This window comes from Rattus norvegicus, chromosome 10 (genome assembly GCF_021556685.1).
Source record: "Rattus norvegicus strain SHRSP/BbbUtx chromosome 10, alternate assembly SHRSP_T2T, whole genome shotgun sequence".
Lineage (NCBI taxonomy): Eukaryota > Metazoa > Chordata > Mammalia > Rodentia > Muridae > Rattus > Rattus norvegicus.
In genome coordinates, this window is record NC_141543.1 from 44,162,635 (window position 1) to 44,233,303 (window position 70,669).

Below are 70,669 nucleotides of genomic sequence, written 5' to 3' on the forward strand. Positions count from 1 at the left end.
CACAGTGACACATTCACAAAAGACCACACTTATTCCAATACTTTCTAATAGTGCCACTCCCCGGGCCAAGCATATACAAACCATCACATGCACATATGTGAATCCCTGTGTGCTTGCATAGGTGTGTGTGCACTTGTGTGTGTGTGTGTGTGTGTGTGTGTGTGAGTGTATGTGTGTGCACACGCATGTATGCGTTCATGCTCACGTGAGTAGTCGATGTCTATGTTTTGGCTTAGCAAGAGCCTTTCATCTACCCTTCCTTTCATCTTGCCTTTCAAACGCAAGCTTTCCAGAGTTTTGTGCAAGTTTCCAAGTTGTGAAAAAAATACAGAAAATTACAAAAAGAGAAAACACAAATATTGTATGTGAGTAGAAAGAACGTTTTGATACGGCAACGAGTCTACATGGCTTAGCCATGTTTTTAAAAGGTTAAATACAAAACGTGCTTTTATGGGATCCGAGGATTCTGGGATATGTCTGCTGTGGTATGAGGCAGTCAGAGACTCCAGAGGAATGAAGAAGGCCTTGGCCTCCTTGTAGTGAGTCAGGCACTTGGGCGGTGTTCCTGGTGACTAAGCTCTGAAGTGGGTCTCTACTTGAGGGATCAGAGTTTGGTGAGAGCTATGGCCAGAACGGATCCCAGCAGGACAGTTGAGGCAGCAGAGGGGCCACACACAGGGTTAGGATGCTTGGATAGGTGGGAACAGGCCGCAGTCACACTGGTGCCCTGGGTTCCTCTGATTGACTTGAAAACGAGGGCTCACATGGATTTGCAAAGAATCAAAATAAGTTTGTCAGGAGCAAAGCATTGACACAGATTATAGAGGAATATTCTGTCTGGAGTGCAGGCAGGCCACATGCATGAGAGACTCAAGAGTTTCCTTTTAAGGGGATCAAGAGGAGGAGAGGCTGGATATTAAAGGGTGCAGTTTGGGAAGTTCTCTATTTTGATTGATAGATGAGATCATACAGTATTTTTCTACCGTACATGTCCTATCCCATAATGCATCTGATTTTAACCAAAGGCATGCCTAATTATGTATAACATAGTCATACAATGGTAAATAGAGGATTCACCCTCAAAGTTTTGTAGACGGCACAACTTGTCTTACTGTGAATGCACGACAAACCAGTTCAAGCTGGATTGACTGATTTGTCCTTCTGTATTTCATAGCGGAATATGTTGGGAATACACCTGAATACTGTCTAAATTTGCTTGTTACAAGGGGCAAGGAAATTTATACTATTGTTCAGAGATGAGAGCATGTGTACCTGATGTGGGTTAGGGGTGGGGGACAAGAGGGTTCTGAGGTTTTTAGGTTCATTGTTTAGTGTGTGTGTGTGTGTGTGTGTGCAGTCGAGGGAACTCGGTCGGCTTCCTTGTGCAGGATTATAAATGGGTGGTGTGTACTGCCCCAACCAGATAGGGTCACAGAGTCCTAAGCTACCTGTTCTGCCCCAGCCTGCCTCCACTCTATGAAGTCATGAATATGCAAAGCTATCAAGTGGCGGGAAAGAAAACCCCTGGTTGCTGTAGAATTCCGTTTACACAAATGGGCTAGAGTCACTTCTAAGTAGAGTCACTGACATCAATCTCACTTCCAAAAGGATGCAGGGTGATTTACAGATAGGTTTCATTAGAGTCCAGAGAAGTGCTTTCATTTAAAAAAGAGTAATGGAAAAAGAGGCACCAGAGAGGAAGGGCAGGGCAGGGAGAATTAGGGCTGGACCTTCAAGTCTTTCTTCCCAAAGAAAGAGCCTTGCAGTTGAGGAAAGCAGACCTGTGATTAGGCTCCCCCGTGCCAGCCACAGGTGGCTGCTGTGCTCTCTGGAGCTAGCTGGCTTTGCAGACTTCATTCTTATGCTGTCTGGGGATTGTAGTTAGTTCTCCTTTATTGAGGCCGACTCTAGGTGGTGGAGCTTAAATGGGACTCTGCTCAGGGTGGGGGACATTCAGTGAGAGAGGGGAGGAACTTAGCTGCTCTCATTTTGGCTATTGAGTGGGGGGGTGAGTCTCCTATCCCGGCATTTTTCTCTCTAGCCATTTCCATTCCCCAGGTGAGGCTGTCACAGCCGTCCCAGGCCTATCTTGGTATTGTCCTTGCTCAAGTCAAGCTCTTCTCTTTCTTCACCCTTGTCTACCCCACCCCAACCCCCCAAGAGGACGAGATAGTCTTCCTGAACCTCAAACTCAAACCTGCTCCCTGCTCTGCCTTCCCTTTGGGGTGACAGCTGTCTGTCCTCGGCATTACACCCAAATACTTTCTGCAGCTTACAAGACACCAGATGACCTCACTTGACCTTTGTGGCTTTATCTCTCTTACCGATTTCCTCCTCGTGTCTACTGGCTTCCTGACCAAGCTCGAAAAATCACTAATTTTTTTCTGTCCTATTTAAGTCAGATGTCCAGTAGCTACCTGCAGTCCCCGACCTCTCCCTCACTCATTACCAATACCCAGTCCCAATATGGTCCCAGGGTTGAAAATAGAGGGACAGGGCAATTAGTGTGCTGCCGTAATAATCTTGAAGCATTCATTACATTACACACATCGAAGCGTCTGTGTTTGAGGCCAGCGAGATGGCTTGCTGTTTAGCTCGATGACCTGAGTCCAATCACCCAGACCCCAAATGGTAGAAAGTAGAGACTTAGCGCCTAAAAATTGTCCTCTGGTCTCCACATGTATGCTATGACATACGTGTGCTCCTCACCCACTCGTATAAAATGTAATAAAAATGTTAAAAATCTGTGTTTGTAAGCACCCTAGAGAGCTGGTTCTCTGGGTGTTTGCTGTGTGCAGTCTTTTGACCAGGATAGAGGCAGAGCGCAGGAGGAAGCTGAAACCTAAGCTCATTATTTATACTTTGGGGGCCTCCTGGAGATCTGCTGGGTAATTACAGCTCCTCAGAGTCCTGAAATATCTAATGATAGCTTAGTTTGTGCTGGCTTTGCTGTTCCTGGTGGCAGTGCTCCATGTGGGAGGTAGCTAAGAGGTGGCTTAAAGCCATCTCCGGGCATTTTTCACAGATGAACTAGTCCAGGGACTGTGGAAGAGGAGAGCTTCAGGCACCCATTTGGTTTTTCTTTCCTCAACTGGCCTAGCAGGCTCCTAAGGATCTGCCAAGTAACAGATGAGCTCCGTTTCATAGCTTGTGGCCACCACTAGGTGGCCTCACTCCAGTTACATTGCCTGCCCTCTGCTTCTGACCTTCAGCCAAAATGCTAGCCAATTGGGACATACTTATTTTATCGCAGTTCCTAGGAAGAGTTGGTCCTAGGGCCCAACGGAAAGCTATACTCTGTGTGTGTGTGTGTGTGTGTGTGTGTGTGTGTGTGTGTGTGTGTGTGTGTGTGTGTGTATGTGTGTGTATGTGTGTGTATGTGTGTATATGTATATCCTGATATATATGCACAAATGTATGATATATATGTGTGTGTGTGTATGTATAGCATAGCATAGCATAGCATAGCATAGCATAGCATAGCATAGCATACAAGTATGCCAATAGATACGGTGCTCTCTGTGTGGCTTTGCTTGATCCAGGAGGTTATGACCTGGGAAATACCATCCAAGACCAGGAGTTTGCAGACCCCACCAGGCCTCTAGCGGCTGCAGTAGTTGTCAAGGCCTCAGGCAACAACAACTAAGGAGGCTTCGGTGCTGGGAGCTGAGCTTCCTGGCTCCCTTTCCCCAGGGTAGGCACAGGCAGGAGAGGCTGAGGAGCCCCTGTTTAGAGGAAAGGACTGTACCCCCATCCATTCATCCAAGTGTTACCTGCCCAGCACAGAGTTTCTGCTCCTTTGTGGTAACATTAATACTAGGTCTTTCCTAGTGATGGGGAGGGGGAGGACAAGTCAAGGAGCCATGGGTCAGGGATGTCTCCTGAGGACAGGGAAATGCCCAGGAGTTGGTGATTTCCTTTTCTGAGATAGAGAAAATGTTGGAGAAGCAGTTCAGGTGGTGTGGGCTGTAGTGTGATGTTTCATTTTATCCATACCTATGGCTGGGGAGTTTTTGTAAGGGACTTTTTTTTCCTTGACATTATAAGATAACAGTGTCATCTACAAATCTACAAGTTTGCTTTCTCAAGAACCACACAGTCGAAAACACACACACACACACACACACACACACACACACACACACACACACACACAGAGGCTCTCATGTTTTAAGTAAGTTTCCAATTTTCGGTTGCGTTCATAGCTATGTTCCACCTCTTGTGGCCCATGAGTTGGACACTCTTGCATCTACCATCAGAACTTATAGACAGAGGGGTCTGTGGTGCACATTCACGGCAGACAGCAATACAAAGTGTTCATAGCAAGGTTATCAGTGCATGGGGTTTATATAAAAACTGAAGGAAATTGTCCCAAGTCTGTGTCTAATTCCTTTCGTTGTTTTGGGCAACAACTTAAATATTTTTATCAGTGCTGGGAATGTTCAAGGCGCAGGTAAAAAGTGTACAGCTGATTGCATCATAAAGTAGGCAAGGCAATTTGTGTTTCTAGGGGAGTTATTGAATTACTGGCCATAAAGAAAAGGCTATGACCAAACTCAAAATAGAAGATAGAAAGAAGCAATAAAGAGTAGGACAGAGATTAATAAAATGAAGGTGGTGTTGGTTACCTTTCTGCCGCTGTGATGAAATACCGTGAGCAAGGCATTCATAGAAAGAACAACGTATTTGGAAACTTAGGGTTCCGGAGGGATGAGGGCCAATCACAGCAGGGAGGCATAAGAGCAAGAGCAGATGAGGTAGCAGGAACAGGAAGCTCACGGGAAGAGCAAACCGAAGTGGCTCAAGACTGTATAATCTCAAAGTCTGCTCCAGGGACTTACTCCTCCACCAAGTCAGCACCACATAGGCCTCCTCAAACAGTGCAATCAACTGGGAGCCAAGGGTTCCAATGCTTAAGACTATGAGGGACATTTCTCATTCAAGCCACTGCAGACGCTAAAGGGACAAAGGATTCATGAAACAAAGAGTTAAACTAGATTAACATGGCCTTGGCTCCATCTTCTTAGCCAAAGGAGAGAGGATGCAAATAAAGCGAGAGACAAGAAAGCAGATATTAACACACACTGGGGAACATCCCGAAGGCCTACATTTTAACAAACCGGAAAATCTAGGAGAAACCCGTTCATCGACACAGGTGGACTGGCAGCTGCTTTTGTGAAGCATTTTATTATAGCAATGAGGAAAGTAACTAATATATGTACCACTATTGAGCAAAAGGATCTAAATCACCTAGACAGATAAGAATAAGAATAATAAGCAATATTACTAAAGCAGTAATAAAAGTATCCTACTAAAGAAAATATCCAGGGGCTGAGAGCTTCACAAAATTCTGCCAGACTTTTAAAGAATGAATACCAGTGCCACTCAAACCGTTCTATAAGTTAGACAGGGAAGTGACACTTTCAAACCATTCTATAAATTCATTATTGCGCTGGTACAAAACTGGATAAAGAAGGAAACCGTACACTAATTTCCTCTATGAACACAGATGCAAAAATCTTCAATAAAGCATTTGCAGTGTGAGTTAACGTATTGAAAAGAACATAACCCAGGGATAAAGGGTGGTCCGATATGTGAAAATCCATTAATATAATCCACTACATAAACAAACTCAAAGGAAAAAGTCACATGATCATCTCATTAGATACTGAAAAAGTATTTGACAAAATACAACACCCCTTCATGTTAAAAGTATTGGAGAAATCAGGAATTCAAGGCCCATACCTAAACATGATAAAAGCAAAATACAGCAAACCAACAGCCAATATCAAATTAAATGGAGAGACACTTGAAACAATCCCATTAAAATAAGTGACAAGACAAGGATGCCCACTCTTCCTGTATCTATTCAATATTGTACACGAAGTTCTAGCCAGAAAAATAAGACAACATGAAGACATCAAGGGGATACAAATTGGCAAAGAAGTCATCAAAGTATCACTATTTGCAGATGATATGATAGTATACATAAGCGACCCCAAAAATTCTACCAGAGAAATGCCTACAGCTGATAAACAACTTCAGCAACGTGGCTGGATATAAAATCGACTCAAACAAATCAATAGCTTTCCTCTACTCAAAGGATAAACAGGCTAAGAAAGAAATTAGGGAAATGACACCCTTCGCAATAGTCACAAATAATATAAAACGTCTTGGGGTAACTCTAACCAAACAAATGAAAGACCCATATGACAAGAACTTCAAGTCTCTGAAGAAAGAAATTAAAGAAGATCTCAGAAGATGGAAAGATCTCCCATGCTCATGGATTGGCAGGCTTAATATAGTAAAAATGGCCTCCTACTGAAAGCAACCAATCTACAGATTCTATGCAATCCCCATCAAAATCCCAACATAATTCTTCAAAGACATGGAAAAAGGAATTCTCAATTTCATATGGAATAGCCAAAAACCCAGGATAGTGAAAACTATTCTCAACAATAAAAGAACTTCTGGGGTAATCACCATCCTTGACTCAAGCTATACTACAGAGCGATAGTGATAAAAACGGCATGGTGTTGGTACAGAGACAGACACATTGATCACTGGAATAGAATTAAGGACCTAGAAATAAAACCATACATTTATGGACACTTGGTCTTTGACAAGGAAGCCAAAAATATACAATGGACAAAAGAAAGCATCTTCAATAAATGGTGCTGGTCTAACTAGCAGTTGGTATGTAGAAAAATGAAAATAGACCCATATTTGTCACCTTGCACAAAACTGAATTCCAAGTGGGTCAAGGACCCTGACATAAAAGCAGATACACTGAATCTAATAGAAGAGAAAGTGGGAAAGAGCCTTGAACTCATGGGCATGGGGGTGGTATGGAGGCGGGGTGGTGGACAGGTTCCTAAACAGAACACCAATAGCTCAGGCTCTAAGATCAAGTGTTGATAAATGGGACCCCATGAAGCGGAAACATTTCTGTAAGGCAAAGGGCATAGTCAATAAGAGAAATCAGCTACCTACAGATTGGGAAAATCTTCACTAACCCCACATCCAATAGAGGGCTAATATCCAAAATATATAATGAACTCAAGAAGCTAACCTCCAAAAACCAAACAACCCAATCAAAAAAAATGTCGTATAGAACTAAACAAAGAACTCACAACAAAGGAATCTTGAATGGCTGAGAAGCACTTAAGGAAATATTCAAAATCCTTAGTGATCAGGGAAATGCAAATCAAAATGAGATGCCATCCTACACCAATCTGAATGGATCAAAACCTCAGGTGACAGCACATGTTGGCAAGGATGTGGAGAAAGAGGAACCCTCCTCCATTGCTGGCGGGATTGCAAGCTGGTACAACTACCTTGGAAATCAATCTGGAGGTTCCTCAGAAAATTGGAAATAGATCTACCTGAAGACTCAGCTATACCACTCCTGGGCATATACCCAAAACATACCCATACCATAACACAAGGGCACAAGCGCCACGATGTTCATAGTGGCCTTATTTGTGAGAATCAGAGGCTGAATGCCCCACCATGGAAGAATGGATACAGAAAATGTGGTTTATTTACATGGTGGACTGCTATTCAGCTATTAAGAGTGAGGACATCATAAGTTTTGCAGGCAGATGGATGGAACTAGAAAATATCATCCTGAGTGCAGTACCTCAGACCCAAAAGGACATGCCTTGTGTGTGCTCTCAAATAAGTGGATATTAGCCCCCCCCAAATAAACACCACAGAATACCTAGGATTCAATCCACATAACTCAAGAAGTTTAACAAGCCAAAGGGCCCAAGAGAGGATGCCTCAGTCCCACTAAGGAAGGAGAAGAAAGCAGAGGGCAGAGGGATGGAGGGAACTGGATGGGAGAGGGGAGAGGGAGGGGCAGGGGAAAGGGGGAACATGATCAGGTATGGGGAGGGGAGACCAGGAGTGAAACCCTGAAGGCCTGCAGAATGCATGTAAATACGCAGCCTTGAGGGTGGGGAAGGGAACCCTCTAGAACATACCAGAGACCTGGGACTCTTGAAACTCAAAGGGAGGGAGGGACCTTAGATGAAATACCCAGCAGTGGGAGAGGGAACTTGTAGAACCCACCTACAGTAGAAATGCAGGGCATCGAGTGGAGAGATGGGGCTGCCATCCCACTGCTAAAAACTCTGACCCAGAATTACTCCTGTCTAAAAGAACTGCAGGGACAAAAATGGAGAGGAGACTGCAGGAAAGGAGGTCCAGTAACCAGCCCAACTTGGGATCCAGCTCAAGGGGAGGCTCCAAGGCCTGACACTATTACTGACGCTATGGTGGATGCACTCACAGACAGGAGCCTAGCATGGCTGCCCTCTAAGAGGCCCAAGAAGCAGCTGACTGAGACAGAAGCAGATATTTAAACCCAACCAATGGGCTGAAGTCAGGGACCCCTGTGGGTGAATTACAGAAACGCTAGAAGAAGCTGAGGAGGAAGGCGATCCCATAGGAAAACCAGCAGTCTCAACAAACCACGAGATCTCTTAGACATCCAGCCACCAACCAGGCAGCTTACACTAGCTGGTCTGAGGCTGCAGACACATGTACAGCAGAGGATTCCCTGGTCTGGCCTCAGTGAGAGAAGACGCACCTAACCCTTGAGAGAATGGGGAGGCCTGGCGGGTGTGTGTGTGTGTGTGTGTGTGTGTGTGTGTGTGTGTGTGTGTGTGTTGGGGGCGTGCGGACATCCTTTTGGAAACAGGGGAGGAGGAATGGGATGAGGAACTGTCAGAGGGCAGAACAGGAGGAGCATACGGACTGGATTGTAAAAAACGATTAAAGATAATTTTAAAAAAGAGCACACACCATGTAAGGATGATTGAACGAAAGTAAAGCAAGAAACACAATATGGTAACTGTTTGGAGCTGTTGTAGAGCTAGAAGGCCTGAGAGATAGGTCAAGGAGAGAGATTTTGTTTGCTTGCTTGCTTGGCTGAGGAGAGATGCACAGTAGGTGGTAGAGTGGGGTGAGGGTTATGTTTCCATAGTCACGACTTGAAGGTATTTATAGGCCAATGGGAAAGATCCTGTGGAGAGGATGGGGGCGGGTAGGGGGAAGGGTGACCACCTCGGACCGAGAAGTGGGCGGGCATGGGAAGATCTGGGCAAACTACTTTCTGTGGCATAGCAGATGTAGGTTTGCATATGGTTTCAGCTGAGCTGTTGGCTGACACAGACAAGTGGCTGGGTAGTATTTTCTAAGTTGTTTCTGTGTGTCTGTCTTTCCTATTTTGGGCCATCTGGCTGGCCCATGCCATTACAGGGAATCCACACCAAACTCCAGGCTCAGTCCCGCAGACTGGGCATCTCCGTTCTGGGCTCTGCTCCCTGATGAGATTCTCAGACTGCTTTCCCTCATTCATGAAGAAGCAAGCTTACAGGGCAGGCGTGGGAACCTGCCCGGCCGCCAGAGCATCCTTCAGTTCAGATCGAGGACAGCTGCATCCCTGTCTTCTTGACTGTCTCTTAGACTGTGCTGGTTGAAGTGTCTAATCTCATTGGCCTGTGTGATAAGCCATAGGTTGGCCCCAGGATGGGATGCTCCAGGCTATAGCAACTTCTTTTCCTCACATAGCCGTAGTTCAGGCCAGCCCGAGGCTCTCAGAGATGCAGTTAGGCTTTGGAGATGGGTCGTCTGGAGATGAGATGCACGGACACCTCAGACCCTGGTTTTCTTTCTCCAGCAGGTCCCCTCCCGACACACTCAATTCCAATCCTCAGTAACGCCAGCCTCCTGCAATTTGCTGGTGGTGATGGATGTGGGGGTGGTGAGACCACAGAGGACTGAGGCAGGCTGGGATGGGGGCGTCGCTCCCCGTGCTGGTCCCACGCGGCGCAGGGAGGCGTGCACCGCATACGTGCAGCGCGTGGCGGGCGGCTCGGGCCTTCCCGAAGGCTCCAGTGGCTCGGAGCCAGGCCCAGGCGGGCCCGGGGGGCGGGAGGTGGGGACGTGGCGGAGGCTCAAGCAGGCGGAGCTTCTGACGAGGGCGGAGCCGAGAGCGCCCGGGCGACGCCGCGGGAGGTTCTGGAAACGCCGGCTGCTGCGCGTGTCCAGGTGAGCGCGGATCTGCGGGGTCGTCGTCCGGGCTGGCCTCGGGTCCCGGTGACCCGGCGGTGCGTTCTGTTCTGCGCGGAGCCGGGAGCTGGATCCGGGGTCACTCAGTCTCGCTCTCGGCGCCCTGATTCTGCACCCGCCTGGGTTCCTGTTCCCGCCCGTGTCCCTTCCCAGGGTTAGGGCGGTGAGGTCAGCGGTCTCTTCCTGCCGGTACTACTAGGCCGGACCGGGCAGGACACTTGGAGAGCCTGTCGGGTCAAGCTCCCGGGAAGGGACGGCCTGACCCCAGGGTCGCCCCCGATCTAAGGCGGAGGCACCCGCCTGGCCCCTGGCTTCCAACTCTGGCAGGAATCAGCTTGATGCCTGCCAGTTTTATGGGCTGTTAAATCAGAAAGTCTCCTCCTATCTGTCAGAGGACATCCTTGTCGAACCTCTGATGTTTTCCCTTAGTAGTTTCAGAGACCGGTGGCGATTGGCTGACTGATTCAACAAATAGAGCATTCTCTGTGCCTGGAGACTTTCAAGGACGGAGGCAGGCAGAAGGGAAGACTCAGAAAGTCCGTGTCCAGAGCACCGGCAAGGTAAGTACTGAGTTGGTGTGGAGTTTGGGCTGTGTGGACTTGATAGATGTCTGGATGCTTCCAGACAGGAGATGGGAGCCCCTGTAAACTGGAGCTGTCATTTAGGAACCTGGACTTGAGGAAACATCCTGAGTGGCCACAGGCTTGGGCCAGTATCACTTCTGTGGTACTCTAGTGGAACCACGGTAATGGGAAAGGGCTGCTATAGGGAGTAACTGTCCAAGGGCCCCACCCACAAGGAATGAGAAATCTGCTTGTGGAGGAGTCCATTGAACCCTTGCAGCATGAGCATGGATCAGGGTACTTCTGTCGTAGGTTTTTACTGGGAAGTACAGGTGGATGTTCCTGTCATCTGTGTTATAATGTGTCATTTACTGTGCTGTAGAGAGCACTGAGTTGCTCCCTACAGCAACTCTGCTGAGTTCTCAAAGAGCTAAGGAGCGTGAGTGTGAGAGACTCACTGGGAAAGGTCTCTGGCCAACTCACTCCATCCTTGCGACGTGGCTTCACTGACTGGGCCACACGCAGTGGACTCTTACCCTGCAGAATGACACGTTAAAGGCTTTTGCTTCTTGATGCAGGCCATCTGGTTACTGACACCTCATCCCACCTGTTGGAAGGGTTTCCTGGTCCTAAGAGCAGGGTCTGGGTGCACCACTTTGTAGCATATGGAGTCCTCAAGCATCCTAGACTTTGCAGAGGTCTCTTGACTAGCTCCGAGTTTATAGGGTGATTTCGTAAGCTGTTGCCTGTTCTTGAGTTTATATCACATCCACGTCAACCCAAGGTTGAGTTCCCTGCTAAGTTGACCAGGATTTCCTCTGGCTCGTATCTCTCCATTGCCTCTCAAGTGGTCCAGGGTGTAGTCTCTCGATATGGTTCTGTGCCTCAGGGCCCAGCCTCTTGGCTCATCTCCACATACAGGATGTTTAACCTTTGGATTCTTTTCTTCTTGGGCCTTCTTGTTCTCACACAAGCTTGTCCACAGTGTGGTCCAGCCAGTAGCTACGTCGCACGGATGGAGTGAGTTGCCTGGAGGTCTTATCCCGAGGATTCCTACTGACCCTCCTTAGTACTGTGAGAGCTCAGCAGGCAGGCTCAGTGACAGTTCGACCGAAGCATTGTGTATGGCCTTTGGGAGTCCCTTCTACTTTGTCACGGGCTCTGCAGAGAGTGGTTTACTTATCTACAAATTGGACTTCCCACAATGGACTGTGGGTCGGTCCTTGAATAGTGTGTGCTTGGTATCTGACTAGACAGGACCTGGGGCTAGCATGATGGGGAAGAGAGGAGGGAGGGGAGGAGCAGCTCACTTTGCCCACAGGCAGCTCATAATCTCTCTGAGATTGTTGTTTAGCACTGGAAGCTGGCCTTGGGCCCAGGGAGGAGCCCTTCGTGTGGGTGCTTATCAGTGGGAAATTGAGGACGTGCAACTCTGGGGACTGAGTGGAGTAGGGGAATTGAGGGTTTCCTTATCTTCTGAGAAAGCTTCCATTTTTGACTGCACCCTCCCACATCCTTGGGAGGGTTTGAGGCTGGACCGAAGGCCTTGGCTGACTTATGGCCACGCTGGCTGATAGTGTGCCGAGGGCTGGGGGGGTGTGTCCCTGGCTTCTGGGATCTGTCAAGAAACTTAATTTTATGCAGATGGAGGTTGGCAGCAAATGCAGGCACGTGAAAGTCCAGCAGAGCCCAGGAAAGAAGAGTTCAACTTTGAAAAAAAAACGGCCTTCAAATCCAGTCATTTAGACCTTTGACGTGCCTGAGGGGACACCAGCCTATCCCAGAGCAAAGGGGGTTGCTGAGACCTATGGCTTGTGGAGTGAGAGATAGACAAACAGTTTTTCTTCTTAGCAAGAGCAGAGTAGGATGAGAAGGTTGGACTGGACTTCTTTGAGAAGCAGGGTTTTGTTCAGATGGTGCCATTGCAGGGCAGAGGGTTTCCTGTTTGGATAGTGATTTCCCTAGCCCTGATAAGATCTGTTTGAGCCTGTTGCAGGCCAGCCTCTGCTCCAGACTTCTTGGTAAATGCTTGTTAGAGGTTGTCCGCTCTGTACCTGGCACTCCTGGGAGCCAGGGAGTGGTGAAGATCCCAAGGCCTGGTACTTGTGGGAGACTGGAATGTGCAGGTCAGAAGCACAGAAGTATAAGATATTTTCGGGTATTGGTTCTGCTCCCTGCCTTTTGCCTGGGAACCTTTTATTGGTGAGCTTCAGAGCCTGCGATTGGCCAATTCCAGGATCCCCTCCAAGTGCCGCATACTTTGGTGATACCTGTTTCCACTCTCCTGAATTGAATACGTCATCTCTTCCGGCATTCCGGGGACACAGACTTCACTCGCCTCCTGACATTTTCTTGTTTCTTCACTGCCTCCCTGTGTGGACCTTCCCCACCCCAAGAGGCACTAACTTGGGCCCACTTCAGGTCCCCTTGAGTTCCTGTGATCCTCTGACGATTGGTCAAAATCAACTCGATGATTGGCAGCTTGCTAGCATGTGTCATCTAATTCAGTTCACACACAGGACTCTCAGGTATCCGTCCCAAGGATGATCTCCACTGTATAAATGAGGAAACAGGAAGTCTAGGACTCGTCCAAGGTCACAAAGCCAGGAAATGACATTTGGAGCAAGGATTTAAGTCGGGATCTTTCTAACCCCGTGGCAAGTGTACATGGCGGGCTGTCAGAGCCGGGTCGGCTGAAGATGTGTGACGTGGCCAGTAAAAGTGAATTCCCGCTTGAATTCAGGGAACTGTGTTGTTACTTTTCGTCCATGAGCTCCCCTTTTCCTGGTCAGCTCCAAGTCCAGATGCCACGGGCTTGTATTTGGGAATCTTTGAGACACCCATGATCAAGTTTTCAATCGGAGTGCAGTGTGGCTTTGCAGTTTCAGGAGGGCACGCGTGCTCTGAGGTGACACAGTTTACTGAGTAAGATCGGATGGTGTCAGTGTGTCTTGCAGAAGGGGCCTTAGCCGGGGTGCTTAGCTTGCCCACGTGTCACGTGTCTGGTCTAGGAAGCCTTTGGCAGCCTCGGTGGTCTTTCTCTTTCAGTACTCAGTGCCTCCTCACTCCTGCTTTGTGGCGTTTCCATCATCTGTGTGTCAACCACACCATGACATAGTAACTGGAAAAGAGTAGACAGAAACAATGCTAAGCTCTCCTAAGTTCTGTGACGGACTCTGCACCATTCTACACGGGCCTTCCCAGCGTCTCATTCCTTCCTTAGTGTATCCATGCAGTATACTCTACCCGTTGCTCCTCCTTCTGTCCTTTTTAGCAAGGTTATCAGGTGGACTGTGCAGTATTAACAGTGATCGTGCTCAGGTAACCTATTCAGTAATGCCCCGGCACTGACCGTTTCATTTCGTTCATTGTTGTAATTATTACACCTTGTTCCGTTGATAATCTCTCATTGTGTCTAATTCCTAAATTAGACTTTATCATAGGTGTGTACTCACCAAGAGAGGCAGCATATACAGGGCTTGATACTATCTGTGGTTTTAGGCACGTACGGGGGTTCTTGGAATCTATTCTCTGTGGACAAGGCAGGAGTATTGTATCTGGAGCAGAGATGATTATCTGGCTTACAAGGTTTTTGTGAGAATTAGATGGTAGAAATGAAAGATCTTTGGAAACATAAACCATGGTTATCTTAGACTAGGTTCCCAGAAAACAGAGCCCGAGGCAGAGCTTAAGTGCTTAAAACTTATTGGAAAAGTGTATTGCAGGGCAGCTGGGGTGAGGGGAAAGGAGAGAAGAATGGGAAACAGCAAGGGGGTGTCTTAGCAAGCTGGTCCCTCTGCGTGGAGATTGGCTGACTCTTCAGCCATGCCGGGTCTGACCACTTCTGTGTGCAAGCTCTGTGGGGACTCCATGCCTGCAGATGCTTTTCACAGAAGGTATTTGGCGGAAGTATTTCACCCTTCGTCAGCCGTGGTTCCCTCATTCCTCAGTCTGGTCCCTCTGTAGCCCCTAGAGAGACTAGTCTAGAGGGAGTGGGAGGGGCCTGAGAATCACCTTGGGTCAATAGTGTCTTCAAGTTTAACTTGACCGTTTGTTGAGGCCTTGATGGGAACCCAGCTCAGCGTTGGGGATATGGACTGAGAGCTTCTCTGTTAGTACACTGCCCTATTATTGTAGCAGGTGGCGGTGGCACTCAGCATCCGTGTACTGAACAGAGATGATGTAAGGACAGATATACTTTACTGGACACGTGCATTCTTGTGAACAGAGATGATGTAAGGACAGATATACTTTACTGGACACGTGCATTCTTGTCAAGTCCATTCAGCTCCCATTTCTTCTGGTGACAGCCATGGGGGTGCTGCAGATCTAAGGCCAGAGAGTCCCTTTACTGACAGTTTTATGTGCTTTCTTAAATGGACACTGAGAGATGAGACTCAGGAGGACTCTTGGGAGAGGGGAGCTCGTTTGGCTTCACTGAGTGGAGATCTTTGCTCTTACAAGGCTCTTGGTGAAGGTAAATATTTTTCACATGAAGTCATTGGAGGTTTGAGGTCTTGGGTGGTGCAATGGGGCTGGAGAGGGTAGCAGGGCCTGGTCACAGAACTGCAAGGGCCCTTTGGGCTAAAGTATTTGGACCGTATCTTGCTAGCTGTGGGGAGCCAAAGGGAGGGCTTCAGCAAGCCCTGCTGCCTACTTGGTAGAACAGAGTTGGAGGGAAGCCAGCCCAGGGGTGGAGAGGTCAGAGCAGGTAGGGCCTGCATGGCTGAAGGGCATGCTACAGGTAGACCAGGGTGATGACTGAGGCACAGTGTCCAGGAATGAGACTTGGGTGAACGTTTGGTGCTTACGGACATCCATGTGCTTCAGTGGTTGGGCCACTTGGAACCTGTGCACAACTCTTTCTGGGCTGAGTACCTGGGTCCTCTCAGCTCTGCCAGCCTGGAGTTAGCCATAGTGCAGCAGGCAGGCAGTGGTGGAAAAGGAGGTTGAGGAGTCCTGTTGGGGCGAGTTATCCCTTTGCTGGGCAGACAGTATTTTGCCCTGTGCTAGGCAAGACCTGTTTGCAAACCCATGTTCAGTCTCTAGGCTGTTAAATGCTTTGTGAAAGAACAAGCTGTAGCATTTGGGCTGCAGCTGGGAGCCTGGCAGAGGGTCTTTCCCCGATGAGGTAAGGGGAGAAGCTGAGGACGCTGCTGGTTTGCAGCTGGAAACATCTTTTCATGGCTACTTGGCCAGGTTATAAATGCACTTTCCAAAGAGCAGGCTCACTGCGGGACCGCTGGTTGTGTGTCTTGGAATCACCGTGCTGAAAAACGGTGCCAGTTGCCTGGTGGGTGAATTGCTGTCGCTGGGACATTGGCAGGCTTTGCAAGGCCTCCCGACAGGGGTCCAGACTCTGGGACTGCCAAGGCCCCTTTGGAGTTCAGTTGAGAATGTCTTACTTTGTTTCCTTTACCTAGCGAACACATTGCAAAATAAATAAATACATATATATTTAAGACATTCTAGTAGAATGTCTTGTAGGGAGATCAAGAAAACAAAGATAAAAAGAAAAATAAAATCACGTCACCAAGGTTTGGTTAGAGCATAATTCTTTCCTACATGCATACAGAGGTAATTTTTTTTCCTTTCAAAACATGGAGCATACAGCATGTATTACTGGGGGCTGGCCTTTGCCAGCCTGCTTTGATCTTTCTGTGTTGATGTCCATACAGTGTTTATTGTTATCTAGCCGATATCAATCTACCGTACAACGTGTAAACTCTCTAGTTGTGTTTTGTCTGGACAAATCTGATGAAGGCTACTTCTTTGGGTGCTTGCTACAAGATAGACATTAGTCTACACCCTGAGGTGCGGCTCCTAAAAACTCAGCCGTGTTGGTGCTGTGTTTCATAAAATGGGATTTGACTGTGACCACCTCCTGGATTGTTCTTCATGGGTTTCTGAGGGCTCCTGGGAAGGCTTTTGACAGCATTGACCCCAGGAAGACACACGAATGTCTACCTTTTCTGTCCCGGGTGAGTGCTGGGTGTAGCTTTGATTCAGAGGCTGACATTCCTTATACTGTAGAGGGCTGTTGCACTTGGATAAGCGCCTCTCCTCACTTGGCCCAAGTGAGATGACTTTTTTTATATGAATCCCTTTGAGTCCGGGGCCCTGGGGTGAGAAGAAATGAGCAGATGCCCCTGCTTGGAATGGTAGCATCAATGTGGCAGCCTGAGAGCGGCTCGCCTCAGGGTGCCTTGTTCTCTGGGCCAGCAGGGTTTCCATACCTGCCTCCCCTGCCAGAACAGGACTTTGAAGGTGCTTGGTAAGTCGCTTTCTAAAGCCCATGTGTGATGCTTTGAGGCTGTGTCTCCCGGCTGGGATCTGTGGGTGGACTCATCTAAGCCAGGTAGCACATTCCAGAGGAAATCAGCTGGCATTCATGTCATAAAGAAACCTGGTTGCTTCCACCTATGGACTGTGGGTGGTATTTGAAAGGAACGGAGAGGCTTCCCGGTTCCTTGATTTCTGACTAGGTATGAGTTGTAACTGGCCACTCAGCTGGAGATGTATGGAGCCCCCACTCCATCCAGATCTGGTCTGGTCTCCTGCTTGGGCAGAGAATTGCCTCTACTCTGAAGGGCAGTTGGCTGGCCCCCGGCATCAGAGAGCTTCCCGACTCTGAAATTTTCCTACATATTTTTGGGCATTTTTGTCATCTCTGTTTTCTTTGCTTTCCATATACTAGTAAATTTCCACCTGAGCCATTCCAGAGACTTGGCTTAGTTGGAACAAGAAGAGGAAGAGCAGGCGAGGTTCAGCTGTGTGCTGGCCTTTCAGCACGTTCCGGGCTGCATGGCTGGATGGGGAGACACATCCAAAGCCTCTGCTGTGTCCTTAGGCCGGCTGCCAGTGAAGCCTGTCCCAGGTTGCGGCTGCGTCTCTCAGAACTGCGTCTATTTCTAGTCGGATGAGAAGGCAGTGGCTGGCCTCATCCCCATGTCAGCAGCCCAGCCCTAGTGTCTTGGCTGTGTGTGACTGACTCACCTTTGTATCCTGAGCACCCAGCTTGGTGCCTGGAATCTCCGGGTTGTAACTAAATACTTGTGAACGAGTAGGGAGTGGCCAGAGAAGGTGTCTCACTACAGGAAGAGCCATAGTCTGTTCGGAATTGCCACTGTGAGGCAGGTGCAGACCGGCAGAGGTCAGTTTTCCGCTTCTGCTGACTCTCTGCCAGGTACCTCAGCTTGCTTTGTCCTCTGGCCATATTATTTGCTTTCTTTGTCATTGTCTCTTCTGTGCTGTCACTTCCTTATGGATGGGATCCAGGCCCTTGAAACCTTCACCTCCGTTGGTATGTGGCAACAGGCCCCTCCCTTCTCTGTGTGGGCAACCCCTCAGTTCATATACAAAGGGAGGTCCCTTCCAGAGGCCCATTTTCACATTGAGATGCCATGGCCTCCATCACTGGGTTGGGGAGAGTGGAGCTTGCAGAGATGCTTCTCCCCCTCCTTAGATCCCGATGATCATGACACCTTGGGAACGAACTTTCCGAATTGGCTCCTCCTCCGTGTGGCTCTTGACACTTTCCCGGTGCATGTATTAGAAAGTGAGAAACACGAGCAGGCAGGAAGTCAGTGTATACATTTATAATCTTAGCAATTGGGAGGCTGAGGCGGGAAGACTGTGACTTCCAGGCCACCCTGGGCTCCAAAATGAGACCCTGTCTCCCAAAAGGAAAACAAAATAAAATGAAATCTAGGCAGGGGCCAGAAGTGAGCACACGTCCCTGGTTCCATGTCCTGGGTGATCTCAAATGCCTTATTTAGTGACATATTTGAGTGTGTGTTTATGTGTGTGCACAGCATGCATGGATGTGTCTTCTCACAGAGTCTTGCTATGGAGTTCAGGTGGCCTTGAACTTTGCTCCTCCTAACCCAGTCTGAGTCTGAGTTTCCAGGCTTATACCACCCATGTCTTTCCACTTTGTTGATCTGATCACTGTTCCTGGACACCTTGCAGGTCCCGCCCTTTCCAGTCATGAAGCTCCAGGTGTTGGTGTTGCTGATGTCCTGGTTTGGTGTCCTGAGCTGGGTGCAGGCGGAATTCTTCACCTCCATTGGTATGTGGTACTAGAACTCCAGTCTTCCTAAGCAGCCCTCAGCTAAATGCAAGGGGCTGCCACTGCCTGAGGCTCGTTCAGGGTAGGGTAGTTTAGTCATTGATTTTGACCAGTTTAGGGAGAGTGGAACTTACAAAGGCTCCCTCCTGCCCCAATCCCTGACCCCTGCACCCCAGGGGATCCCCATGAACATGCATCCTGGGAGACAGGTTTCTGAATTGGGCTCTCCTCTCTGGAAGGGCAGACTACAAGTAGCTTTCAGATCTTTTTCAGTCCCTGGCAAGAGGCTGGTTTAAGCAATGGAAATTCTCTATTCCAAGGACCAGATCTTCTCCTTTTCAACTGAAAATTAAGAGCTGATCTCCACGTGATGAGCCCTTAGATGTCCATGCCCCTATGACAGGACCAGCCGGCTGACAGTGGGAGAATGAGACTTAGAACTTCTCCTAAAGTAGTTCCCAGTGCACGTGCGCTTTGCCCAGACTTCTTGACACCTCTGCTTCTATCTTCCTGAGGTCGGGGGTCACGGCCATGTGAACGAATAGGTCCCCGTAACTACCAGTCCCTGTGATTCCTAGTTTACTGGCATGTACTTGGCAGGGGTATTCACTTCTCTCCTGTACAGGCCATTCCTCATCCATTTCTCACTGGTCCATGCTTCTCTCTGTAGGGCACATGACCGACCTGATTTATGCAGAGAAGGACCTCGTCCAGTCTCTGAAGGAGTACATCCTGGCAGAGGAAGCCAAGCTCTCCAAGATTAAGAGGTGTCCGATGTCCTAAGACCCCCTACACTTAAGTCATCCCTGTTGCTCCTCTTCCCAAGCCCGTCCAAAGTGTCTATAAGAGAAAGTAATTGAGAGGTGACCCGGGGAGTTGACCTACAGTTAACCTGTGCTCGTCCTCAGGAGCTGCTGAGTGCAGGGGTTGGGAAGCTACCATCTTGTTTTTTCCTCTTCTACTTCACACTTTTTAATTTACATCAGAGTTCCCAGCTCTTACCTAGATTAAGGGCTAGAAGTATCTAGGAAGTTACTGTATTCGTGTTTTATCATCTCTTGATGAAAGAGCCCTGGACCTCACCAGGGAAATGAACACCCTGTGTGGGTGGGTGCGGTAGTCTCTTTTTCCTTTGGTTCCGCAGCTGGGCCAGTAAGATGGAGGCCCTGACCAGCAAGTCAGCTGCTGACCCCGAGGGCTACCTGGCCCATCCTGTGAACGCCTATAAGCTGGTGAAGCGATTGAACACAGACTGGCCTGCCCTGGGGGACCTTGTCCTCCAGGACGCGGCTGCAGGTGAGGGAGAGTGAGCAGAGATCGGCTGCGTCCGTGTGCCTGTCCCTGTGCCTGTCCGTGTGCCTGTCTGCTTCTGCCTGGAGCTGTCCTTGTTGGTTTGTTTTAAAAGTGCAGTAATCATCACTTCCTGTCCTTTTGTATTGCCTCCTGGTAATGACATTTTCTAATTACACTTCAGTAATACATCTTTTTAAAACAAACTTCAGGAACGTAAAATATATCACGTAAAAAAAAAATCACGATGCCTAATCCAGTAACTCCCTGATAAACACCATTAAAATTGGGGAATGGAGAGATCGCACCATGGTTAAGAGAACTGGTTGCTCTTGCAGAGGATCCAAATTTGGTTCCCAGGACCTCTATGGTGGCTCACGACCATCTGTATTTACAGTTCCAGGTAATCTGACCCCCTCTTCTGACCCCTGCAGGCACTAGGCATGCATGGTGCAGACACACATGCAGGCAGAACTCTCATTCAGACACATAAAATAAACTTTTAAAAATCACTTTTGAAAACTATAATCTTGGGCTGGTGAGATGGCCCAGTGGGTGAAGCCCTTACCATCCGAGTGTGAGGACTGAAGTTTAGATCCCCAGAAACTGTGGCTAGCTCGGCAGATGCGTCTGGATCATTCCAGCTCTTGGGAGGCAGAGATGAAATTTCCCAGGCAAGCTGGCTAGCTAGACAAGTTGATCCATAAGCTCTGGGATCACTTGGGCACTCTTGCCTCAGTAAATAAATAGAGGGTGATTTACGAAGACACGTGACTTCTGTATACATTGACAGGCATCCATGTGCACCCACCCACATGAGAAAACACACACACACACATTTACAAACACCATACATTCAGACATACCATAAGAATCTGCTCGTGTGATTAATAACAAACGTTGTTAGTAAATGGTGCTATACATGGATTAAAGGATTAAAAACTCACATGCTTCAATTCATTCGAATTGAGTCAAGTGGGCTGAGGCAAGCTGGGGAACGGAGGCTTCGTCTGAATCTTTCCTGCCTGTGCCTTTTACAAACAAAGCATGTCTGTGCGGATTCGACATAAACGTGCTTTCAGTCCCAGCTCCTGTAGACGCAGCTAAGTGTGCCTGTGCCGTGACCGTAATGGCTGGATAGTCATTTCACAGGGATACTGCACCGGTCCAGATTTTCAGCCCTCTTTTACATGTATTTTGGGTCTGCCTCTGATTATTTTCTAACTTAAATACCTAGAAACGGTCTTTACAGGGCAGAGCATAAATGTGTTAAAAGGTTTTTCTGGGGTAGGACCTTCTGTGAGTGAAGGAGGATCGTGGTAATGGAAGGGTGGGCTTGGAGGTGGGCCACAGGATTCCCAGCCTCAGGCTGGGCTGGGCCTCTTCACGTTGCTGAATGCTGATTAACTTCAGACTAGCTGTCTCTCTGGCTGAGACTGGTTACAGCCACGTGACCAGCCGGGGTTGGGTTTGGCTGGGGGCTGGTAGTCTCTGGGGAGGGTTTGGTGAGCTCAGAGCTGCTGAAGCTACGCCAGTGAGCTCACGGCCTCCAGAAGCCACTGCCTTTCCCAGACCCCGCCCCCTTCCTGGGCTGGGTCTGCTGCTCAGAACAGCTCAGAACAGGCTGTTCTGCCTGCTTTCTGGAGAGGTAGGCAGGGAAGCCTGCATAGTTGTAGAAGGTAGATCTCTGCACTCCCGATGTCTGATCTTGTCCCTACGGCCCGCCCCATCAACATCAGGAAACGCTACGATTACCTGGAAGGTGATGGGATAGGCCCCGAGAGCAATCATTGAATTTCATCGCTGATGTTGGATGCTTGCCCGAGATAAGGGGGAACCCTGAGAGTACAGCATAGCTATTTCTAGGAGTTTTTCTTTTTTCCTGTATACTAAAGTCTTCCGAGTTCCTGACCATATAGCTGTGAAGAAGATGATGTAGCAAGCATACCCTGGCTTGCTGTGATGAGAGGAGGTAGCAGTGGGCGCTGCTGCTCTTGGATAGGGGCCAGGGACAGAATGTGTTGTAGCTCCCCTCCCAGTTCCCAGTTCTTAGGCAAATTCCAAGGCCTGAATCATTAGTATAGCAAGGCCTGCCTTCTGCTTGGAGCCCAGAAATAACAAGAGTTGTGTCTCTGGCTTGGGACCAGGGCTTATGGCCCTGGAAAAGCCACCTAGGGCCCACTTCAGTGTTCAAATCTGCTTAGGCTCTGGGCTGTGGTCTTGAGTACAAAACGGGGAACTCATACCCTGACTATTAAACTCTTATGTGCTAAGCTGTGTGCAGGGCCTTTTGATTCCAAATGAATAGCACAGGGAGGGCTAAGAAAGTTCTGTGGAGGAGCCCCCATGGAGGACTTCCTGAAGAAGGGGAGTTCTTTGTTATTGTTGTTTGTACTCTTATCTTGGTGCCGCACGCCAAATGTGTGCCACCACTGAGCCTCCAGTCTGCTGACAGCCTTTGAGGGACGGGACAGGGAAATCCCATTAGGCCGAGACCTAGTGACTGTCCGCTGGGTCAAGAGTGACCTTGTCCTCACTGTCATTTGGAAGGTTTTGTGGCTAACCTCTCAGTTCAGCGGCAGTTCTTCCCCACTGACGAGGACGAGTCTGGAGCTGCCAGAGCCCTGATGCGACTTCAGGACACCTACAAACTGGATCCGGACATGATTTCTAGAGGGGAGCTTCCAGGTAATGCAGCTTCCTTTGCTCATGTCTTCCCAGTGTCTGGGCAGGTCAGACTGGCTTAGGTGCACGTTGGTGTCGGTGCAGATCTTTTGGCTTTCCCTTCGGTGCCGGTCTTCCATGCTTCAACCCCTACCCCAACGTCTTGATTCAGATATTAGCCAAGACCTCTCCTCTGGTGTAGTAGAGAATTGTAGCTCAGGAAACTCCCCGAACATCGCACTCCCGGAGGATGGCTTACCTGCTTCCATCCCTGAGCCTCGCATTGCTTTCTGTCATGGCCGATCTGTAGACTTGCTGCTTATGTCCCACTGACATTTAGTCTGCTCCCTTTCATTCAATCCTTACTTCTCTGGGCTCTCTCCTCGAGTTCATATACAGTCCCCCTTGGCCGCTCATTTCTTGTTTATCCCCCTTTCCCTGTTCTCTGTCATCTGACTTTTTATGAAGTCTCTGTGTTTGCCCATCTCTTGGATTTCTACCCTAGACCCAATGTTCTTTTGGGCCCATTCTCCTCTCCTGATGAGGGTGCTGGGTAGTGATTTATTTTCCCTGGTTCCCACATGCTCCTGAGCCGACAGAGCCTTTATGCCTTCTGTCTGAGATCCTGTTCTTCAAACTCACCAGGAACACTGGGCCAGTAAAGCCAGCTGGTGGATTACAGGTATAACTTCAACCTCACGGTAGCATCTGGCGCCGTTCACTTCTTTCTCTCTGATGTTCTAGATTCTGGGTGCTGATCTCAGATTTTTCTCTTTTGACTCATCTGATAATTCATCCCTCGGCTTTTGTTTGTTCTTTAAATTGGCTTTTTAAATTTTTCTTGCTTAATGCCCACTGCTAGTGGTTATAAGATTTGCTGGCCTTAGGGGGTTATTTGAGACCAATATTCCCAAGGATCCAGCTGGACCTCATTCTTGATTTAAACACTACCTTACTCCTTGGGAGCCTAGGGGAGATATAGCAGAGAACCCACGGGTGGTAGGAGCTGCCTTCCTTCTTCGATGTCCTGTTACTGGTTAGTCAAGGCCCAGGCTCTTGGTATGGAGGACTCTTCTGAGCTGATAGGGAGGACTGCTCTCTTTTTTCCTGCTTCAGTCAGGTGTCGGGCCAAGCCCAACTATGAGGCCAGAAAGAGGAGGTAATTCTGGGAGGCTTTTTGACTTGTAGCTCGGAGGCATGGTTGGCGGTAGAAGGGAGCTGTATCCTGACAGCATCCTTCCACAGTGAACAGGCCCCTGGGTGCCCTGAAGGGGTCAGAGGGCAAAGGGAGTTACTGTCCAGAACTTCACCCGCTATTCACTCTGAGTCCTTCCCCACGGAGGCTCCTGGTTGCCATCCCTTGATGTGTTGCAGATCTGTGTTCCTTGTCAAGGCCTGCCTCCTGGGCTTCCGGCCAGGATAGGCCAATGCCTGTAGACATCTCAACTTGGACATTCTATAGTTTCCACAAGTTTCATATATAGTTTCATCTGTTCCAAATCGAAATTCCCATCTGGTTTTGAACTGATTACCCTTAGTCTTTATCTATTAGCTTAGGTGCAAAAATCACCTCTGCCCATTGGAAGCCTAAGCCATAACCGTAGTCTATGGATTCTGTCTCTTTAATGCCCTCTGACCCTTTTCATATCTCCAGCTTATGTGGGATAATTTTCTGTGTTATCCACTTGAGGTCAATGCTCAGCTTTCACAGTGACCCCAGAGTCTCCCTCTAGGTGGTCTTTGAGGTCCCACTGCCTCCTTGGCTTCCTTGCCTGCTGTTCTCAGCATCCTCATCCCTCTGCTCCAGTACTCTTACCCCTTCTGGGCTCCTCCCTGTCAGATAACCCTTCAGCACACAGCTTAGCTGTGGAGGACTCCACAGGGAGTTCAGGGAGCAGACACTTGAGTTTGCTTGTAGAGAGGATGCTGAGTTCTGGAAGTCATTCTTCACATTCCTGGCATTCACAAGACATGTTGCTTATGGCTGCTGGTCTTTAACATCCTGAGGCAATGTCGTCATAGGTCATCCCATTGAACTTTTGGCTCCAGTCCTTTAAAACTGATGCTGGCGTCTCTATGTAGATAGATATCTGATTAGAAAGGGGACTGAGTCTGAGGCTGGGTAAATTGCCCAGAGTCACACAAATGGTAGGTATTCAGTAAGGTCTGCACATCCAGGCCCCATCTGGGTCCAGACCACAACTTATTTATGTATGTTACACATCCTGCCCACAATAGGTTCCTGGGCCCAAAGAGGGGAGATTCAGGGAGACTTGTGGAGAGAGGAAAGGGGCCCCGTAAGTCCCCTCATCCTTGGCCTGCTGATGACTACACCTTGTGTTTGCTCTCTTGACATCCCTATCCCATGTTCCTTGAGAAACCTACCCCAGATCCTGAGCCACCAGGATGAACAGAGTCTGGTCACTGCAGTAGGGTTTCCTTCTGGGAAGATGCCCATTATGGACTTTAGGCAAAGAGAGTGATGTGCCAGCAGGTCGAGCTTTCCAGCCACGACCAATAGCACTTAATAGGGAGATTCCTGTGGTCTGCAGGGAGGTCCTAACCCTCCTTGTTCTGTGGGACCTGCCCTCTGGTTATTCTCTGAGGAACACACAGTCTTTGCCCTCCCAAGCCTCTCGTAAGCTCTGCGTCTTCCCTAGAGCTAATACTGTTTCTCAGGTCGGAACTGTCTTTGTGGTCACTTTCCCCAGCAGATGTCCCATTAGGCATGAGGCTCACTGAGCCGTTGCTCTAACATCCCTACCGGACTGCAGCCTTTGTTCTTTGTCCCCATTGGTGTCTGTCACCTGTTCCTCTTAGTCACTGTTCATGCCACTCCATCTATGTTCCCTGAGGTCCAGCCTTGAACCTTCTCTGTTCGTTCCTCCTTCAGACTCTTCCTGCATGTCATGGCCCTCACGTAGAGCTTTCATGCCGCCTGAATTCAGCCACGCTTCCTGCTTTCAGAGTTACACGGCGGCCATCTGCCCTCCAGACTATGCCGCTGACCTCAGGGCGGCGTCTGGGTGGGATTTCTGAACCCCCTCTCACAAAGCCCCTTCCCACTTGAGAGGAGGAGTCTGAGCCTTAGCCTATGAACTCTAACTTGAGCTAAGCTAACCTGTTTATGTGCGTATGATGACATTTCATGGTGCATGGCGTGAAGTCCAGGTGGTATTCTGGCTTGGGTCATGTGCCCCTTTCAATGATCCAGGCCTTTTCTAAAGTGAGCATCTCCCTTCTTAAGCCAGCATCCTTTCGGAATCCGATGGTTGTTTTTCCTGCTTCAGGAACAAAGTACCAGGCCATGCTGAGTGTGGATGACTGCTTTGGGATGGGCCGCTCAGCTTACAACGAAGGAGACTATTACCACACCGTGTTGTGGATGGAGCAGGTGCTGAAGCAGCTGGATGCTGGGGAGGAGGCCACTGTTACCAAATCCCTGGTGCTGGACTACCTGAGCTATGCCGTCTTCCAGCTGGGTGACCTGCACCGTGCGGTGGAACTCACCCGTCGCCTGCTCTCTCTTGGTAAGGGGGTTAGGGAGTTGGGGTAGCAAGGGAACTTGACTTTCCCACCTGATCGTCTCTTGGAACTAAATCAGTCCGTTTGTTACCTGGAGGGTGACGTGTGTCTTCCATGATTTCAATCACTGAGTAGCTTCTTGTACAGACTCCTCATATTAGGATGCCCCTAGCATCCTTGTGTGCATGTGCGTGTTGCTCATGTGTGTGGTACGTTCATGGGCATGCGTGTGCGAGTGCGTGTGCACATGTGTGTGTGCCATGGCACTTTTAAAAATAAGGACCTAGTGTTGTGGTGCTTGTACCACTATGCAGGGTGGACCCCTCACCATGTTAACTATAGCTTGAGAAGTAAGCTGTCCCCTACTTCCGGATTGCCGCAGTGACAGCAGTTCCAGCTGAGGTCTAAAGTGGGACTTACCATGCCATTTGTCTTCTGTATGTCTTGTGATGTGGGACAGAACAAGACCCAAAGCTCCGAGTCTCTGAAGCGCCCCGAGTTGCGCCTCTTACTAATACATGGAAATGTGGTTGCCTGGAGTTTCACAGAGCAGCGAGGACTTGGCTTTTGGCTTTGCCACTGCTTTCTGGGGGCTCAAGTGTGAGGTCAGCTCCCATTTGAGCATCCCTCAAGACCAACAAGGGTAGAGGGTTTTATAGATCCCATCAGGTGAGTTAGTAAGAGGCTTGGACAGGGCTCAGGACATCCTGGTTCTCCTCCTGTGTGGAGAAGTCACTGAACATCTCTGGGACTCACTCAGTCTTGCTGTCCTGGAGAGTGACGTAGAAATCCTGCTGTGGTGGTTGCTTCGGATACTGTGATGCCCACCAGAGCTGGGACTCTTCTATTTTTAAATAAAGAGTCGTGGTATTTAATTAATTAATTGTGTGCGTGTGGTGGCGGGGAGGGGGTGTCAGTGTACAAGTGCCACAGTGTACCTGTGGTCAGAGAAGAACTCTCTCATCTCTTGTCAACTTGGTCCTTTCTTTTCACACCGCATGGGTCCTGGGAACTGAACTCAGGTTGTCATGCTTGGCAGCAAGCACTTTTACCTGCCGAGCCCTCTGGCCTGCCTTGCAGCCCTTCTCTTTCACCAGTATCTCAGCTTGCTAGACCTGGCTACACTCTGGGGAATGGGTTTAAATAGCTACAGCTAATGACAGGGAGGAGGCAGAACTCAGAACACGAGGGGCCTCCAGGAGGCTTGAGAAGGTTTCCCCTCCCCCCAGTTACTAGCTAAATGTGCTTCCCCTGTCGCTGGAGTGACGAGCCCAGGTTAGGTGCTGCAGCCAGCAGAGCGTAGCATACCAATGGGAAAGAAATGGCTCGCAGGGCAGTCTCCGTGGATGACCTCACAGAAGTCTGTGGTTTTCTTTCCCTTTTTCTAGACCCGAGCCATGAACGAGCCGGAGGGAACCTGCGGTACTTTGAGCGGCTGTTAGAGGAAGAAAGAGGAAAATCATTGTCGAATCAGACGGACGCTGGACTAGCATCGCAGGAAAACTTGTACGAGAGGCCTGTAGACTACCTGCCCGAGAGGGACGTGTATGAGAGCCTGTGTCGAGGGGAGGGCATCAAAATGGTGAGACCTGGGATGGGGCTGGTAGTCAGGCTGGGGTTCTGAGCGCTGGCTCTGGGCAGGCAACGTGGCAGGTTTCACTGCCTGTTTGCATTTTTCTCAACGTCAGCTGAGGCTGGAAGGTGGGCATTTGCTGATGCACAGGGCAGGGGGTTGCCTCCTTGGGTGTTAAAGGGAGAATTACCGCCCTCCCAGGGCAGTATTTATGCCCCACTCACCCCAGTGTGCCTACTATCATCTGACTCATTGGTTTGAAGAAAATGATGGGTGTGGATGTATCTCAGGTCCCAAGGGTAGCCGTGGTGTAAATGACATGTAAGACTCAGTGATGAACAAAGGCAATACTTGCTGGGGTTTGGTATCTGTGTCCCTGGCTTTTGCGAGCCATGGGTCCCACTAATCCTTCCATATCCATATGAGGGAGGCTCTCACCTTTCCTGTGCCCCTGACCAGCTCTCAATAGTTTCTGTGTGGAAAGGCGTCTCCTCATCCATAGTGCTTCAGACCTATTCTAATCCCCATGAAAAGGGTCATGGAGTGCCCTCTGCCACAGGGAAAGAGGTGATCTTCTAAGAGAAGGGGAGCTGCATGGTTTGGGTGACGTCACTTCCTGCTTTGGTTTTTTTCTGTGGAGAAGCTGACGCCAGTCTTGGTCATAGAGAGTGAGACCAGTGTATGCAGACAGCGGGCTGTGACTGAGGGTAAGGACTCACTCTGCTTGGGCCTTGTGCTCTGTGCTCCCCAGACACCCCGGAGGCAGAAGAGGCTTTTCTGTAGATACCACCATGGAAACAGAGTGCCACAGCTCCTCATTGCCCCCTTCAAAGAGGAAGACGAGTGGGACAGCCCACACATCGTCAGGTACTATGATGTGATGTCGGACGAAGAGATCGAGAGGATCAAGGAGATTGCTAAGCCCAAAGTAGGTGTCTCTGGGGGTCCTGCTGGGGCTGCATGGGGTGGGGGTGCAGGCCCTCCTGCTGCCTCTGTGTCGAAGTTTGTCCATCCCCCACTCTCACCAACAGCTGCATGAATCCATTGACAAGCTGCAGACTCAGCCTGACCTTGAAGGTTCATGGCCTGGTGGGGAAGGAAAAGTAGGGACCCAGAATAGATAGACATAAGCTATGATAGCAGGCCATGTTGGGAATGGGGCATCTCAGTGACAAGTACCAGTTCACCTGATTGAAAGGCTGGCATATGGGTCGTTTTTCAGGAAATGCATAGTTGTAGAAAAGAGAGATCCCTGGAGCTCCTGATCAGGGCTACAGTGAGTGGTGAGGGCTGGTGTGAGGGGTGAGAGCTGCAGTGAGGGTGAGGGCTGCAGTGAGGGTGAGCATTGCAGTGAGGGTGAGGGCTGCAGTGAGGGTGAGCGCTGCAGTGAGGGTGAGGGCTGCAGTGAGGGTGAGGGTTGCCGTGAGGGTGAGGGCTGCAGTGAGGGTGAGCATTGCCTCTGGCATTTTATGTTTATGAACTGTTGTCTGTTGCAAAGACTCCAACTCATCTTCATCTTCCCTTGAGAAAATGGAGAAAGCTGGCCTGCGTGGATCAGAGGTGGTAGAAGTTAATCCTTTTTTGGGCTGACTTTCTTGGGTTACCTCAGTAAGACTGTCATCTCTAAGCAAGGAAGGTGTTGTTTTATCTTTCCTAATACTTATAACTCCTTCACCTTGACTGTCTTATCGAGCTGCTATGGACATGCGTGTCTTGTTTCTGAGTGTCGTGGAAGTCCAACTGGTATTTCTGCCATGCACACCATTGGCTGTTGGTTTTGTATATATGTCAGGTTGATAGAATTACTCTTGGATTCCAAGCCCATAGATGATTTGATCCCATTTAATCTCTTCTGAAGAGAACTGGGGACCGCCATTTCCCCCATGTTCTCCTATCACGGGTGAAGGAGAGGGAGGAATTAGCCGGCTCCTCTGGTCTTTGGCTGTAGTAGAATTGTAGAGGCTAAGGTGGCCAGAAGCTTTGCTCAGGGATAGACCTAAGATAGGTCCTGTAGTAGCCCTGAAGCCTTAGAACAGCCTTGGTTTGAAGACCTAGCACATCTGGAGACAGAGTCTGTTGTTGGTATCATGGATGTCACTTAGAGTCAATCTAGTCAATGTGTATGGACAACTGTAACCAGGGCTCATTTCACTTCCTGGGTCAGTTCCAAAGTCCTCTAGAGAAGAAAACTATTTTCCTGGTTTCTAGATGAGAGAGGCCCTGTCATGCCAAAATCTCCAGAGATTCCTTACCTGCCTTAGTTAGTCTTGGACATTGAACATTCTCTGTGCACATGTGAATCCACAAACGGTGTGAATCGGGAAGGTGGTTGGCATTGGGATAACTGTGTTTTGAACAGGAGTCATGTGACAAGCATACACATTGGCCGTCATGCGCTGACCTCTTCTTTCCAGAGGCCAGGACAGACAGATGCTATTCTGGCTTTGAAGTGGGGCCAGTGAGCTTAGCTTGGCTTGTGGAGAATGCCTGGCAGCTGTCTGTGAGTCCCCGGTCTGCTTTCAAAATAGCCCCGTCTGTCCCCAGGGCAGAGCACAGCTGCCCAAAGTCTGTTTTGGGCACTAGGCCAGTGCCGAGGCTCCAGTGTTTGCACAGTCTAGTGGCAGGGACAGCCATCCACTAGGCTCAGAGAAGGACCGTAAACAGGAGCCTGGGGAAGCCATCTTCCCTGGGTATGCTGGCTGCCATCCTCACATTAGAATGTTATGAGGCGAAGTGACTGGATGGGTCAATTTACTTCCTGACCACACTTCCATTATGGCTCCTCTTCTCCGTCCCTCTTGCCACCTCCTGTCCCAGGCCACTGCCATCTCTTGCCCTGACCCTTGTTCCAACATTCAGGTCTTTTTCTCATTCTGCTCTCTTCTTTGTTAGCTTTCCATAAGGTGGCACAGTAGTCCTTCTGTTGTGACCGACCATCTCTCCCTTGCATAAGGCCTTCTCTATTTCAGGTTGGCCATGAGATGGCAGCAGACCCTGGTCTCTGCTTCCCTCCAGTCTGTTCTCATCTCACTACATGATGGCGCCTCATCCTGTGGCCAGTGCCCTTTCATCCTGGGCCTTCCCTGCTGCTCTGAGACCTGGTACCCTAACCTGGACATGCAGAGGGGCAGGGTCCCAAGGAGGAAGGGCCAGGGGGATCAGAGTTAAAGAAGATAGAACAGGCAGGCTCGGGAGGTCTTGAATACGATATGTCTTGTGCCACACAGCTTTTTAAGAAGTTCAGCATCTTATATGCCGTTCCCAAGGTATACATGGGACAGCACCACAGAAAGGCTATCACACAGTAGGACAAAGTCAGCAGGAAGCTAATCAAGCAGTGTTGCACAAGGGGAATACAGGGTATCTCAAGGGTGAGGGCATCAGAGATGAGCACACCATTTTGAGACTGACAGTTGTGGGCCTTTAGGGTGGGAAGGGTTTGGTTCTTAGGACCCAAAGCATCAGCTCCCCAAGGCCATGGTCCCAGCCAATTACTGAATCCTCCAAGAATCAGACATTCCTTCCATATATGAGGGCCTCAGAGAGTAATGACTTGGATCAGCCCGGCTCTCAGCAGTATCCATCCATCCACTGCAACCCTTAGGCTGCACTTCCACAGGACATTAAAGCTCACCCATGAGCTTTCAGTAGTCTGCTACAATTACCTGGCTGGCTTTCTACTGTCTCCACTTGACTACGTTATATGATGCCTTGGTCACACAGTAGGCACCAATCAAATAATTATTAAAAGCAAGAGTTGGCAATATTCTGTTTGGCTCATCTATAGTTCTGCCTCAACATGTCTGTCCTCACGGAGCCCACATCATGTGAGCCCATTAGGACAGTCCACACCACACCCTTGCTGTAGGCAAGTCTATCCCTGCTGGTAGTACTTGCTAAGCCTTTATAGCAGACTGGGCGTTAAGGTAGAAGGAGGGATGGTGTGTGTGTGTGTGTGTGTGTGTGTGTGTGTGTGTGTGTGTGTGTGTGTGTGTGTGTGTGTTTACCCATAATCCCTAATGGGTGGCTTCTGCGTTCACATACTTCAGATTCCTGCTGTTGTCTTTGTTGACTCTGGGAGAGCCCCAAGGGACTAGAAACTGTCTCCTTGCTGAGCCCAGCAGGGCGGGAGGCACAGCAGACAGTACTTAGATAGCTTCTCGGCAGAAGGGTGGGAAAACTTGACCAAGTCAAGAGAAGCTTCAAGTGGAGGCTCAGAGATGGCCCAGTCTGAGTGTTGTGGAATCCTCAAAGCCCAGACTGTGCTCACGCAGTGTGGCGTGGGCCTGTCAAGGAAGGCCTGGTTCAGGGGAGATAAATGTACGAACCAAGCAGAATTCATAAGCCTAACAGCATCCTCCTGGTAGGTGAAGGGTGGGTAGTGAGCGAGGAGGGTGTGGTAGCACAGGAGAGTGGAGACTAGACTGCAGCACCGTGGGAACTTGGCTAGAGCCATTCTCTGCAGCTGCGGCTAGCCCATCTGGTCTCAGTGTTCTCTGGGGAAACACCAACACCAAGAAGGATGACTGTTCTCCCGTTCTCCCTTTCAGCTCGCACGAGCCACTGTGCGTGATCCCAAGACAGGTGTCCTCACTGTTGCTAGCTACAGAGTTTCCAAAAGGTGAGCAGTGGGGTGGGGTGGGGCGGGGTAGCTGGTCAAGCCCGACTCTGGAGCTTCCGGGTAAGGACGCAGGAGCATGGTGACGCCAGTGTATCCAGCCTCCGCAGCACCCCCTCGCTCTCTAGCATTTACCCTGTGTTGCCCATTAGAGCTGGCCTTGACTGGGCTGAGGACGTCATCTAAGCCTGCCCGTGCCTTTCATCTTTGCTCTTTTGCCCAGCTCCTGGCTAGAGGAAGACGATGACCCTGTTGTGGCCCGAGTCAACCGCAGGATGCAGCACATCACAGGGCTGACGGTGAAGACTGCAGAGCTATTGCAGGTGGGCTGGTCCTGGGGACCACAGGCCTTGGGAGGGGTTCTGCTGGGCGAGGTGGTTTCCCAAGGTGCTCGGGCTGTGTGAGAAGGCTCACCTTCTCCGTTAGTTCTTTTCCTAATTAGAGGACCTGACAGAAGCCGACTGATGGAGGAGAAGTCCGCTTCAGCTCACAGTTTTGGTCTACCATGGGGAGGCTTGGAAGTAGGAGCTTACAACATAGCTTGTTCGCATCTTGCTGAATCAGAAACCAGAGGGCTGGCCAGAACCAACAGTAGACACAGCCTTCTTGGCCCATACCTATGGTCCACTTCTGCTACCCACGTCCCAGATTCCAGCCTCCCCAAACAGTACCACCAGCAGGGGAACATATGAGCCTTGAGTTCACATTCGCAGCATCTGCACAGAAAGCCGAGCGTGGCTAAGCGTTTTGCTGTCACCTCAGCTGCCATGGAGAATACTGACAGGGGACTTACTGGATGACAGCTTCCCTTCAGGTTCATCGTGTCGAGGATGGAGGGTGGAGGATGATAGAGTGGGCATGTGGCATCCTTCTCTGGCCTCTCATGCACACGGATGTGTGCACACGCCACCATATCCATATACCACATGCATACAGTACACACACGCGCGCGCACACACACATACACAGCTTGGGGCTTGTTCTCAGGCTTAGGGAGATGCTATCTGTGGAGATTTGGGCCGCTCTGGGGCTGTTCAGACTGATGACAGACGTGATGTCCTAATCCCTCTCCAGGTCGCAAACTACGGAATGGGGGGACAGTACGAACCACACTTTGACTTCTCGAGGGTAAGGCTCTAATGGTCTTTGGAGGGCTCTTCTCTGGCTGGTTTGAGAAGGTTGGAGCTTCTAGAAACATTTCAGCTCCCACGGCATCCCTCCGCCACCTACCAGGTGAAAGGGAAAACCTCTTTGCTGCCGGCAAAGCATCCGCAGAGCCCAGCAGAGCCTGGTTGTATCCTGCTGCTGTGCGGGTGTTTGGCTTGATAATAAAGCCACAGACCTCTCTAGGTCCCTGCGAAAATTTTTCTTGCCTCTTCCCCCTCCCCGTTGTTGTGTTCTGGCCGGGGATCCCTTTGTCATCCTGTCCCATTCCTGGCTTTTCAAGGGAAGGCATACTTATTACCTTCCCCTGTCCCTTGGTCCCAGTCCTCTGGGTGTCGGGTAAGTTAGTTGCAAACTTGGATAAAAGTTGTTGTCTGTTGCAGCGACCCTTTGACAGCGGCCTCAAAACGGAGGGCAATAGGTTAGCGACGTTTCTTAACTATGTAAGTACTGGGCCGGGCACTTCTGTTCACTCTCACTTAATTTTATAGAGCGATGAGCGAGATGCTTTCAAGCGTTTAGGGACTGGGAACCGTGTGGCCACATTTCTAAACTACGTGAGTATGATGCATGTCCCTGATGGGCCCCGTGGAGACCCTGGGGCCACAGGGCTCCTGCATCCCACCCCATCGGGGCTCAGCATCAGCCGCTGCATAGTGGATCCTCGGGTCCCTTCTCGCCTAGAGTAGAGATGGTTGGCTTTGGTTCCCAGCGGTGTGCTTGCCTTTCTCCTGCTCCCTGGCTCCCCGCCCCTAACATTTTTATTTTATTATTATTTTTTAGCTGTGGTAAAATATACATAACATAAAAATTACCATCGTAACAATTTTATGGTGTGCTCTTGGCGATACTTATTAAACCCATCCCTGATGTGGACCGTTTGGCATCTGTTACCATAACTCTTCTCGCCTCATAAAATGGAAACTCTGTTTCTGTTGAGTATTTCCTGAGTTTCCACCATCACCACCACCACCATCCTGCTTTTGGAGACCACATAAACCTCATCCAAGTGGACTCCTGGAATTGTCTGCACATGTCACTGACTGGTTCCCTTAGCCCACTCTCCCTAACAGATGTCTGTGTTGTAACTGGTTCTGCTTCCTTTGGATGGACACAGTGCTACTCTGAGCTTTGGGGATGAGAGCCGAGGTGGGCTCTGTCCTGGTGGTGGAGTGCACAGGAAGCAGGGAGGGGCTTTTAAAAGATAACCGCCTCTGTTTCCTCAAAGCATGATTGGCAGCTTCCCTCCTGCTGCCTGGCCCATTTACAGGCTGTCAGTTTACCTTTCCCGGCTGGAATAGCCCACTCTGAGGAAGCGTAGTCAAGGGACTGAGAAAGAAAGCTTATTTATCCTCTAAGTTTCAATCATGTGCTAGAGGTCTGTTCTGCACACACACTGCTGAGCAGGTCCCATTGTAACCCCTGAGATCTGACATGGGAGACTCACTGGAAGCATGGGAGAGAGTGTTACTTGGTTACCATGGAGACAAACACTGAAGAGTTTGCCCAGGCATGGGGTTTAGTAAAGGCCTCATTTAGGAAATAGCATGTCAGTTATGACTCGAAAGTTGAAAAAAAAAAAAAGAAAGTTGAATGGAAATTTGTGGAACATTTTTTTTTTTGGCAAAGAGGAGTGTGTGGGGGCCTGGAGGAGAAAGTGTCTGAGATGCTGGGAAACAGACAAAGGTTAGTGTATCTGGAGACAGAGGCAAGTGTATCTGACTTGGAGACTCTGGATTGGAACCCCAGTGCTGGGGAAGCCACTGGGTCTTTTCATCTTTCTTATCAGGAGTCCGCTGAGTGCCTGCCTCTTCAGTTAGACTGCTGTGTGTCATACTGGGAAATTTCTTAGCTCTAGGGGTCCCCCCTTTTTTTTTCTTAGCTTTTTATTACCTTATAGGCTATTTTTATTATCGCATAACCAAACAAAACAAACAAAAAACAAAAAAAAAAACGAAAACAAACCAAAACCAAAAGAAAACAAAAAACACTTCAAGTAAAAGTGTAATTTAGTTTTTAGTCTTACCACAGGGGAGGCAGAATGGCATTCTGGGAAGATGAAGGTATGATTAGAACAGCTAAGGCCAGAAAAAATGGCCACACGGGGAAAAGGGTGCTCTTGAAGTTGGAAGTCACGGGGAACTCCTGTGTGCGGAGTAGTGTACTGAGTACAGTGGCTTAGGCAAGGCCCAGGCTCTGGGTGAGGGCTCAAGATGGGGTCAAGGGAGGCATTTATTTTCCTTCCTTCCTTCCTTCCTTCCTTCCTTCCTTCCTTCCTTCCTTCCTTCCTTCCATGTGTTTATAGTGTATGAGTGTTTGCCTGCTCACGTGTGTATATGTATTGCATGTATCACATGCATGCATGGTGCCCACAGGCCAGAAGAGGACACTGGATCCTTGGAATTGGAGTTAGAGATGGTCGTGAGCATCCATGAGTGCTCTTACCCTGGGTTGTGTGTAAGAGCAGCAAGTGCTCTTAACCGCCGAGCCATCTCTCTAGCTGAAGATAGTCATTTTCTAAATCGGCTTGGATTGCTCCCATTCAAGGACAGCCTGAATGTGGGACTTCTGGGGGCTTTAGCACTTGGCTATCCAGCCATAAAGGCTGTCCTGATGAACCGCACTGATCCAGTGTCGTGTGGGAAGTCTTTCTTGACTGAAGCTAGCCGTAGAGCAGAGCCTCCAGGCCATGCTCCTCGGGCTTGCACTGCCATCCTCAGCTAGAGGGGCCAAGCTCTTTGCCTTATGTTCCCAGATGAGTGATGTTGAAGCTGGTGGCGCCACTGTCTTCCCCGACTTGGGAGCTGCGATTTGGCCCAAGAAGGTGAGTGTGACCTGGTCCTTGTCCCCCCAGTGCCACTGACTGTCAATGTGATGTACCTTAATCCCTTCCCACCTGCACCCTGAACTGTCCCAACTTCTAACTAGGGAGAAGGGATGGTGAGGAAGACCCTTCAGGGTAGGTGGGTCCCTAAGCTTCCTTCCTTTTGAAGGATTGGTTCTTTTTAGGAAACTTCCATTTCCAGAGTCCTAGAGCCCCATCTCCCAAACCCAGGAAAGGAGGGGCTCTAGAATCTTGGAGCAGCTCCTTGTGCCTGATCTTTAGGATGTGCTGACAGCTCATCTCTTTCCCAGGGCACGGCTGTATTTTGGTATAACCTTCTTCGGAGCGGGGAAGGCGATTATCGAACGAGGCACGCGGCCTGCCCTGTGCTTGTGGGCTGCAAGTGGGGTGAGTGGCTTGAGGGGTAGCGTTGACGGTGCCTCAGCCTGGCGGTGGATGGTTGGCCTTAGGTGCAGAGGTAGAGACAACAGCTAACTGCTTTCAGTTCTGTACATCGTAAAAGGTTTTCTCTGCTGTGTGTACACCCAGCCAGAGCTGCCACAGCTGGCTGCCAGCACTCAGCGATGCTCAGAGAGCCGAGGAAGCTTGGACTGCGTAAGCACCATAGGCCCAGCATGGCCTTCCAGAGGAGTGGGCTCTGGCAAGGGTTTCAGTGGAGCATAGAGAGAGTTGGAAGTACAGAGGAGACAAGGTGTCTTTCCAAGGCAAGCAAGACACTTGTGGCTGCAACTAGCATTTTAGGTCACAGGCTGGGGAGACTGGCTGTCCTTGTTACTTGAAGAAGGAGAGGTCTGAGATGAGACTGGAGGCCAGGACCAGACCAGACAGGATGAACTTTAGCCTCATCCTTGAAAGAGCTGGGGAGAGCTTTTAGAAAAGGCATTGGCCTAGAATGTGACAGGAAGGGACTACATGCATTTACAAACCCTTGGAGTTTAGGGGATAAGTAGTGATTGGCTCACAGAAAAGGTAAAATAAACAAACAAAAATGTGGTAGTTGCTGATTTGGGGAGGAGAAAGTACAGTGTAGGTCTAATCTACTAGCCGTTGAAGGCACTGATAAGTCACGCATAAGCGCTGCGTGTTAATTTTAACTAAAGTTTGTCATTTCGCTATATATGCTACTAGTCATAAGTCTTCTAGACAGTTGGTTTAGTTAATCATGGGTATTAAATTGTACTTTGAAATCTCTGACTTCAAGTAATGCAGTACTTTAAAAAATCGTGTGTAGGTTGGGGATTTAGCTCAGTGGTAGAGCGCCTGCCTAACAAGCGCAAGGCCCTGGGTTCGGTCCCCAGCTTCGAAAAAAAAAAAAAAAAGAAAAAAAATTGTTAAAAAATCGTGTGTGTGTGTGTGTGTGTGTGTGTGTGTGTGTGTGTGTGTATGTGTGTATGTGTATGTGTTGTGTGTACGTGTGTACAAGCTCCATGGCACATTCGTAAAGGTCAGAGGACATTTTGAAAGAATTGCTTCCTTCCTTCCATGATGTGGGCTCTGGGGGTTTAGGCTCAGACTGAGGCTTGTAACAGGAGCCACGTCATGTGCCCTGTTACCTTTGCATTCCTCAGGAGAGAGCCCACGGTTGAGGAACAGTCAACGTCCATGCCTGTGACGTGGCAGGGACAGTGGTTCAGCTGGGGTGCCCACAGCACTAAGATTCTGTCTTGTGGCTCACAGGGCCCGAGGCTCATGCCAACCCCTGCCCAGTGCTGATAGTTCCCCTCCTCACCTCTCAGTCTCTGCTTGTCCCTGTCCCTGCTTCTTGAGGTCTTTCACACTTAACCACATTGGCTCCTGCCTTTGAGGACAGCACTTGAGCAGCTTGAGGCCTAAGGCCGTGTAGCGCTGGAGTGTTACCCGCAGAGCTCGGGGCAGTGGTCTTCATGGAGGAAGCACTCATTTTGGCTACTGAACCGATCACGTACTTGCTTTCTGTTCACAGTCTCCAATAAGTGGTTCCATGAGCGAGGACAGGAGTTCTTGAGGCCTTGTGGGACAACGGAAGTCGATTGACGTCCTTTTCTGCTCTGCCCCTCCCTGTCCCACAGTCCAAATCATCTTCAAGTTCAGTGTGACAGCTTCCTTTGTATGTCCCAGCTCCTGTCAAGCAGGCCATTGGGGGAGCCAGTGTTTGTCTGAATTGAGAGAGTGTGTCCTGAGCCGAGTCCTGGGTGACCTGGGCCGCAGGCTCTGGCCAGCCTATGCCTGCCCTGGCTCCCAGGGTAGTCTTGTCATGGCTGTAGTAGAGCCAGACTGTAGCACCCAGCACGGTGCCTTTGTACCTCAGATATTTCAGGTGGACGATGTTTCAGTGAAACCAAAGTTCTGACACTGTTTACATGTTTGTTTTCTATGACATTTCTATTTGTTGTGGCTTTAACCAAAAAATAAAATAAAACAAAACAAAACAAAATAAAATGTTCCTGCCAGAAGCCTTAAAGAGCTTTACTTCGGAGTGTTTTGGTTCTGTCGTTATTCTTGTTTGGTGGTGTTTGTATTGCTTCCAGGAACTGGGTCTGGCTTGGCTTAAAATGCCTGCCCCATGAACATGGACCTGAATTCTGAGATCCAGCATGGACATAAAAATGTGGGCCTCACAGTGCATTGCTATCCCTCAGTGCTAGGGAGGCAGAGACAAGCACTCCTGGGGCTTGCTGGCCAGGCATTCTAGCCAAACTGGGGCTCAAGGCTCAGAGAGAGACCTTGCTTCAAATACTAAGGTGGAGGCTCATAGAGAAAAATGCCTGAAGTGGGTGTCCGGTCTCCACATGCCTGTGTACATACAAACACGCACATGTATGGATGTGAAGCTCTTTCTTTTAGCCAGTTTTCCCGATTTCGTATGCATCTCTGCCAGACTAGCCCTGGGTTCTAGAACTGGTTTTGACACCGGTGTGTCCAGGCTGCAGTGTGGAAATCAGAGGTGGTAAGTTATCTCACCGTTCACCCAGAGAACACGTGTTCACACATGGGAAACTGTTAGTTTTTGATTTGAGACATGTTCACTGAGTCGTCCCCGCTGACAGATGTGAAAACTGTGAAAGCTTGCGTCACCTTCTGCCGGCTGCAACTTTCTTGAGAGCCACGTGGGAGGCCCTCCAGACTACATCTCCTTCCGTCCCCAAAGGTCAGTGATAACCGTGGGCTGGTGGTTTGCGGTCACCACTGAAGTTTCCCTCCTGTGACCAGGTCACTGAATACAATTACCCCATCTTCACTGACCAAGTTTCTCACTAACCGAATCACCCTGTACATTGGGCTGCCTGGCTTCTTTCGTTTGGTACTGTGTTAAAGGTCTGTATTACCACGGAGTTTTTTTTTTTTAAAACAGTTCATGCAGGGCCCTCCAGAGAAATAGAACTGGGAGGATGAATGTATGTTACCAAGTGGATTTCTTAGATTGCCTTACAGGATGCAGGCCGGGTAGTTCAATGGTGGCCAGCTACACTGGAGAGGCTGAGAACTGTCAGTTGTTCAGTCTCTGAGGTTTGGTGACTCAGTTGTCCCAATCTGATGCTGAGGCCTGGTCCTCAGTCCACATTGGAAGGTGGAAGAAACAGTGAAGGAAGCAGCAGTTGGGCAGACACACCAGGAAGATGCAAAGGCAGGCAAGGAAGAGCGAGAACTGCTGTGCTGGACAGTTTTGCATCTGTGCTGCCACAGGAAAGGGTTGTTTACTGTGGAGAGGGTCCTCCCCTCTCGGTTAACCCCTCCTGGAAGTGCCCCCACAGGGCTGCCTAGAGGTGTGTCTCTTAACTGACTCCAGGGTCTATGATGTTGACACTCAAGATTCATCATCACAATGGGTCAATAACACAAGACAGTCAACACGACAGATGGACGTTGGAGAGGGTCTCAGTCTTTGTATATCACGACAAAGGACTTTTATACACGACTTCAGGCAAATATATTTCTTTAGGATATTTACCTAACGTGGACTTCCCCTTGGTCAGTCTTCAGTGTTACCTTATGATGCACTACAGTGTGTTACACCCACACTGACTGGAAGTAAATGAAAGTTCTTACCCTACCTTCCTCTGGCGTCTGGTGAGGTACGGTGCTTAGGTTTTAACCAAACCAGCTGAGTGCGTGTCGTGGATCAAATGTTTGTGCTCCCCCCAGTCCATGTCAGAAGCCTGGCCCACGGTGGTATTAGAAGGTGGGATCTTTGGAGTCTATGAGGTCATGGGACTAAGTCCTCTTAGGGAGATCTATGTTCTAGTCAGGGCCACTATCGCTGTGAGAAAACACCATGACCAAAGCAAGTCAGGGAGGAAAAGGTTTATGTGACTTACACTTCCACATCACTGTTCATACTGAAGGAAGTCAGTACCTGAACTCAAGCAGGGCAGGAACGAGGAGGCGTGGAGGGGAGCTGCTTTTTGCTCCGCACGCACGGCTTGCTCATCCTGCTTTCTTAGAGAACCCAGTGCCACCTGCCCAGGGGTGGCCCCACCCACAATGGGCTGGGCCCTACTCCATCAATCACAAAGAAAATGCCCTGCAGGCCTGCCTACAGCTTCAATATATATATATATATATCCAAACATTTATTTACACCAAAGAATTCCAACACCAGATCTTTCACATACGAAGGACAAAGTTTTATATACACACACAGCAAGGGATGGCGGGGCCATAACAAGAGAACTGATAGTTTCCCCCAATTACAGGTCTACCATTTCTGGTTCACTAGAGATAGTGGCTCTGCTCCTGCCTCTCAAATACACTTACAACTGAGAGCAGGGCCCCTCACTAGAGGGCGTGTGAAGAGAGGACAAGGCAGGAGGTGGGAAAGCACAAAGCTTAATGAACCCAGTGTGGCCACATCACCCGTTAGCTCATAAGAGTGCTAGCATGAAACTTCTACAGACAATATTTATTTTAAAAAGCAATAAAATATGCCCACTAACTAAATGACTTCAAAATGGCCAAGTCAAAGAAAACCGATTTTGCCTTCTCTCTCCTACCAGCTATGAAGCAGAGCATGTCTGGAGATGAAAAAGGGAAAGACCAAAGTAGGAGCCCAGAAAGGAAAGTATCACAAATGGAAACTAAAATTAAAGTCATTTAGGGTTAGGTTAGTAAGACATGATTCGTTCAAGGAAAAAAAAAAGCTTTTGGATCTGTCTGCAAATTGGGTAGACTTTTAACACCTTGATGTAAGTAAGACAGAGCTACCACCAGGGCCGGAATAAGCCATGGGTGGACGCAGTCCTGGGGAGAAGAGAAGAAGTGCCCAGCCAGCAGAACAGTGTTTCAGGATGGGCTGGGTCCTCCCGACCTCTCCCCCCCACCTCCCTTGATGAACTACAGTTTATATTCTCTGGAGAAGAACATGAGACATAAGCCCTAAGAGTGTACCACGTGGGGAGGGCAACGTGGGAAGGGGACGAAATCTCCACTCAAACGCAGCAGCTGGGACCGAGGCCAGTTTTTCTTTGTTCTTTAGTAGTGATAAACTGAATTTGGAAGGGGAGAAAAAAATTTGCCCATGAAATATTCCACCTGTAGGTGATTTTTTTTCAGGGAATCCCCTGAGCTATGAAAAGTCTATTTAAAAAAAAAAAGAAAGAAAATCAGCCTACAATATTTTTTTTATGACTCAACTACTAAATCCACAAGCAACGGTTCAGACATGGTGCTTCTGAAGTGTTCTCACCCCTCCCAACCAGGCGCAAGCTGCTTCAAGGAGAGGATGGATTTCCCCACCTCTGTCCAGGTATCAGAAGATATATGAGGTCATTACTGCTGGGCACCAGTGGCAGCTGCAACAGGTATCCCAAGTGAATTGGCAGCAGCGATCTCTGGTGAGACTGCCAGAGGTCTGAGGGGTGAAGGGGTTGGCACTGAAGAAACCTCATATTGGCGCTGCTGACAGGTGTGCTAGTCGAACTCCTTCGAGCCTGGTCCATCACAACAGAGAAGTAAGGGTGCTCCATGGCCTCTCTTGCAGTGAGCCATGACTGGTGGTCGATCGCAGCAGCTTGCCCAGAAATTCCAAGGCCTTGGAACTGACAAGGTGCTGGTTTTCACTGTGGACAAAGCGTTCCCACTACTTACGGGAGTGTCTGCCCTTGGTTGAAACATGGATCTAATTCAATGTGGTCAATAGAGTCGTATAAACCTTCCGTTCCCAGTACCTTAGCTCTCCTCTCTAACAGGTAGCCCAGACCCACTGAATTTCTAATGCATTTCCAGACCTGGCCATCTTCCCATTAGGTCAGTAAATTTCTTAAGGGGAGTAACACGTTATCACCTGATTGTAATTGTCATGTCCATGGGAAAACGGTTCCTTCCGGAAGAGCTTGCCAGCATACAACCTAAGTTCCACATGTCCAAACTATAATTGTTCCTCTAATAATCTACAAGTAGCTCTGAACCTTTAAAATATTGAGAACTTGGACATTATAAGCTTAGCCAAGATGGGAAAACACAGCTAAACCCCAGTCCATTAGCTGAAGCTTTCTGTCCTCACGATCAACCATGACATTGTGGGGTTTCACATCTCTGTGCACAATCCCCATGCTGTGACAATAATCCAGGGCTTTCAGAATTTCGTACATGTAAAATCTAAGGTCATAGTCTGTTAACGACTGGCACAGCTGCTTGAAGTCTGTGTTGTTTACATGTTCAAAACCCAAGGCAAGGGTTGGTGACCCAGGGTCTTTCACCGTGTCTGCAAGGGCTACAGCTTATCTTAGGGAGGCGTTTGGCTTTTTCCTTTGAGGTTTCTCCTCTTAGATTACTGTAGCTTGTATCTAATTCACATGGAGCTAGCCGGTATACCTTTTAAAAATATTTTTTATTTATTTTTATTTTTTAGATGTATACTGGTGTTTTGCCTGTGTATGTGTCTGTGCCAGATCCCCTAGAACAGAGGTTAGAGACAGTTGCAAGCTGCCGTGTGGATGCTGTAAATTGAACCCAGGTCCTCTGGAAGAGCAGTCAGTGCTCTTCACCGATGAGCCATCTCTCCAGCCCCTGCCAGTACAGTTTTCATATGAACGTTATTCCAGGGAACTTTATCTTCTTGCCGTGGGAAGAGATAGCAAGAGGATAGCTGACCCAGAAGGCATACAATCATCAGACAATCTGATAGCACCCTGGCTTTGATCTTCACTTTTGAAATAAAAAAGAAATAGATCATTTTGTCCATTGTATGGTATTTTATCATGGCATCCCTGTGTATAGTATCCTGTGTAATGGTGCCTGTTGGTGCGGAACACTCTTCTGTATTTAATGGTCTCTAGGGTCTTCTTCTAGTCTTTCGTACTGATATAGATAGTTCAACTTTGTTCATTATCATTTCCAAATGCCTCTGCTGCCGTGCGTCTTTTTCAATTTTAGTTCTAATAAAGCAAAGGCTATCTCCTCTTCTTGTTGCTCTTCTGAAGGTAACCCCTCCTCTCCTTGCCAGTAGCTTTTAACATTGTTTCCATTTTTAGTTTTTCATGGCTTTGATGTGTCATCGCATAGGATTTCTTTCTCTGTTTTCCTTCTGGGCGTTTACAGAGCATCCTGAATCTGCCACCAGAGGTGTTTGACGAGTTCTAGAAATTTCTCAGACATTACCTCTTTTAAGTATCATTTCTGTCCCAGTCTCTCCCTTCCCTTTTCTTCCTGAGACGCCGATCTGGTTGATAAAGCGTGTGTTTTATCACATACGTCCTACCCTCTGTCCCGCGTCCCCTAGCCTCCCACCTACAGATGCTCAAGATTAGATATTCCGTGTGTCTGTCTGGTGGTTCATTTGTCTCTTTTCTGCCTCCCTTCCTCCCCTTCCCACTCTCCTTTTCAATGGACCTCCATTCCTCTCCCTCAGCCCCCTCTCCAGCGCTGGAGACTGAACCCAGAGCCTCCTCACGCAAACTAGACCAGCACTTCCACTACTGACCTCACCTCGGCTTCTTTCTTTTTTTTGAAGGATTTATGTAATGTGTATTTGTGGCCAGAAGAGGGCGTCAGATCCAGAGCTGGAGTCACAGGCAGCTGTGAGCCGTCTAAAGTGAGTGCTGGAAATTGAACTTCCAGTTCACTCGACCACTGCATCATCTCTCCAGCCCCTTCATTTTTTTTTTAAAAATGGGTCTAGTTTTCTGGGTAATTGTTCTTTTATTTCCTCCATGTTTCTCTTGGATTGATGAAAACAGTTCCTTGAACGTTCTTGTCTGATAGCTCCGTGGTTTTCATTTTCTGTGGCTTTCATGCTCTCTCTGTTTTTAAGTCACCTTGTGTTCTGGTTTTTGGTCTGCTGTTGGCATTTTATTGAATTCTGAATGCTGTGTGTGACAAATTTCAAAGGCCCTGGGTGGTGATGGCTTCATGCATAGGGACTCACACTGTATGAGGCAGAGGGGACTTTGATCCAGCCAGAGCCTGAGCTGACTTGATTAAGGTTGGCTTGCAGTTTTTGTTGACTACATAGTGTGCCCTCCGCCCCCACCAGGCTATTGTCCCCTAAAGGTTTCCCGTTGGAGTATTTACCGTGCTCTGTCCCCATTGGCCATTCCTCGGGTCTGATCCTCGGATATTTTGTGTCTAGACTGCTCCCTAATTCTTCTTTTCAAAGAATTTGAAAACTTGAATTTGTGCCAGAGATTTTCTGCTTAACATCCCAGCCTGCCAGCTTGTGCAACTTCAGAATCCAGAAAGTGTAGAGTGTCTCGATGAGTAACTAGGGTGAATGTTTGAGCAAGTCCCTCCTCCCCCTTAATGTCCTGCTTTGTCTTCAAGTGTCCTTTCATACTGCCCAAGGTGCTCTGACCCCCACTCTCACCACAGGTCTACAATCTGCAAATGAATTAAAGATAAAAGACGTTTGGTCTCAGATCCTCAGGGGCTGGTGTTCCGGATGGTACATGGGTGTTGGCTCTGAAACCTGTGCTCTCTGGAAGAGCATCCAGCACTTCTGAGTCATCTCTTCAGTCCCGGCTGCCATGTTTTTGTTTGTTTGTTGTTGTTTTGATGTTAAAGGATGCCAGGAGATTAAAAGTTGATGTACTATACTCTGTCCCATCCTGGCTGGAAGAAGTCTACATCATTGGGAGAGAGGGAGAGAGGGAGAGAGGGAGAGAGGGAGAGAGGGAGAGAGGGAGAGAGGGAGAGAGGGAGAGAGGGAGGGGGAGAGAGGGAGGGAGGGAGGGAGGGAGGGAGGGAGGAAGAGAGAGAGAATGTTGTGTGCCTGTGTGCCTGTGCTTTCTCTGTTTGACCAGTTTCAAATATATACAGAGGGCTTTAAAAATAATAAAGAAAGCCAGGTATGGTGCCTGTAATCTTATAGTTTACAATTATATAATTTATGCCACCCTACTACTTCATGCTTCATCCAGTTTCCTACTAGAAACTATGGTCTTTTAAACTCTGTACACCATAAATCTTACGTCTATTGTGTGCTGGTCTTCCCCCCCTCCCCCCCCCCGCTTTCTAAGCTTGAGAAATTCTCACTTAACTGTCGTTCACTGCCTTTCATTGCTTTCCTCTCTCTTTTGCTGCTCTGTGATATTCTGGTACTTACAGCCCTTTTGACTGCCTGGCAACATAAGTCTCCCTTTTGTTTGGCAAAACTAAGATAGTATCTCTGGCATTCTATTATGTGCGGTGACAGGCTGGCTTGGCATCTGATCAAACAGTCGATCACCATGGTTTAGTCAATTTGACATGGAAGTTGACTGTCACATGCCCTTTCGCTTCTCAGGTCTTTTGGCAGTTTTCCTTTGTCTTAAGGTCCATGATAATTTGCCCTGCAAAGTGAAAACTCTCAACTGGACACAACCTAGAATCACCTGTAAAAGAGTCTCAATGGGGGATTGTCCAGTTTGTGTTGTTTTGTGGCATGTTTTGGGGGTGGATTATGTTAGTTTATAGATGTGGAGAAGCCCAGCCCACTGTGGGTGGCACCATTCCCTAGGCAGGGGCCATGTAGTATAGAAAAGTAGAGACATTGAGCTGAGCAATAGCAAGCAAGCAAGCAAACATGTATGCATTCATTCTCTTTGTTCCGACCACCAGCTTTTTTGTTTGATTTTTTATTTTTCAAGACAGGGTTTCTCAGTGTGGTCCCAGCTCAAGTGGTAGACAAGGCTGGCCTCAAACTCAGTAATCCACCGGCCACTTCTTCCCCAGTGCTGGGATTAAAGGCATGCACTACCATGCCTGGCCCCTGTTAGGGTATCTTATCCTAGCAACAGAACCTAACTGAAAACAAAACTAAGTGCCTTGTTTCTTAATCTAGTTGACCTCAGTCTTAGAATGTTGAAGTTAATTGTAAAAAGGAACCTTCTCCTTGCTTGTCTAATAAAGGCATAATGCGCACGAGCATTCTAGGACCACCAAAACAAAATGGCGCTTACTGATGGAATGGATGGATGATGCGAATCTGTTCTTGACAGCTCTACAGCACGAAAGTCCAAGACATTACAGGTCGAATTTCTTCTGAGACCTCCCACTTGGCCTCTGATGGTCACTCTCTTGTCTGTTGTCTGTGCTCTAATCTACTTCACAAGGACACCAGTCTTAATGTGTAGCCATGTGACCTCCTTTAACCTTGTCATAATCTTGGTTGCGTGTAGTTTTTGCTACCTGCTTTAAGCTCTGGGAATGGGTCACACTGCCAGCCCCTGCCCAGAGTATATTGGATCCGCAGATGAAAAACACAGACCCACATGTTGCTTAATTTCAACTTGCCTTCTTGGCTCAATTGCTGGGCATGCCCTTCCGAAAACTCTTAGCCCCACGCTCTAAATTTGCCCTTGACATTAGTTGCTTAGTTACACCTAGTACCAGCTCAACAACCTAACTTCCTCCTGGAGAAGCAGCCTGTGGCCGCTCTGCCCAAGATCTCACATGGCTGGTCACCTTTGCTTCCACTGAAACATGGCAAAAATCTCCTGTGCATCTGCGAGCTTGCCTGTGGGGCCCCGGAAGTCCTGCCCACTCCACCCAGCCCATTGGTATTAGCATCTTTATTGATAGACCATGAACCAATTGGAAAACAGGACCTTAGCTTCAGAACCACCCTCTACGTCTCACCTTTTCTGTCCAAAAAAACCAACCAACCAACCAAACAAACAAAAGCAACAGCAAACAAAACCCTCTTCTCCCAGACATAAATTGAACAAAACCATAACAATCATATAAATTACAAAGTATGATATATAATTGATATCCAGTCCATCATATTTGTCAGATAAATTACTATCATTTCTTTTTTTTTTCTTTTTTTCGGAGCTGGGGACCGAACCCAGGGCCTTGTGCTTGCTACGCAAGCGCTCTACCACTGAGCTAAATCCCCAACCCCAATTACTATCATTTCTAACTTAAGGAATTATGATCCTATCCCTGTATTATGATTAGATCTTAGCCTGTAACACCCTCTGACAACCATGTCTTCTGCTCTATAACCACCTTCCTAACTTTGGCTGTCTTATGCCAAAAGGACTGTCTATGATCCTATATACCTTAAGGAAACTACACGACGATCATCACAGCTATCATTTCCATTTTGGAAGTGCAGAGCTGCTTAGAACGACCAGACTTTCTATCATAAACCTTGGTGAACTCTAAATGACCCTGGAGTATTTCCATGTTGGCCAGAAGGACAATACTTCCTTTTGTGGTCTGGCAGAGGGACTAAGAGGCAAGGTTGTGATTGGTCCAAACCACAAATTTCAATGGCTGTGATTGGTCCTAAGAGGAGGTTGTATTAGTTCTAATATGGCTGTGATTAGTCCAAATGTCCCTTCTTGGGTCATGTGAACAGGCCACTCAGGCTAAGCCCATTACACTCTCTTCTGCTGACACTTGTAGGTAAGAAAAGACCACTCACAAGAAACCTGTTCTTGGGTCTGATGTCGCATGTACTTCTACTACTGCAAGCAGAGCTGATAACGCACGCAAAAAGAAGTAGCAGAGGCATGATAACTGTCAAGGCTCAGGAACAAGGGTCTGAGATCCTGGGCCAATAACTGAGGGGCTGCTGGGACCCAAGATGCAGGGTCTAGATAGGCGTGCACATCGATATAACACTAGAGGGCGCCACTTGACGCTCCTTCTGCTGACCTACTGCTTCTGCTCTCAGCAGCCAAAGGCTGAGGGGAATGGTAGCAGCCAGAGAACCCTTCTCCACCCCTCACCAGCCAGGCTTGAAAAGCTTCTTGCTTTCTGTGATTTCTAACCAGGCAGAGCAAAAGATCCTCAGACTGTTGACCTCCAGTTGTCTTGGACATTCTTCCCAGGGCTGGTGCACGTTGAAGAATTTTCTTAACTTTTATAAAGATTTCTTCTACACTCTAGCAAAACTTTATTCATAGTGTTGTTATTGCAAAACGTTGGGGATTAAGAGGTCAGTAGTAGGGAAGTGCCAAAGAGCCCCGGTTTGATGTTTAAGGTACTTTCTCTACTTGTTAGAAGTGCATTTGCAAGGTGGATGGCCAATGCCCCCAGGAAGTCTGTCTTCACTATACCCGCATCTTCCTCCCTCCCCCGATTAGCCAGTTCTTTCTCATCATACATGTGTAGCCAATAGAATCTTACAAAAGTACCAGCCTCACCCTCTTCTATTTGTGTGCGATGGTGGGGTGGGGGTTGGACCAGAGGGTGATGTCAGGAATTATCAACCAATCAATCAATCAACCAATCAACCATCATTGATTATTTTTTCCTCCTTATTCATAGAGGCAGGGCCTCTTAGTCTAGCCCAGAGTTCATTGGTGTGGCCATTCTCACTAGACAGCATGCTCTGGGTGATCCCTGGAGAAACAAATTTGGGTCCTAAGGCTTTTATGGCAATTAAGGATTTTAAAACTTAACTACAGCTCTGTCTCCCAGTCCCCCTCTCGTTTTGAGCTCACAGCTGTTGTCTCCACCCTCAGCCCCCTCCACATTTTCACTATGTTACTCTGGCTAGCCAGGAACTGTCTTGTTGTGTAGCCCTGGCTAGGCTGAAACGTACTGTCTCCCTGTGTAGATCAGGCTGGTCTGGAATGCAGAGACCTGCCTGCCTCTGTTGTGGGATTGGAAGCCTGCATCATCCTACCCAGCCACAGTGATCTTGATTTTCATCTCATCCCGGAGCTAATCGAAACTTTGTAGCACACTGATTGCTCTCTCACTTCCCCTTCTTAGAAATGTTACAAAGCTAGTCCTTAACTCGGTTCTTAAACCTGTCTGATAAAATATTCTGGTCCTCCTAGAGGTGGAGCCTGGAGGACACTTCCGTCAGCATTTTCTTCAGCTGATAGCGTCTTCTTCCTTTTGTTCCCAGCATCCCTTACGGGCTCCCCGGCCTTCTCGTATGTGCTGTGTTGTACCCTTCCTCTTTCTCTTTCCCTTCCACTGCTATGACAACCACACGCTTATGAGTTACTAAATTGGGCTTTGTTCTTCCTTCTTGAACTCTATATTTAGAACTTACCAGATTTCCACGGGACACACTTATTGGGCCAACATCTAGAGTGGGTTTCACTAATAATTCTATGAATGTTCTCAAATAAGGCTTAAGGTAGTGCAATGGTTAGTTTTATTCCTTGGTTCTGACACCACCTAGAATCACTAGGGAAGAGAGTATCTATGAAGAACCATCTAGATCAGTTTGGCTTGTGGATACGTCTGTGGGACAGTGTCTTGATTGTTAGGATGTGGGAAGGCCCAGCCCATGTGGGCAACATTATTCCCTATTCAGAGAGCCATGGACTATATAAGAGTAGAGAAAGCTAGCTGAGCTCAAGCAAGCCTGCATTTGCCTATCTCTGCTCTTGACTACAGATGTGATGTGGCCAGCTGTCTCAAGCCCCTGCTGCTATCCCTTTCCTGCAGTGACATTCTATCACCTGGGACTGTGAGTTCAAAGCCCTCTCTTCCCGAGTTCTTTTTCATTGGAGCCACAGAAATGAAATTGGAATCCTTGGTCACCACTGCATTAAACACTGAGAATTTCTAAGACTTTCCCTTTGAAAACTCCCTGCAATTTCAGAGGGTTTTGGTCTTACTAATTCAGATTTTGTGTTCGAGCTTGCCTTAACTGATGCTAAAATAAAGTGTACCTTTGCAGAGATGAACAGTGGAGGGCATCATTTTCCTGCCTTCAGATATGAACCTTGGTTAATCTGAAAGTCTGATTTGTAGAAGACTCTTTAAGAACAGCATCATGGACTGGACAGCCAGAAGCTTAGGACGGACTTTGGATTGATAACTGTGGGTTGTGTGTTTCGAAGTCCTTAGCTTGGTTGGACTACAGATCTTCAAGAATTGCCTGGCGTAATCAGTTTTCTTTCTTAAGAAAGCACAAACAGACCTGAGGCTCCTGTGTGAGCATAAAGCCGCTGAAGCCTCAGGCTTTCTTCCGGCAGAGCCAACCATCCTTGGTACTTCCCCGTTCCCAAGTCATTGCCTTGATGCTCTCAGTCTGATGGCTGACCTTGTCAACTTAATTGGAAACTCCAATTATTGGTGACTCATACCTGAAATCCCAGCACTTGAGTAGCCAAAACAGGAGGATTACCACATTGTGGTACCAGCTTGAGCTGCAGAAGGAAACCTTGTTTTGTTTTAAAGTAGAAGTCTCAGGAGAGTCAATGATGCACACTTTGGCGTGTGCCTGTGAGGGTGTATCCAGAGACGTTCCACCGAGGATCAGTGTGCCCTGAACATGGTGGCCGCCATATAGAATAAATTAAAGCGGGGAAAGGAGAAAATCAGCTGAGCATTCATGGGCTGAGAACCTCCCCATCAGGATGGCCATTGAACCTCTGGACAGTGAGTCCGAGTAAGCCATTGTGCTGTCATAGTGATGCAAAACGTAACGCAGCCGGTAAGGCTCGCTCTGAGACTGACTCCCTGTCTCCGAAGTTATAGCTCTCTCAGCTCTTTTGCGCTTGTGCCCACATGGTACCTAACGTTTGCTTTTGGAAAGAGGCCATGGAAGACAGTAGCTGCTCTATTTTACCTACCAACTTTAGCTTCCACAGTCCAGCTGTCTTCTGTGTCTTCCTCAATCTCTCTGACTACAATTCCTCCGTACTTTCCTTTGGGTCGCTTTCCCTTGGATACTGCTCAGGTTCTGTTTTCAAGTGTCCTTAGCACATGTACAATTATACAGAATAGGTATACAGAATAGGTGACTGCATTATGGCGTTTTACTGCATGTATATAATGGATTTCGATTATGTTTCTCTCTCTGACCATTGTCCTCTATCCCTGCTCATCGCTGACTCTTCCCAACTGGTCCCCACTCTGATGGTTGGTCTTGCGGACTACTTGGGTGGAAATGAATCTCTGAGCTGCTCTGTGAGGGCTTATTTGAGGATAGTGAAGTGAGGAGGTAGGAAGGCCTACCAAGAATGTAGGCGGTAGCATTGCATGGGCTGGGATCCTGACGGAGTGAAAGGAAGCGAGGCAGAAGAGGAGAGGAGAGGAGAGAGAGCGGAGTAAAGGCATTAATATCCCTCTATGTCCTTACTGCAGATGCAATGTGACCAGCTACTTCCTGTTTCTGTTTATAAGTTGTGATGGTTAGGATGACAATGAACCCTATAGAGTAGCATGTTGGAATAGCTGGTCCCAGGTTGGCAGAACTGTTTGGGAAGGATTAGGAGGTGTGGCCTTGGTGGAGGAGGTGTGTTGCTGAGGGCAGGCTTTGCCATTCCTGTATCTTTCTTTCTGCCTCTTGCTTGTGGATCAAGATGGGAACTCTCAGCTGTTCCTGTGGCTGTGCCTTTGCCCTGCCACCATGGACTCTAACCCTCTGAAAACTATAATCTCAACTAAATGTTTTCTTTTATAAGTGGCCCTGGTTGTGATATTTTGTCACAGCAATGGAAAAGTAATGAAGGCGCAAGCTTTCCTCACAAATGATGAACTGTACATTTGAACTGTGAGCTAAGATAAACTTTCTCATCTCTAAGTTCTTTCTGTCAAGTATTTTGTGAGGCAACAGGGACGGTGGCTAAGTAACTAATACACTCATCTACTTTCATGGATTCTTGTTGTTTGTGAACCAGTGAATAGACATTAGTGAGGCATCTGCAGAATTATGGGCAATTTACCAGTGGCTACACCACTAAAGAAATTGTCTCCTTTCCAGTAACAGGTAACTGTCTATAAATCCTCGGGGAGGAGTGAGACCCCATGAGCCCCTCCTGACACCAGGGTGGATTGTTCCTGGGTTCAATTCTGTGTAAGGCCTGTGCTGATAATTCATAGCCGCTGTGCACTCAAGAGTTTGGTAGTCATCTCATGGCCAACAGCAGCGTTCCACGTCCGCCCCTGCTCAGCCTTACACTCTTTCCCCATCTTTTTCTGTGATATTCCCAGAGTCTGGGGTGTATGATATAGACGTACAATTTAAGACAATATTAAATTTTGGCCAATTTTAAGCCTTTGCAGTAACTGCCATCATTGTAAAAAGAAGCTTCCCTGATCTCTCTCTCTCTCTCTCTCTCTCTCTCTCTCTCTCACACACACACACACACACACACACACAGACGCACGCACGCGCAAAGTTGACAGCAACACTAATCCGTGAGAAGAAACATAAATATTTAGAAAGCAATTTGCTGCGCCCGTTGTATCCATATAGCAAAATGGATGTAACTTCCCCACTAGGAACTGACTTCACCATCCCTGAGCTTCTGGACAGGTTTACAATAGATACAAATTCCTTCCTGTGGAGTGGGCCTCAGATCCAATGAGAAAGTGGTTGCTTACTCAGTTAGGATTTTGTTTGTTTGCTTGTTTGTTTGTTTGTCATGAACAGACATCATGATCAAGCAACTCTTATAAGGACAGCATTTAATTGTGTATGGCTTACAGGTTCAGAGGTTTGGTCCATTGTCATCAAGGTGGGAACATGGGTGGTGTTATCCAGGCAGGGACAGTACAGGAGGAGCTGAGAGTTCTACATCTTCATCTGAAGGCTGCTAGGAGAATACTAACCTCCAGGCAGCTAGGATGAGGGTCTTAAAGCTCATGCCCACAGTGACACACCTATTCCAGAAGGGCCACACCTTCTAACAGTGCTGAACAAACCATCGCGGTTACTATCCTAACCGTCATGCCACACGTCACTATTGTATTGGTGGGTACGTCTTGCTTGTCCTGTCAATACTGTAGCACGCAGAGTCCGTGGATGAATAGAGTAGAGAAAGCAGCCAGAAAGACATATGGGATCATGGAAGCAGGACAACAGCTTTAGGGATTTGCCCTGTAGGCCACAGGGCTCTCTTCTTGCTTGTGAGAAAGGCAGGAGAAGGGTTAAGGAGGGTGGGAGGAAGCAGCTCGGTTTAGAGACCATTGCATCATCCAAGCAGAGGGTACAGTAGGCAGATGAGCTGGCTGTGACGGAAGCCCTGAGAACCGATTGGCCCTGGCCTACATACACTAGGAAGGTAAAGATGACAGGATATGGTAACTTGTTGCATGTGTGCCGTGAAAGGAAAAAAAAGAAGTCAGAGATGAGTCAACTGCCTTTTGTTTGAGCCGGCTAAATAGTGTGTTAATTACTGAGGCGAGGGTCAAATGTTTACAAAGTGTATGTTCTAAATGCCAGGTGTGCCGGGTTTAGGAAACAGCAGGCTCTAAACACACCGAGCCAGGCTGAAGTTGTAGCCTGGTGCGAGAGTGCGCATGCGCAGCCTCCCCCCCCTACCCCCCACCCCAGCAGGGGAGGAAGTCGAAAGCTCCAGCTTGGTTCCAGTCCCCACTCTAGTCCAGCCTATTGTGGGGTGAGGTGATGGCTGCTCTGAGAATTTTAGTGTCTTTAAAAAAAAACAAAAACAAACCAGTTATGTTATGTAAACATGGTTCTGTTTTAAATCCGGGTATGGGATATGGGGTGGCTTCAAATTGCCTATAGCAGCAGAATCTTTGCCTTCCGGGCGCTCGGGGAGGGTGTGATCTTTGCCAGCTTCAGATGGACTCTGGAGAGGAAAGAAATGCCAAAGTTCGGGGAGAAAAAGAATGCAGCTGTCTTCTCTTCACCAGGTCTGAAGAGTGCCCTTCTTGGCTATGTTACTTGAAAAAGAACTGCTATCCACCAAGACCCAGAATGTTCTGCTACCTATCCCTGACTTTTGCGCCCCGTCCCGTAGTGGCATTTCCAAGGGCCTTTCTTTATCTTTTTCCATGAGCATCATCGCCTACTTGAAAGATGCATGCACTCTCCAGGGAAGATTTTCTTCTTCTGTCATCAGGTTTTGACTCAAAGATACGGAATTCTCACACGTATTCTTTTCCTATTGGGAGGCAACTGACTGTGAGGTGTTATGCTAACAGATAGCCTTTCCCTAAGCTCATTTCAAACTCTGCCTGCAGGATGTGCCTCAGAAGGTAGAGACTAGCCTGAAAAGGCACAGAAAAGCCCTGCAAGAAGGGTGAATGCCATTAGTGTACGGCCCTGTGCAGTGAGTGTGTTGTTTAGTTATTGTGTGCACAAGTGTGTGTGAATGTGTATGAGTGCATGTGAGTGTGCATGTGTATGTGTGTGCATGTGTATGAGTGGAGTGGGTGTGTATATGAAAGCGGGTGCTTGCAACTATGGAAATCAGAGGACACCTTGCCTCTGCTAGTTTCTCCTATGACCATGTGGGCTCCAGGATTCAAATCAGGCTACTAAGCTTAATTGGTGGACCCTTTATCACTGTTAGCTGATTTAACAATGTGTTTCCGTTGCTACAACTTTGGTCACTGAGATCCAACTCATAGGGACAGAAATTACACTGACAACTCTAGCCCCTGTCGTTGTTGCTCCACAGGGTGCAAATACCAGAGTTCAGAAGTATCCACTTTGGTGCTTAAGCTGAGATAGCTAAGGCCCAGTGATTGACACACGATCTTCACAGCTTGCTTGGCTCTCGCACTTCCCTGCACCATCTGGACAGGTCACTAAACGCACAGGGTTCAGCCCCTTGCTCTATTACATCGTGCTAAGTCCCCTCCTCTCCCTGGAACTGTCCGAAGTACTAAATGAGTTTATACATACTTGTCATTCTTTTACAACAGGGTAACTTCTCGATAAATGCAGCTACCATCATTATTCAAAATGTAGAGGGCCAGAAGGGCTCCAGTGGCTGAATTTGGGAAATATGGTAATTCTAAAAAGAAAGATACTTTACATTTGGGAGACACAAGTAATTTGTTGTTGCTGTAAAATTATAAAAACAAAACAAAAAACAAAATAAAAAAACTGCTGTTTTTACTCCCACTAGGTCCAGTGCCCCAAGATCTCTGGTAGACGTCTTCATCTCAGTCAGCAAAGCCTCTCACCCACTCTGCTCCATCCCATACCACACTGCCGAAGGCCTCTCTCTGATCTGAGCAACAATCTCTCTAGACATCCAGTTCCCAAGGCAGGTTGCCACCATGCCAGAAATATACATCCCAATTCTGTGGTGGCCCAGTGTCTCCACCACGTGGCACAAACTCTCAAACTTTAATTGCACGTGAAAGAACACACAACACAATAACCTCTGATCCAGTTGATAAGATATAATTTGCTCACCTAGACACACAAAACCTTGTACACATCCATCCCTTAAGAATATCCATAGCAACCTGTAAATACATAGAGAGGAATCTTAACATCTGCCTCCACATTCTCCTGGTGGCTTCCTCTGCAGTCACTTTCCATTCCAGTCTCCTCCTCTTCCCTCAAACTTTTCTCCTGCCCACCCTTCTTGTCCAATGACAAGCCTCATTCTAGCTTGCACCTGCCTTCACCTGTATGACATCATCCTACCATTAGTTATAGTAATCAGAGGGCTGTGTGTCAGGTGAACCTCATCTATTTCAATCCGTGTTACACTAACAGCATTACACAGTAAGAACTAGAACTTAGCAAGTTGAACTAATCTGCCCAAGATATTTCAGCTTGTAAATGGAAAAATCTCTTACTCTAGAGCTACCACAAAATACCACAAAAATAAGAGCCTGCATTTCCTCTTTGAAGTGGGTTTTGATGCATATCAGAGATGCAAACGGAACCAGAGGTGGCCTTAAGGATCTGACATTACCCTATTGGTAAAGAACCTTTTCTTCCGCAAGGTCTGAGGCAGCTTCATGTATCCTCTGTGCTTACGGACAGCTTTTAAAATAATATGCCACCCACAGATGCACTCACCCTTGTTCATTTACATAGTATCTAAAGTCACTCTGGCACAAAGTGCCAAATATAATTTGGACGAAATATAATGACAGACATCCAAGTCATTTGTTAAATCCAGGTTTGTTTCTTGTCCGTTCTAGTTTGTTTCCTTGAAAATCTTTTCCAGCTTAATTTAATTTAATTGTGCGTGTGTGTGTGTGTGTGTGTGTGTGTGTGTGTGTGTAAGAGTGCATCAGATCCCCTGGAGCTAGAGTTAGAGTGATTGTGAGTTGCTAGATCTGAGTGATGGGAACCAAACCTAGGACCTCTGAAGAGCAGCAAGCACTCTTAACTGCTGAGCCACCTCTCCAGCCCAAACTCTATTATTTTTTATGATCATCATGGTGGAGACTAAAAGTTCCAGTTAGGAGATTTGATTCATTTGATATCACCTCTATGCTAAGCTGGTTTGCTTTTTCTTCAAACCAAAGTATTTATAACACGCTTACATTCTGGCTACATCCTAGTGAGGTGCTTCTTGGCGGTCCAGTTTCCTGTGGAGCCTTTCATCCCTTTAGGCGTCTACCATGTCCATTAGTTTTTTTTTTTTTTTTTTTCTTTTTTTCGGAGCTGGGGACTGAACCCAGGGCCTTGCACTTGCTAGGCAAGCGCTCTACCACTGAGCTAAATCCCCAACTCCTGTGTCCATTAGTTATTTAGTTTCTGTGGCATGTGTCCATACGTGTGTGCGTTTGTGTGTTAGTTTGCACACATTGGTCACTTAAAACAGCTGTAGCAGACTAATGAGCGCCCCTAAATGCCTTGCAGATGCTGACCTCTAAAACCATGAACTTCACAGTGCCACAGTGCTGATGGCTTGCTTCAGGCTCCTGGGCTGCACATGGCCTAAAGTTTTCACATCTGCTGGTACTGGCCAGCCTGGGTGGTATTTTCTACAAGTGATTTTTAGCTCCTATCCTGGTTAATTTTAACTGTTGGCTTGACACAACTTGGGATCGCTTGGAAAGAGAGTCTTAAACACACACACACACACACACACACACACACACACACACACACACACACACACACTGAAGCCCAAAATGAAAGATTATTTTTTTAAGTTTTATACTTTAAGGACATCTCTGCTGTATTTATACACCAGCTTGGCATATGCCCATTTTACTAATTTTTAACAAGGAATAGCAGTTACCTTTTAAATAGTTACAAGAAGCTATATGACTCTTTTTTAGTTCTAGAGAGAATGAAACCATTTTCATTATTAAATTAATGAAATTAATGAATTAAATTAATTAATTTACAAATTAAAATACAAAATGAACTTGCAATTCCTTACTGAATTACTTAACTATTAGTTCCTACGTCATGGGCTCCCTTCATCAATGTTTTATTTCAGCATGGCAAACAGGGCTCTTCTGGAATTCTAAAAACCAGTGTGCTTATCTGAAAGTCAGAGGTTCAGTCAAAATCCAACCTAAATGTAGTATACCATGGAAATGCTAAAGTTCTTACATAGAGAGAAAATCCTCAGAGTTCCTAAAGCAGCAAGGAAACTTTCATAATATGGTTTTAATATGGGCACCACCTCCTTTGTTGTTGTTGTTGTTGTTGTTGTTCCTGTTCCTTGCCTCCTGAAGTTTGACATTGAAAACCTCTGCACTTGCTCCTTTGGATCTTGTTACCGCGGGTGTCTCTGGGAATATCAAAGGGAACAACAAGTATGTAGAACTCACAAGGTGGTAAAAGTTCAAAGGACCCTTGGTCACTGCTTTCTCTACACGATTGCTGGGTTCTCCCAATAGTTAAGCATGGTATTGAAGCTAGCCCTGGCCGTATGGTCCTCCAGCATCCGGTAATGGGTATGAAAGGCACCAAAGTGACTTTCTGCTTCTCAGGAGGCATGGAAATGTCAGAACATGGAGGACACAGCCTGCTGTGGAAGAGACGGACAGCGGATGGTAGATAGCGGTGCCTATGGTATTGTCACCGTCAGAGAGGTGAGGAGCAGTCTCCACAGGACCCAAGACAAAGGTGCCATTCTTGCATTTTCCAGTTGTCACAGACCATATGTGGAAAAGCAGATATATAAAGGATTCCTTGCAAGGATGACTCCTGACATGTGCTACCACCAAAGCATCCAAGCTCTTGGCCGGTATCTCATCACCACCCTGAGTACATCTGAGGGGCTAGAGGCTACGTGAGTATTTCAGTCATTCTTAGCTCTCTGGGTCCTACCCTCAATCTGGTCTGTACAGCCAATTTCTTTTTAGACCTGAAGCAAAGCAATGGACTATATTACTTCTCAGTCAAACAGGCTGTTAAACAGGCTTGGGCAGAGAGTTTTAATGAGGATTTATCTACATCAGGTGGGCCTGTAAGTATTGTTTTGATTTTTAATTGATGTGGAAGTATCCAGCCTATATTGGGTGGCTCCATTCCCTTGGCTCCAAGCCTATGTTGAGTGGCTCCATTCCCTTGGCTTGGGAGCCTAGAATGGAGAATAGAGGAGAAAGCTAGCTGAATATAAGCAGCCAGCAATCAGGAGGCAGGGGTGCATTTGTCTTCAGTGAGCCTGCTCTCCACCAGGATGGGAGAGCCTAATTCACATATTTGCATCAAGTTTTGCAGAAAGTGTGAATGAACTAGATGTTGACACTTCTTTGGAGGTCATAAAAGGACTGGAGTTTAGCAATACAAAGATTCCTCCCCCACACACATACCCAGGGACAAACAATCATGCTGTGTCCTTTTCTGTAAGGTGTTAAGTTCTCTCATGGTCTCTAAACTGTTATGGATTTCTTATGGAGTGTCATCAGTCATGGCAGAGTGTGTTTCATGGCTAGAAACTTGCCTGCAGCCTTCTTCCTCAAAACATCAGAGCTTGTTCTTGTGGGTTGACAAGACTTTGCCTCTCAGAGTTTCTATGCTACTGGTGGCACATGACATAGCTAGTTTCCACATGACATAGTTAGCTTTGAGGTGAGATGCGGGCTCTTTTCTGAGGAGGATCAAATACACTATGCAGGTTGTAACCTTGAACATTTCTGCAGGAGTTCTTATCTTTCTCTGGTTTTGAAGCCAGAGGCTAGAACCATGTGAACATCAGAACTTGTGAGCCTTAATACACAGGGGATCAGGAAGGCTCTGTCCTGGATCACTGAGCCTATCCTTGTTTGGAGCTCTTGTATCAGTGAAGCAAGCTTGGAAGTCATGTACTCAGTTCTAATTAACTCCTTAACCTTCTTCCAGGGCATATAAGGGTCTTGATTTCTGTGGGAAACCAGATGAAATCACATGCCTGTTGGGTGAAGGAAAACTCTTCATCCAAGCAGAATGAAAAGCTAACCTTTTCATCCATAGGCTGACTGGGACTGGCCTCCTCTTACCCTTCGCATAGGCACCAACACAACTTTGAGGAACTGGGTTGTCTCGACTGAGGTGATGCACGTGAAACCCAGGCCATAGCTCTGCTTTATGGTCCTGGTGCCGGGGCAAAACCAAGCCCTTTGTCAGCTGGTTTCCTGCTGGTTGAGTTCACAATTTAAGATCCAAAAAGAACTCTTCTTGGTACCAAAGACAGTCAAAATCAGAGTGAGCTCGGATAGTAGTGGAGCTTATGGGAAGAGGCATGCTCGAAAGGACTGTGCATCCGATGCATGATACAGGGAATGCAAGGAGGTAAACACAGTTCCCTCAAAAAAGGCACCGAATCCAGACGAGAGCCAGGTTTGCTTTCTAAAACTCTGACTCTTGAAGTTGAGAAGTCACTGGGTAGGAACGAATGAGAGCATTGGGTCACCACGCTGCTTCCCTTCTGTACTCTACTTCGTGGTTCTGAGTCAGGGCTTGGCAAACTATACTTCCCCTTTGTCAGTTGGTTTCCTGTCAGATTCTGCCAACTAGGGGCACTAGAGGCACACCAGAGCTCAGGGGGAGGGAGACAATGCTCCTTCCTGTTTGGCTGGCTGCCCCTCTCCATGTCAGTCCAACAACAGTACACAGTAGGATTTGTTTAGGCTTTCCATTTCACACCCCAGTCTTCTAGAAGCATCTTTATTATAGAAATATGTTTATTGCTCATAGGTAGTAATACAGGTGAATTGGTGTTCTTTCTCTGAGTGTGCACATGTATGTACACATGCAAGGATGTGTCCACATGTATGTCTGCATGTGTGTATGTATACATGTATGAATGTACATGTATATACTGGAATGTATGTGCTCATGTGTGTGTGTGAGAGAGAGAGAGAGAGAGAGAGAGAGAGAAAGAGAGAGAGAGGGAGGGAGAGAGAGAGAGAGAGAGAGAGAGAGAGAGAGAGAGGAAGAGAGAGAGGATGAATGTAGGCCAGAGGTCAATCATCTCAGGCAACATCCTCAGGAGTTGTCTACCTTTCTTTCTGAGTCAGGGTCTCTCGCTGACCTGGAGCTCACCAAGTCAGCAAGACCAGTGATCCCCACATATCTGTCTGCCTCTGCCTCCCTGGGATTAAAAGTGCATGCCACTGTGCCTGGCATTTTTATGTGGTTTCTGAGGATCAAACTCAGGTCTTCATGCTTGCAAAGCAAGCACTTCTCTAAGTGAGCCATTTCCTTACTCTCTTGGTGCTCCGTATTGAGAGATTTGATCCCAGGGCCCTCTCTGTCCCTCCTTGAGTCCCAGGAACAGTTGGGACAGCACCATCATTTTCAGAGGTCTGATAAGTTTCCACCAAGGTCCTAGGTTTAACGCTTAGTCCTCTCCCCTTTATCCCCGAGATGCAGGTCTGGGAGCTGCTGTTAGCTCCTGTTTGTGTCAGTTCTTTCTACTGTTCCGCTCTCCACAGTGAATTCTCTTTGACGTCACAGTGTGGTTCCTGTTCTTTTCTCATTTGTTGTGTGGTCTGGCCTTTGTTTTTTTGATGGGACTCTGCCAACACCAAACAGATTAGGTACAGGTAATGGGAGAATTTGTGACCTGGAAGATGAGCTGGGGCGTTCCACCAGGGCTTTCCACCAGAGTGTATCAGAGAGATCATACGTGGAAAACAAGAACAAGAGTCGGGGCCTGAGGAATTTCTCTTACACCAACATATGATCTAGGCTGTTTCAGACCAACACTTCTGAGAATAGAAATAATTATCAGAGAATTGAAAGCATCCTGTGAGGCACAAATCTCTCAACAAAGGCAGGAAAACGAATGGTCCAGGCCTCTAAGAAAATCTCTTTCCAGTCATTAGTGGACCACCAAGTTAGCTAGAGTGGAGATGTCAGTTGCCACGCAGGACAGACTCAATCCGGCAAAGTGACGGGCCGGATATCATCACCCCCGAGTCATGGAGCGGGAGAACAGGGACTGTGTGACTATCAGTTCCCGTATTATCCTGCTCAAAATGTCCAGCTATCAACCAAAAAATGCAATACATGCGCAGAAACAGGAAGTTCGGCTGTGAGGGGGAAAAAATCTGGAAGCCCAGACTCTGAAATTACTAAACAAAGACACCAAGCCAGCTATTAATAAATATATTCAATGAGCAAGTGACAGCTATGTGGAAGGAACAAAAGGATGTTGGCTGTCTTCTACCAAATAGATTATAAATAGACAAAAATGTATATAAAAATAACCAAATGGAAATACTAGTGTTGAAATTTTGGCTGAAATAAAATTTTGCTGAGGAGGTTAACATTTGGATTTAAACTGGCAAAAGAAAAAAACAAACAAACAAACAAAAGTCCAACCCCAGTCTGAAGCGAAAAGGGATGAAGAGAACGGAGGAGAGTCAGGTGGACCTGTAGGAAAAGAGCTCACACCCCAAACTATGCACAAAGGAAGTCCAGAGGAAGGAAGGACAGGAAAGGGGGAGGAAGAGTGAAGAGCTGGGGTCTGGTGCTGTGTACCTGTCATACTCAGAAGGCAGCAATAGAAGGAACTCAGGTTCCATAGCAGCTAACACCATAGACTGAGACCCTTTCTCAAAGAGCTGAGATAATACACACAAACACACTGTCTATCTGCCTGCCTGCCTGCCTGTCTGTCTGCCTGTCTGCCTGTTTGTCTGCCTGTCTGCCTGGGTAGTAGCTCAATGAAGAGATAGGAGACACAGAGAATGCGATAAACCAGTTAGACTAATAGACATCTGTGACACTGTCTACCTAACTGCAGCACACACGCCTCTCTTATTTCCACACGGAGCACTCTGCAGTTCTAACAGGCTACCTGTCGGGACATAAACATCAGTAAATGTAAAAGAATGAAAATGTCTTTCTTTCTTTCTTTTCATCATTTTAAAAGACAAGGTCTCTCTTTTTTTTTTTTGGTTCTTTTTTTCGGAGCTGGGGACCGAACCCAGGGCCTTGCGCTTCCTAGGCAAGCGCTCTACCACTGAGCTAAATCCCCAACCCCGACAAGGTCTCTTTATGTAACTCCGGCTGTCCTGGAACTCCCTGTGTAGATCTGACAAGCCTTGGACTCATGGAGATCCGTCTTCCTCTGACTCCCAAGTGCTGGGATCCAAGGCGTGTGCCACCGTGCCCAGCCACAATCTGTATGTTCTTCGAAGACATTGAATTAAACCAGAAGTGAACAGTGAGACTCACAAACATGAAAATTACCTAACAGATTCTTAGATAGCCAATGGGTCAAAGGAGGACTCCTAAGGGGAACCGGGAAGTGTTTAGAGGGGACTGAAAGCTCATTGGCAGCATTCACACCCCTAAAGGTGTAGCTAACATACAGGGAAACTTCTAGATGCCAATTCTTATGTTAAAAACATATATCTTAAAGCAATTATCACATGTCTATTGTAGGAGATAAGACCAGAAGAACAGACTTAAACTGGATCCAGGGGAAATGGGAGGTAAAACAGGAAAAACTACCACAAGAACCACCACCAACAAAAAACCCACAGTAAAGCCAAAAGTTAAATCTTCTTAAAGGATTTAGATTGATGAAGAAAAAAAATGAAATGTTGAAATTAGTTTTTCTTTTATGAATTTAATTTTAAAATATCCTGAGAATTTAATACATGAGTGATATTTTTACATAATTTTCACTGTTCCTCTCCTCTCCGACATCCAAACTTCTCCTGTGTTGCATGCACACATGCAACCTAAGTCCATTTAGTGTTGTATGTACACGTGTTTAGGGCTGACCCTTTGGGTTAGGTTTTCTCTCCCATTAAGGGTTCATCCCTGAGGAAATGGTTCATCTCAGCAGCCGTTCACTGCCATTGCCTCTTTATCCATGTGTGTGCCTTTATGAAAGCCCCCATCCATGTTGGCTTGTGTTGCTATCTTGCTTAGGAAACCATACCATTGAGATTCGTGGGTATCGCTTTTCTCCCATGTCTAGAACACTCTATCTAGCATCCTGTCCCCTGTCTCTGTGTGTTTCCTGAGCCTTAGGTACAGGGCTTGGTTTGTAAATGTATCCATTGGGGACGGGCATCCGCAGTTACTTATATTCTGATTTTTTTTTTAACAGAAAGTTGTGGCTTTCTACAATGGTCACCATCTGTTGCAAAAAGAAGTTTCTTGGATTGTCTATGGATATAAAGTCGAGTATTTAGAAATCAGTTAGAAATTGCATTGGTTTAAGAACATACCAGCAGTAGGCTCTCCTCTAGAGTCCGTGAGCTCTCTCACAGGTCGTTTGCTAAGTCTGCAGTTTCAGGCATGAATTTCCTCCTATGGAGCGGGTCTTAGGTCCAGTCAGACAGCAGTTGGCCGCCCACAAGATAAAGGGGCCAGTATTGCACAATTGAGCATAGCTTGCTGGTCCCTGGGCTTCGCAGGTAGATAGCAGCTTGCCTGGTACCTTCTGATACCTGGGATCTGGTCCTCTGGGATGGAGTTCCAGCTCACCTCCTCCCAGTTCTGTGTCCAAAATGCGTGGTGTCTTCAGCCACAGTCTTACCTTGAAGTTCCAGAAGGCAGAACAGAGGTCCCACCGTTTACAAAATCATCTTTATTTTAAAGATTTCTTCTTCTGCTGGCTGCTTCTTCACCTTCACTTTGGTATCATGGCTTCTTGTGCTTTTCTATTACTAAATGTTCACTGTTTTAGAATTTAAAAAAAAATTAAAAAATAAAAATAATTAAAAAACTAAATGAGGTGTACTTTCTTGTGTCTGTGTGTACATGTGAGTGTGCAATCCCCTCAGAGACCAGAACAGAGCATTGGATATTCTGGAGTTAAAGGTGGTGGAGTTGTGAGCTGACCAGTCTGGGTGGTGGGAATCAAACTCAGGTCCTCTGTAAGAGCTGTAGGCTCGTCTAGACACTGACTTGTTTCTTTAGCTCCCTGTTTTCAATTACGCATCAGTCGCAAGTCAGTAAAATCCTGTTGCTGAGCATTTAAAGCCATGGTGAACATCTTCAGAGACCTGTGCTCCTTTTGTGTGCTTGTTTCTTTCTTGTTTTTGTTGTTTCAAGACTGAGTTTCTCTCTGTAATCCTGTCTGTCCAGAAGCTCGCTCTGTAGACTAGGTTGGCCTTCAACTCAGAGCTCCACCGGCTGCTAACTCCCGATCGCTGGGATTGAAGGCAGGCACCATCTGTTCTTGTTTTTGTGTTTTTGTTTTTGTGTTTTTTCAATCTCTGCCTTTTTAAAATGGAATTAAAGCCATGAGAATCTTGTATAAGCCACTATGAATGACAACTTCCTCCTGTCCTTATTGTAAGTGCTCCTTCTGGCTTTCAAGGTGGAAGATGAAGCAAACGAGTTCCCCTGACAGCAGGACCCTTCCTGTTCTGGCCGCCCTGTGCAGGAGGGCTGCCACTGAGCAGCCAGCTGTTAGCTGTCTTCAGCACCCTGGAAGTCTTCAGAGAAGACATCGCTGGCTGCAGGTGCAGCCGCAGGCAGAGCTGTTTGAAACATTTTATAATAGAGTTTTGCTGTCACAAGCCTCAGTGAACTCTACGTGACCCTGCATCTATCCCCTCCCACCCCCTACCACCACCGTCAGACTGGGAGCACCTAGCCTGAGGGCCCGCTGACTAGTGCCTAAGGCTGAGTAGAGCCACCACATCCCTCCCTCTTTCTCCACCCCCTCCAGGAAGCTGTGTTGTGATTGGTCCACACACCCCTTCTTGGCTTACCGAAGCAAGCTGCCTAGCGAGCCACTGTCCAGACTTACTTCCCTGCACTGCCTTACCCTGAGGCCCAACAAAGGCTCCCTTCAGCTTCTTTTCTTACTTATTTTAGTAGAATCTAGGCTAGGAAAACTAAAACAGAAGCAGTAGAGGCCGCCGACTGGCAGCAATAGCAGCGGTTGCGAGAGCAGTTACAACCAGCTCTCAGTAGCTCAAGCAGGAAAACTGGGAGGACCAAGCTGAGGGCAAGGCTCAGTAGTAGAGCACTTGTCCAGCACACATGTGCGGCTAGCTTCAGTGCCTACTACCAAGAATATTTAAATAAATTTGAATAATGAATACATTATTTAAAAATAATTGTCAAGCCACTTGGCCACTTGACAACTGAGACAGAGGCTGTGGAATCCCCACACCTAGGTCTGCCCAGAAGTGATGTTAGATGCTGCCAAGGGCTGAGGAGTCAATCCTACCTTCCTGAGCTCGCCTGAGAACTGCAACAAACAGAGCCAAGGCTAATGATTTCCAAGGCCTGCCCCTGTGGGATTGGAACACCAGTGGGGGCTCTTTGTTTTTGCTCCCACCTGACACGTATTGAAAACCAACTTAAGGCAGCAGAGAGTTTGTGTTTGCTGCCTGTGCCCCTGAAGATCAGCCCACAAGCACGTGGATCAGGCATGACGATTAGATAGATATGTTTGCGTTTGGGCTGAAGTGAAATTAAACCAAATTTTATTATCGTTGTTGTTGTTATTGTTGATTATTTCGTATGTGTAATACGAAGAAATATGATCCTACCCGCCCAACCCCATTTCAAATATAATTTCTAAGAAGCAGATGACGCTCCCTGACAGTCCCTTCCCTTCCCTTTTAAATAAATGTTCAGCCACAGAGCAGACAACCAAGCAAGGAGTAGGATGGAGTGGCCTACTTAAAATTTCCAAAATTTTAATAAATTCAGGGCCTGTTGCCGCTCAATGCTCCCCGAGGCACATAAGTGAGACTTCTACAGTTTGTGTTTGTGTTCAGAATGTCAAATGTTCTCATCATGCACGGGGATGAGAGGTAGGGCAATGCATTGTGGGAAATAATATGTTGGAGGTCCCGAGTACCATGTTTAGGGAAAGGAATTCAAAGACTGGATTCATAGATGATAGACAAGCCATTTAACTGCCTTGTGCCTCCTTTTCATTAAAAGCAACTAAACCGGGGTTGGGGATTTAGCTCAGTGGTAGAGCGCTTACCTAGGAAGCGCAAGGCCCTGGGTTCGGTCCCCAGCTCCGAAAAAAAGAACCAAAAAAAAAAAAAAAAAAAAAAGCAACTAAACCGTCACAAAGCCTTGTTTTATATTTGGGGAGATTTCACACAATTTGACTTCACGGCTTCCCTGAGTCGGCGTGCTGATACTGTTTCTAGAGCCTGTTCTTTGACCTTAGTTGGCAAAGATTTCTCCATATCCTTCATGACTTTGGAAAATCCCTTGAACACTTTGGTAAGTCCCTCAGACTGAGTTAGACATCTGGGTGGTAGTTCTGATTGGTTCATTTCCACCGCCACCCCCTTGAATGACGTTGATTACACTACTGGCATCCATCACACTTCTGCCTTGTGTGTGGTGAGGGTCTGTGAGGAAAGGCAGGACCCTTGGCTTCCTGCTGTGCCTGCAGCCCTTTGACTGGAGGGGCAGTGAGGCTTCGTCACTCAGTCCTTGTACTAGTTTTCTTCTGATCAAATACCTGAGAAGAACAACTTAAGGGAAGAAGGCTTTATCGTGACTCGCACTCCAAGGGGACACAGTCCATCACGGCACGGCGGTTTCATGGTGACAAGAGTTTACAGCTGGGACTCCTCATCTCACAGCAGAGATTGGACAGGAAGTGGAACCAGGCTACAAAAGGTCAGGGCCCGTTGCTTGTCACCACAACACTTCTCCCAGTGAGGATTCCACATCTTTTGAGACTGCACCACCAGTTGGGGTTGAAGTGTTCAAACGTAGGAGTTTGAAGGACATGCTTCACTTTCAAACCGTGGCAGTCATATGCTGGACAACATTCAAATTCCATACATGTGTGTCAGGCTGGCTTGATAGAGAGGTTTTTACATCTTTTCTAAGTGACCTCCCGTAATTGTTACCATGTCCCACGCCCCCAGCTTTCCCCCATCCTGGCTCTATCACGGACACCATCAGTGGGATCTGCCACGCTTTATGAGGTTGATTGAGGAGCAAAAGGCAAGAAATCTTGAGTATGGGGAACCAGAAACCAAGAAGTAGACCTTCATCAGTGTCCCTGAGATGAGTTCACTGGACCATCTGAACCATGGGAGTCTGTGAGGGTGTCTGCCGCAGAGAGAATACCAGACTTGTAGCTGCAGTCTGAATCAATGTTTGAATGCTGAAAACTAATGCTGGAATTTAACCCCAAAGTGATGATGTTAGGAGGTGGATTCTTTGGGGAATAGAGATCTCATGAGTGGGATTAGTAACCTCTTAGAAGGTGGGCCCATGGCAGGAATGAAGAGTAAAGGACCTTGCCTGCTTCGCTCTCCGTGTGAACATACAGTGAAAAGGTACCATCTATGAACCTAGAAGCAGGCCCTTACCAGACACCAAGCCTCCTAACATCATGACCTTGGCTCTCGAGTCTCCCAGATACATAGTTTGTAGTTCTATGATTCTTCGTGCTGGTTAGTTTTTCTAGTTTACGTAGCGTAAACTAGAATCACCAGGGAATGGGGAAGCTCGACTAAAGAGTTACCTCCACCAAATTGCCCCATGGATGTGTGTGTGAGGCGCTTTCTTGGTTATTGACTGATGTGGGAGAGTTCAGCCCACTGTGAGTGTCTGGGTTGTATAAGAAAGCCAGCTGAGCAAGCCATGAGGAACAAGTCAGGAAGGAGCACTATACTGTGGACTCTGCCTCAGTTTCTGCTTCTAGGATCCGGCCTGGAGCTCTTGTGCTGACCTCTCTTAATGACGGACTGTAACCTGTGAGCCCAGTAAACCCCTTGCTTCCCTGAGTTGCTTTTGGTCAGTATTTTATCTCAGCAACAGAAAACAAATTAGGACACTCTAACAGCACTCTGCACTGGACTGACAAAGACTTGTAAAGTTGGAGATGGGCCCCGACAGGGTTGACCATCTTGAGGCTGAAGATCACCTGGCAATATTAGTGCTTGGAGATCCAGGCATGGCAAGGTGAGATTCGATGAATTAACTATCCCCTGAATGCCCACTGGGTCTTCTTTAGTATTACAGTTATATAGTTCACACCTACTGTTTAAGAGTAATTTTGTATTTTAAAAGGGGTGTGTGTGTGTGTGTGTGTGTGTGTGTGTGTGTGTGTGTATGTTCAGGTGTCAGTTCAGGTGTGACATCAGACACATGCCATGATGTGTAGAGGTCATGGAGGTCAGAGGTCAACCTCAGGCGTTGGTCCTCAGCTTCCACTCTGCCTGAGACAGGGTGTCTTATGGTGTGCTTCTGTCTCCTCCTCCCATCTCTGGGATACTAACAGTGAGATTATAGATGCCTGCTGCCACATTAGGCCTTAATTGGATTCCTGGGATCCAATTCCGGGCCCTCGCGCTCGGGCAGCAGATCTGTTACCCACTGAGCCATTTCTCCAGCCCCTACGTGGGTGAATTCTTCAGGTTCTTTATAATTTGTTTATACGCTGTCTTTGGAAAGTTCCTTTTTGTCTATGTTTGGGGATGAGTAGCCGCAGTTTGTACCCAATGTATTCTTGCTTCAATCATAGTGATGGCTGGTGGGAAATGAGAAATGTGTGGTTCTGCCCTGGAAGAATGCAGTCGGTTAAAGGAAAACTTAAAATGCACACTGGTTACTTTTAATGCAAGAGCGGTGTACGCCAAGCTCAGTGGCAACACAGAAGAAGTCCCTGTTGGAAAAGAAGAGAGGATTCTCAGGGGGAAAGAGTTGCATATTTTGGGCGAGTTTTAGTCTGATATGGAGCTGTTTGCAAATCTACAGTAAGGAGGCACTCGTTGCACTTTTCTTTTAATAGTATAGAATAGAATTTATTCAGGGTTTGGGGAGGGGAGTTAAAAGGGTAGTAGGGACAGAGAGGGGGGGGGAAGAGGAGGAGGAAGAGGAAAAAGGGGAGGGAGGAAGAGGAGGAGGAGGAAGAGGAGGAGGAAGAGGAAAAAGGGGAGGGAGGAAGAGGAGGAGGAGGAAGAGGAATAGGAGAAAGAGGAGGAGGAGGAGGAGGAAGAGGAGGAGGAGGAGAGGCCGGTCATGAGCATTTGGAGGAGGGGGAGGGGAATGGGGAGAAAAGGGACAGATGGGGAAGAGGGTTAGATGGGGAAGAGGGTTAGAGAGTAAGAGAGCTAGAGGGCAAGAGCCTCACTGTACTTTTAAAAAGACTATAAAATACAGCAGTTACACTGGGCTATGTCAGTAGAGCATACATTTTGAAAAAAGGGGTAATGTTTGAGGTTTTATTTACGTGAAATTTTAATGTAGAACTCAGTGAATTTTTGATACAAGGTCTTGCTATGTAGCCCAGGCTGGCCTCTAACACATGACCTCACTATCTCAGCATTCCAAGTGCTGGGATTGTATGTGTGTACCCCAGTGTCCAGTTGGGCATTCCTGCTTTCAATAGAAGCTGCCTTGTAGGTGAAAGGCTGGGAAGACCATGGTGTAGAAGTTGGGTTTTGGAGGGTGGTGCACCTCACCTCAGGATCTTATAAAGTTAGGTTAATATTTAATAATGAAGAGACTAGGAGGTTCTCTTCTAACAGCCCCAGCCGCAAGAGCATGCTGAGTCCACCAGGCATTCCTGGACATTCTGGGAACATATTTGGAGAGAAATGCTTTTTGACTTGTGGCTGCTGTTCTGGTCTAGTGTGAGAGTGGCTTCTCTCAGGGGCTGGTAGATGTGAGGAGGGACGCTCCTATAGCAGAAGGTGATGCTGAATGATGTGTGCGTGGCTTCTGTGTTATTTTTGACAACAATAAACCTTTGTTTACTTATAATTAATTTACTTCTTTTTGTGTGCACATTTGTGTGGTGGGGCAAGTGTGTGTGTGTGTGTGTGTGTGTGTGTGTGTGTGTGTGTGTGTGAGCTTGAGTGTGTTGAGGTTAGAGGT

General features: G+C 47.7%; 1 protein-coding gene and 1 pseudogene across 9 annotated transcripts; one reads left to right on the forward strand and one right to left on the reverse strand.

Annotated features, from left to right (window-relative positions):
- Nucleotides 1–9,993: 9,993 nt before the first annotated feature.
- Nucleotides 9,994–38,841, forward strand: P4ha2 (prolyl 4-hydroxylase subunit alpha 2). Of its 9 annotated transcripts, none has more exons than NM_001399543.1 (16): nt 9,994–10,248; nt 10,510–10,640; nt 18,615–18,714; nt 19,385–19,481; nt 19,859–20,010; nt 22,555–22,692; nt 25,959–26,198; nt 27,582–27,775; nt 28,518–28,694; nt 32,317–32,387; nt 32,608–32,707; nt 33,459–33,512; nt 33,932–33,991; nt 36,304–36,372; nt 36,684–36,780; nt 38,336–38,841. In NM_001399543.1, the coding sequence occupies exons 3-16, from the start codon at nt 18,633–18,635 to the stop codon at nt 38,404–38,406; spliced, it is 1,602 nt and encodes a 533-aa protein (NP_001386472.1). In that variant the 5' UTR covers nt 9,994–10,248; nt 10,510–10,640; nt 18,615–18,632; the 3' UTR covers nt 38,407–38,841. The 9 variants fall into 9 exon arrangements, with proteins under 9 accessions (NP_001386472.1, NP_001386471.1, NP_001386469.1 ...); NM_001399542.1 differs by having other exon boundaries at nt 9,994–10,118; nt 10,513–10,640; NM_001399540.1 differs by having other exon boundaries at nt 9,994–10,059.
- A 3,294-nt stretch (nt 38,842–42,135) lies between these two features.
- Csnk2a1-ps1 (casein kinase 2 alpha 1, pseudogene 1) lies at nt 42,136–42,959 on the reverse strand (annotated as a pseudogene).
- Between the last annotated feature and the right edge of the window lie 27,710 nt (nt 42,960–70,669).

Coding starts and splice junctions, on each gene's coding strand:
- P4ha2 (NM_001399539.1), top strand. CDS start 18,633: ATGAAGCTCCAGGTGTTGGTGTTGCTGATGTCCTGGTTTGGTGTCCTG. Junction 22,693..25,958: donor TTCTAGAGGGGAGCTTCCAG/GTAATGCAGCTT, acceptor TTCCTGCTTCAG/GAACAAAGTACCAGGCCATG. Junction 26,199..27,581: donor CCGTCGCCTGCTCTCTCTTG/GTAAGGGGGTTA, acceptor CCCTTTTTCTAG/ACCCGAGCCATGAACGAGCC.